Source organism: Bidens hawaiensis, unplaced genomic scaffold (assembly GCF_021521415.1).
Source record: "Bidens hawaiensis isolate Kalapana, Puna unplaced genomic scaffold, B.hawaiensis_p1.1 tig00013426_1, whole genome shotgun sequence".
Classification (NCBI taxonomy): Eukaryota; Viridiplantae; Streptophyta; class Magnoliopsida; order Asterales; family Asteraceae; genus Bidens; species Bidens hawaiensis.
In genome coordinates, this window is record NW_027492138.1 from 259,707 (window position 1) to 331,795 (window position 72,089).

At 33.1% G+C, this 72,089-nt stretch overlaps 3 protein-coding genes and 1 pseudogene across 3 annotated transcripts; 1 reads left to right on the top strand and 3 right to left on the bottom strand.

Moving 5' to 3' along the window:
- Positions 1 to 20,213: 20,213 nt before the first annotated feature.
- LOC143544082 (protein TOC75-3, chloroplastic-like) lies at positions 20,214 to 24,513 on the top strand. Its single transcript, XM_077036242.1, has 7 exons — positions 20,214 to 21,404; positions 22,272 to 22,493; positions 22,588 to 22,695; positions 22,776 to 22,967; positions 23,056 to 23,304; positions 23,392 to 23,646; positions 24,121 to 24,513. The coding sequence occupies exons 1-7, from the start codon at positions 20,262 to 20,264 to the stop codon at positions 24,358 to 24,360; spliced, it is 2,409 nt and encodes an 802-aa protein (XP_076892357.1). The 5' UTR covers positions 20,214 to 20,261; the 3' UTR covers positions 24,361 to 24,513.
- Positions 24,514 to 27,901: 3,388 nt separating this feature from the next.
- LOC143544083 (pumilio homolog 1-like) lies at positions 27,902 to 33,089 on the bottom strand. The gene is made up of 9 exons (XM_077036243.1): positions 31,980 to 33,089; positions 30,651 to 31,804; positions 30,412 to 30,553; positions 30,222 to 30,329; positions 29,842 to 30,054; positions 29,568 to 29,678; positions 29,281 to 29,475; positions 28,971 to 29,145; positions 27,902 to 28,286 (listed from the first exon to the last, which is right to left on the bottom strand). Exons 1-9 carry the CDS (start codon positions 32,625 to 32,627, stop codon positions 28,249 to 28,251), a joined length of 2,784 nt encoding a protein of 927 aa, XP_076892358.1. The 5' UTR covers positions 32,628 to 33,089; the 3' UTR covers positions 27,902 to 28,248.
- A 7,641-nt stretch (positions 33,090 to 40,730) lies between these two features.
- Positions 40,731 to 41,444, bottom strand: LOC143544052 (small polypeptide DEVIL 13 pseudogene; annotated as a pseudogene).
- Positions 41,445 to 54,535: 13,091 nt separating this feature from the next.
- LOC143544053 (uncharacterized) lies at positions 54,536 to 57,958 on the bottom strand. Its single transcript, XM_077036220.1, has 9 exons — positions 57,950 to 57,958; positions 56,704 to 56,781; positions 56,608 to 56,632; positions 56,488 to 56,520; positions 56,274 to 56,395; positions 55,885 to 56,015; positions 55,569 to 55,780; positions 55,274 to 55,500; positions 54,536 to 54,749 (listed from the first exon to the last, which is right to left on the bottom strand). Exons 1-9 carry the CDS (start codon positions 57,956 to 57,958, stop codon positions 54,657 to 54,659), a joined length of 930 nt encoding a protein of 309 aa, XP_076892335.1. The 3' UTR covers positions 54,536 to 54,656.
- Between the last annotated feature and the right edge of the window lie 14,131 nt (positions 57,959 to 72,089).

A 72,089-nucleotide genomic window follows, 5' to 3' on the forward strand; every position in this document is an offset into this window, starting at 1 on the left:
TCTATTTAACCCCCAGATTATCCGTAATCTGCCCGGGGTCCATTAGTGTTTCTTTATCATCTAATTTTGTCAATGTTCTGTACTTGAAAAACCATTAAACTAGTTTGTTTATATGTTTTTTCTTTTAAATATAATGAAAAGAATAGTAATTATGATCCATTTTGTTTGAATAAAGCAACAATGTGAGGTTTTAAATACTTGTGTACAATAAACAAACAACCAAACATACCTAGTAATATCTCACTCGTAGAGCTAGTTTTACCTATTTGACCCGTTTGACCCTTTCCGTTATAGCTAAATTTGAGTTTTTTTCTGTTTCACCCTCTATGAATAATATACATCATCCTAAAGTTACCCATTTTCATATTAATTTGTTTTTTTTCGTTGACAATAATCCTAACAGCATATTTCTTTGTATTTTAATGAAAATTTGGTACTTTCAGATATCTTTTGGACCGATAAGTTGGCTTATGGTATCTGAAATATTCCCGCTTCGTACAAGAGGAAAAGGAATCAGTCTTGCGGTTTTAACAAACTTCGGTTCAAATGCATTAGTAACCTTCGCTTTCTCTCCATTGAAGGTTAGCTGTTAGCATTCCTTTCTCACAATCAGAAAGTCAAATCGGCAAAAGCCAAAACGGATATATAATTATCTTTTTATGCAGGAACTACTCGGTGCAGAAAATCTTTTTCTTTTTTTCGGGACAATTGCTTGTCTGTCACTTGCATTCGTGCTGCTCTATGTTCCCGAAACAAAAGGGCTGAGCTTGGAAGAAATTGAAAACAAAATCCTGAAGTGAGATGTTTCTTTATTCGCGTATTCTCAACACCTGAAAATAAACTGAAGTCAAACCCCGAGGCACATAACTATAAATCCCTTTCGAGTAAAAACAAACATAATATTAGTTTTTTATGTATATGTATATGTTTTAGTACATTGTACAACGTTCATGTGTAATATACTACATTGAAATAAGGCGGTGTTTGATAGAATGATAGCAATGCGTATGAATTCAATTCGAAGGCAATCTCAAGTAAACATTTGAAGGGTAGGGTTAATAATGGTTTTGCTGTGGTTAAAGCATCCCATTGTTACCATGATGGGTTTTTATTGTTTCAAATTTTTACATAAAATAAGGCACATGGTAAGGTATAGCAAACACAATGGGATCCTGTTACCGGTTATCCATCAGATGTTCAAACGCAAGTGGTAGAAGGTCTTACCAACATATACTAGTAGGTGATTTGGAAGACGCAGAATGATGCTATCTTCAAGGCTAATGACTTGAAGACGAATCTTATTCTCTATTCGATTACACATTTTTTTGTTGTTAATAGTCGAAGTAGTAAAATCAATTTAACCAAGACCAAGAGGCTCGAATTGATTATCTTGTTTTAATAATTTAGGATTAATTTTAAATTTACTGTTGCTATGCGCTTATTTTATTTCAATACAAGTTTCCTTTAAAATTGAGTCGTCGTAGCAAATGTAAAAGAAATATAAAACTTAGATTAAAAAAAACTTAAAAATATAGAGCTATGACAACATACATCATCTTTTTTACTTTCAACCCCACATCTTCAACATATTATATGTTATATCTTCAATTACAATCCCGTATGGGTTGAATAGGTTAGAGACCATAATTGGTTTAAAAGGGTTGTTTTTGCTTAACGGTTTGACGCCTCTGTCGCAACCAAGGACGACAAGAACCTAAAATCTGTACGTGATGATTAACATTACTTATTCAACATATAACGACCGACTACAAGAGTTGATGATTTTAGGTCTTAGTATCCACACCCAAATAATACCAACCAATTGTTCACTTTGCCCGAAGGAGCCCATGGATTTAACGCATGACATCAAACATTTCTTACAAAGTGAAAGCGATAATGGTTGGTACGAATGCCATGATGCTACATAAAGTGGGAACTGTTATGGAAAATATTAGTTTTTTAACTTCAAATAAATTAAAGGAAATAATAACAATGATCCAATTTGTTTGAATAAAGCAAAAATGTGAGGTTTTAATACTTGCGTACAACAAACAAACAAACAAACAGGAAAAACTATTGTATAATTTTGCTAATATTAACTATTTAAACCGTTTGATTCATAGCTAAATTTTGATCCATCCTTTATGAATAATATACAAAAGGGATGAGTTTGAAAGAAATTAAAAACAAAATTTTGAAATGAGATATTGGTTGACTTTTGGATTTCTCAAAGGTCAAACTTTGGTGTTCATTTCATGTGGTATATGTTTTCACACAATGTACAATCTTGATGTGTAATATACTAGCATGCTATTTCGAGACGTGCGTAGTTAGACACCTGTAGCAAACTTGAAGTTTCATATTGTTTTCTAATAAGAGAAACTTGTCTCGGTTGTTGCCACAGGCCTCAATCGCATGCCCCGTGTATTTTTAATGGGAATATCTCATAGAATAGTAACCAACTTTCATATAATACGAATTACGATTAGGGAAACTATAAATATTAAGGGTGTCGGGGTTTAAGTTATACCTTACCCAAATCGGTTCTGGTTTGAACCGGTTCAAAAGAAGAAAGAAAAAAAAAACTAAAAAGGGATCCTACATATTGAAACTTTGTTTAACCGGTTTGATTCGGGTTTAACCTGTTTCAAGAGAAGTTCTCAAACCATTAAAAGGGATTTGTATAGTGGTGGTAAAGTTTTATACCTCTTATGAAACCGCTTATAAACAGTTTGAAAACTCCTCTATAGAGATTGAAAGCGACAACGAAAGCATATAAAAAATAAACCACATGTTGTCTTTTTAACTTCATAAACACAACATAAAACAATAACAACAACACGCTATATTTATTGTGATAATCATGAATAGTAATACTCTATAAAATCTATTAAGGAACAATTTTCTCTTATGAGATAAAAAATTAGTTGTTATAAGCTCTTTATCCACAAATAAGCAGCAACACTCTCTCATCCTTAAAAGCAAAATATTGCAATTATCTTAATAATTATGAGACGAATGTCTATAGGTTTTGCACCATCCTCGTTCCTAACGAGGGAAAGAGTTCTAGATGCCATATTAGGTCGAATATAAAAAAAAGGTAATTTGAGTAGTTTCAATTGAAAGTTTGAGAATACGGATGGATTTAAAGTCAAATATGTTAGGGATGAATACGTGTTTTTATACACTCTGAATGCTTAAAGAGATTTATGAGTACATGTTTTGTTTTTTTCCGTGTCGTGTCGTGTCGTAGTTAATATGTTTTTAGGTATGAAGCGAGCCTTAAAGTTTAAATATATTTATTTATTATTGTATGATTTGAACTGTCCGGCATCCGTGTATTCCGTTGATTTTTCTGGTCGGCATTTGAAGTTACAATAAATAAATACATAAACTCTACTTTGTCTCTGTCTGTCAGAATCAATCGGAGTTGTGGTTGATAACCGTTTCTTAATAATAATAATAATAATAATAATAATAATAATAATATAACAATCAAGCAATCCCTAACAAACACACAATCACAATTTCATCGATTGATTTCTGCCACTGTTTGATTCGATTCTCCGATGGACGGAGTGTTCGTTTTTGATAATTTCTTCCTTCCTCCACAAATCATAATCACTCAAACCTTAACAAACTCCCGCTTTTTTCCCCGCGCAAATCACAGCCTAATTCGTTCTCACTTCATGGCTGCTGCGATCATGAGGAACAGATTCAACAAACACCTTCAATCTGTGATAGTTAGGGCTTGGAAGACCAACGGCACAATCAATGTTGTGGAATACGTCTTTCACAACATCAAACTGAAGGAGATCGCTGATCAAGGAACTGCCACTAAATCCTCCTCGTGTTGTTCTCGGTGAAGATGATGATGTTGCAAACGGAGGAGAGAAGAGCAACAACGCCATTATGTTTGAACACCTATATGAAGTTATTCTAGTAGACTACCAGATGCTAAGCTAACTGTGTTTTGGTTTGACATCTTTATATGGTTCTTATCTTTTGAAACCAGCTTTTGTTTATATATGCATTATGTTAAGATTGTTTGACAACGTTATCATTAATCATAAAAGAATATAGACATGATGGATTTCGAGTTTTAGGTTAACCTCGAATTAAACTCCGTGTGATATGTTTGTTTGGCAGCATGTGACACTTGACCTTTGAGGAAAGAGTCCAACACTTGTGTTTGATGTCTGATGACGTTGACATTGATTTGATAAAAGGTTTGTTTTACATCTGTGGAGTGGGCGCTTTTTGGTTGCTACTCTCGACTACTGGACAAATCTGCAGTGCAACCTCTCGCATGCAATGGTGTCATACCACCGAGGCACATTCTTAGCAGTTTCAGCACCCGCATCCACAACTATCATTCCGAGCTAGCCACTGGCTGATTGCTTAAAACTCTTAGAGAATAAACTCTTGTAAAGACTGCAGGCCAGGGTATATCATAGAGGCTTTGGGTTTGATGACGACCGAAAATGGGTGTTACATGATTGGATTTTGCGAGCTTCTTCGTGTTGGGTTTCTCTGCATAGGGGAAATCCACATGATGATTTGTAAGTTTACAAAAGGTAGATTTTTAGTATGCATTTTATTATTATCTTGTTAGATAATCATTTGTTTAGTACTTAATTTCTAGGTAAATATTAGTCAACTCTTAAGGGATATTACTAATAACTAGTTTTCTTAGAATTAAATGTAATTTTAGTCTTCTCGTGAATCAAATAATCCTGTTAACCGTTAGTTTTAGTTTGAAATTTTCTAGTCCAATAGTTCCGTTTACGTACCTATCTCTTGAACGAAGTTAGTAGGCTAGATTATAAGACAACACTGACCAGCGTTGCTTGTGGTGGTGTTGTAGGTTATCGGAGATCCGATTTACAGGTTGCTAGAGGTGGCATTGTAGTCGAGTGAGGAAGAAGGCAGAAGAGATGGTGGAATAGAGATGAGAGTAAATAAGGGTGCGTTTGGGATTCCTTATTTAAGTTCAAAAGGACTTTATGTGAAAAGGAATTATAAACTTATGACTTTTTGAAAAGGAGTTTGTATAAAAGTGTTTGGATTAACTTATGTTAATAAGTTGTTTTTTAAAGAGTGTTTGGGAATATTATACCCTTTAAGGTGTTGTTTGTTTTTTCAGTGATAAAATGTCTGCGGTCTGCGGACCACATCTGCAGGCATCTGCAACAGAAGAGGTGGACCAAACCTCTGCAGTCTGCAAGAAGAAGACTGTTTGTTTTTTAATGTCTGCAGGCTACTAACAATTGCACTAATAACAATTGAACTATTACGCAAATTAATCAATTTCTACAAACATTCAAATCAGTCTCTAAAAACTAATAACAATATAATGAAATTAACAAAAACCTTTATCAATTTATTTATTTATTTATTATTATTATTAGTCTCGTTCTTGTTCTTCAATCTTCACAGTCTGTCAGTCCATGCCATTAACTTCTTTTCATATCACCACATTCTAATTATTATTATTCACCACCACCATGGGAGGAGGATGCACCTACACCACCAATCCAGATGTTTACAAGCTTTTAGAAGAAGTCGGTTACAACGCCAGCGCCACCGTCTACTGCGCGATCTATCTTCCGTCTAATGACGTCGTCGCCGTCAAGTCTATGGGATCTCGAACGCATCAATAGCAATCTGGTACCACTACTATTATTATTATTATTATTATTAATTCATCCAAATAACTCATCTGGATTGGTGGTGTATGAGTTGAGAAGTGGAGGCCGCCGCCGGCGGCGGAGGAGTGGAGGAGGAGAAGGTTCTTGTACTTGAGTTTTGTAATTAAAGAAAGAAAAGGAAAGAAGAGGGAAGGATAAGAAAGGGAAGAGAAGGGAAGAAATTTTTTTTTAATTAGGTGTGTTCTTGAGTTGGAAGGAAATTAGAGGAAAGGAAATGATAACTATGTTAAAAAATAGTTATCCTTAGTAATCATCACATTTTTGAGATGATAACTTATTGGGAAAATACATTAATTTAATCCTTCCTAACTCCTCCTACTCCTTTCCTTTCCATTCTAAAAAAAACTCAAGAACACCAATTTTTAACTATCCTTAGTTTTCCTTTCCTTTCCATTATTTAAAAAAACTCAAGAACAGGGCGTTAGGGTTGGAGAGGAGGAGTAGGTTTTGTGGTCTGATGAATGAAAAAAGAAAGAAGAGGATATGTGCAAGACTTCTTGGAGAAGAGGACGCGCATACATTTTTTAATGAAATGTCTTCTAAAAAACAAACACTCTGTAGAGCATAACGTATGCGCGACGTCTGCGCGGCGCAGACAAAAGAGGTGGTGAAGTGCTTTTAGTGAATAACAAACACCCCCTAAGTTAATAAGTTAGAGAATCATAACTTTTCAAAACCCTCTTAATTTGCATTGGCCATAAGTTAAAAACCATAAGTCCTTATGATTTACCAAACAACTTTTATACATTATTAACTTTTCAAAAAGTTTATAAGTTATAAGTTGGTGGAAATAAGGAATCTCAAACACCCCCTAAAAAGAAGCCTTATAGGAAGGACATTCGACATGTCTTTTGTCTTCTGAACAATAATGATCGATAAAGGTGAAAGTTATGAGACACATATTTGTCATGTTGTTTTTGCAGGCCTATGCCTAGTACTGAGTTGTAGTCTTTTTTATTATGAGAGACAAATTGATAATCTTTGTATGTAACTTTTGGAGCTTTTAAGAAATATACAACTAGAAGAATAGTACTTTTTGAATTGTTTTATCTAATATGGTAGTTATGATATTTTAATATTCAAATTAGAAACTTTTATATAAATATAAACCCAAACTTTAACATGTATTAGTTAAACCCGTTTATTAAGTCGGGTATTTGAGTAGACATGTTTAATAAAGAAATATATCAAAAAACCAAACTTGCATCGATTAACAACCTCATTTAAAGCAAACCCAAACAACCCAAAATCCGAATGACACATACATACATTCTATACAATTACTCGCATTATACATGCTTTAAAAAGTGACCATTTTATAAAACAAATATGAAAAGCATGATATCTTGTAATAGTCAAGTTATATATAAAATTTTAAGTTTAATAAATACGTTTAATAAAATATATACCGAGGTATTTCATCTCGTTGTTTTGATCGCCTGAAAAGAGTTCTAGAGATGAGGGCAACAACAACTACTCGATCGATCACCGTGCTGACCCGTCAACCATTTGCAACGCTAGGCGATACCTTGATGACTTGGACAACAATGTTTTTGCGTCATACGACAATTGTCAATCAAAAAGAGTTGACCTTGGTGGAGTGGCCAGGCTGATGAAGGATAAGAATCTAACCTCCTTGAGGTCTCAGGTTCGAATCTGGAGGCCGCCCCGAGTTTTCTATTACAGTGTTTTTACTCTAGAGGGTTTGCTCTTGTGGAGGGTACAACATCTGTCAAGTAGTGGCAGGTGGCTGGAAATTTTCTCGGGGAATGTCTAGCCAAACTCGGATGCCAAGTGTGGGTCTGGTTAAGATAACATAGCCTGGCCCGAGTGGGCGGTTGGGGCTTCTGGAGCTGTGGTCAACTTAACTGTGAAATTCGTCGTTCAAAAAAAAAAGATTGTTAACGATTTTGCCACAGTGACTTGTGAGGCAAGTGCTACTTTGAAATCTGTGGATCAAGGACACTTTAAATGCAAAGGATGCTGTATGTCAATAATACAATATAAATGGCAACGAAGAACACTAAACAGGGGGAGTCTTTGTAAGCAGCTACAACACTACGGTTAATACTTTTGTCTTAAATGCTTCTGATTAAGCTAGTTTATTTAATAAATGTCTTCTAATATTATTAAATGATCAACATAGTGATCCAGGAAAACGACTCTCAAATACAAAACAAGACTTATTAACTTTGATGGGAAAGATGGCACTATATTTTTGTAGTCTTATTTATAATTCTGGAAATAGTTAATATACCAAGTACTATAACTATATTATATATAATTTATATATCTACAATTTCAACTGAAGTTATGCATTAGTTGTTGTACCATCTGCAGTTTCAGTTGTATCCCACTGACCGCTTTTTCCTTCCAATCGTCTTCTTCCAAGTTCCATCTCACATGAGTCATCAGTCAATAGTCAATTAGTCATCACCTGTTCTTTATTTTGATGAAGAGTGTTTGTCAGTCTGTGACGACGGTGAATGACGGATGCGGCAGTAAACGACATCGCTCCCATGAATTGCCATTAAGCCTAATTGATTAATGTGTTGATTATATGTTGTTTATTGATTGAAATTTGATTTTAGGTTTTCAAATCAATTGATCTCTAATCGTAGAAGGCTTCAACCTCAAATCGATCCCAAGCTATCATCCAATTACATTGGAGCTTTGAACAATAGAAGGTATTACATCTATTTAAGTTAATTGATTTCATATGTTATTGACTATTGGTTTGAAGAATGTAAACAAGTAATAAACAACAACGGAATGTCTTCAATTTAGGTTTTTTATCAGTTCCTTCTCAGCAAACGCTTAAGGTAATTCTTCATTTTTTATAATAGTTATTTTAATTTATTTAGAACCATTTAGGGTTTAGTTTGATCTTGATATTCATTCGACTCAATAGACAAAGTTGAAAAATCTAACTTAGACGAACTCCTTACGAAGAACTAAATCTAGCAATCTTAAAAAACAAAGACATATAAAATAACCAATCACCTTACAACTTTTTAAATTAGCAGCACACTTTTATTTATTTAATTAATAATATTGTTTCTATGATCTTATTATAAATCAATCACAAACTATTTAAGAACACACAATAAATGACCTAACAAAACTCTATTATATGACAGACAATCATCAAAGAAACTGTGAAACAATAAAACTCATCAAATAAAACCAAACACCCATATGTATCGAATAAATAATATTAAACTTTTTACTGATTTATAAACCCATAACGAAAAACAAATTTCAAATAAAATAAAATTTCAACAATGGTTCATCACAAACCTAGGCAGTCTAATAAGTTTAGCCTTACATCTTAAAATGAAATTAAAATAATTAAGTTCAACAACCAAAATTAAAATAATAAATTCAAACCAAATTATGATGATATTTAGATGAGTAGTTATGCAATTCAAACACTCTCCACTCAAATCACTTTCTTTTCTCTTGCGATGACCGGACCTTTAATAATCGATGATCCACTGGGGATCCCTCAAAACTCAATATATGGTGTCTCCCAATTATTGTTATCTTTTCTTTTTAGAAATTATTATGTGCCGACCTATTCTTCCTCGTAGCCGACATCCGTTTTCCGAAAACAAACCCTCTAGATCCTTTTATATGGGCCTCTTATAATTCTACCAAGCTCTTTAAAATTATGTCTCCATATTTAACATTAAGGGGTCTTGATTTTTTTTCTACACATCAACGTGAAAGAATGCTAAGCATTTAAAACCAACTTCAAATAAATATTGAAATAAATAAATAAATATATATATATATATATATATAAACTTAATTTTAACCTATTGAACATGATTTACTTAATTAAACGTTTTCTTTTACTCGTTAACTTTCAAAACTTAAATATGTAAATATGAGCCAATTAGATATATTATCTAATAAAAAGTGTCCAAAGTTATTTAGAAGTATTAGAAATATTTATATAATATATGTATATTTAGACCACATCAATAAACTATCAAACAAACTTAACGTACCATAAACTAAGCACTATGTACAATACAAGGTGCAGAAAAAAAAGTACATAAAAAGAACAATATACCTTTTGATTTTAATACTTTTGGTTTTCTCGCACATGAAGTTGTGAAGCTACTTAGCCAGGCCCGACGTGTTATGCATAGTAATGCCATAACTTCAAGATCTATCAATGTAGTCTTTAAAAGATAGAAAAGGTTTGCGGCGCAATTTATTGCCCTTTTGTCTTCTATTTTAATGTAAATATTATATTTAATATGATTTATGATTAAGGGTTGAAATGAAAGTTCATTCTAAAGAGAATGATTCTTGCGTGCTTTTGATTGTGAGGGCTTCTTCCATCTATTTTCGTGGGCCCATTCTACCATGCAGTAGTTGAATCACAAGGTTCACGTTCAACAATGTAGCATTAACTCAGTGTGAATAAAATAGTGCTTTTATATTGGGTCGTACTAACCATAAAATACATAATAATTCGTCAAAATCTTGAGGATAATCAATTATCACTAAAGAATGTATTATGATCAAATAACATAAATAACCTAATTCTTTTAAATTAGTAATTATGACGTGTGTGTGCAATTGGCCTTCGGCACAATGAGATGGGTAATGATTAAAGCTTGGGCAAAATTAGTATGGGCAGTTGACATCCCGTCTCAAAAAAGCTCACTCATGTATTGGCGGAGGATCCAAACACAATTAAAAATAAAATTCCTTTTTAGCCCAAATAAATATGCTTTCCTCTAAAAATTTGCCAAATAAGTTGTATACATATTTTTACATATTAGAACATCCATTCTGTTTTCGTTGTGGAGTATTTCTTTTAAGTGTCCTTCGATAAAATTAGGCGTAGTATATACATCTTTTTTAACTTTTTATAAGCTATTTGATCCATGCAAGTTTTATTGGGCTCTTAACTAATTAAGCTATTACTACTATGTTGTTCAGCGTTTTTTCAAGGTATTTTAAAAAAACGAAAATTGTCTCTAACCAACCTCTGTAAAAAAAAAACAAAAAAACAATTGTCACGAAAAATAAATAAAAGATGGTTGCTGTAGGATCATTAGTAAAAGAAAATTTTTTTTTTCTAGTATTTGTTAGGCAGTTTCAACCCATTTTAATTAGGGGTGAATTTGGTTTGTGGTTTATCTAGTTTCAAGTTACAAACTAGTAAGTTTATTATTTTTTTCTTAGCCCAAATAAATATGTTTTTCTCTAATTGTGGCTCAATGGTAGATCACTCACTTTATAAGTGAGAGGTAGAGGGTTCAAACCTCACTACCACCAACTTATATGAGAGATTTGAGGGATGACCCTGGGTTCGAGTCCTGATCTCACTCGGTTTTACCGGCTCCTCGCTGTCGTGCCGTTTAGCGGGCGTGGGGGTCGGGTGTTATCTGATGAATCCCTCAATAGGTGGACCGCTAGGGGCTCCGTCCGTCCGGACTAGTGGCCGGCTCGGGCTACCTTTAGCCAATGGGGGCCGTGTACGGAGTACCCGGCGTTACTTAGTTGGCCGTTCAAAAAAAAACCCTTGTATGTTTTAATAAAATACCAAATAAATTGTATACAATTTTTTATTTACAAATCAGAACATCGATTTTTTTTTCCTTATGAAATGTTTCTATAAGTGTTCTTAGACTAAATTTGGTGTATTATATGCATCATGTTTATTGTTTCACCCTTTTAAGCTTAAGAGCTATTTGATCCTTAAAATTTCATTGAACTCTTCACTAATAAAACTCTTACCACTACTATGATGTTTAGCGTTTTCTAAAGGCATTTAAAAGAATGAGAACTATATCTAGCCTCCGTAGAGAAAGACAAAAAAACAGTTATCACAAAAAATACAAAGACTCGGAATTAATTAAAAAATATAATAATAAAAGACTACAACTCAATACTAGGCCTGAAAAAACAACATGGCAAATGTGTGTCACATAACTTTCACATTTATCAATTATTGTTTAGAAGACAAAGACATGTCTAATGCCCTTCCTATAAGGCTTCTTTTTATTTACTCTCATCTCTATTCTTTCCCACCATCTATTCTACCTTCTTCCCCACTCGACTACAATGCCACCTCCAGTAACATGTAAATCGGGTCTCCGATAACCTACAACACCACCACAAGCAACGTTGGTCAGTGTTGTCTTTAAAGTCTAGCCTACTAACTTCGTTCAAGAGATAGGTACGTAAACGGAACTATTTGACTAGAAAAGGCCAGAGACTAAAAATAACGGTAACAGGGCTATTTGAGTCACAAGAAGACTAATGTGCTGTTTGTTTTTTCAGAGATAAAATGTCTGCAGTCTGTGGACCACATCTGCAAACATCTGTAGTAGAAGAGGTGGACCAAACCTCTGCAGTCTGCAACAAGAAGACTGTTTATTTTTTTAACATCTACAGACTGTTAAAATAAACTTAAATTTAAATAAAATGAAACTTAAATAAAAAAGGTCTTCAACATCCAAATTTAAATAATAGTCAACAACACTGAAATAATATTCATAATACCACAAACATTTTTTAAGTATTTATTCCATACTTTGCATTAACTACGTTTGATAACCACGTAATGTTGATTATGGCCGATTATCATAAAAAACATAGCCATCTTCTCCTCAACCGAAACATGTTTACTGTCCTTTAACGAATAATTTGTTCTAAAATGTGCACGTAGTCGGACAAATGATTCACGGGACATGCGTAGCAATTCAATGCATTCTTTGGGATATCCTTGCAATAACTCTAACGTGTATTTGTGTCCCGTCATTTCCGAATCATTGTCTCGCTTTCGTTTCAACCCCTATTCCAAAAAAAGCGGACATACAGGTACATAACAACTACAATGTGTTCAACATAACAAAAAACCATACAATGTTTTCAACATAACTAAAAACAAATAATGTTTTCAACAAAAAAAAAACATACATCAAAAGCAAATAATGTTTTCAAACACCTAAACTTTCTACAAACTAATAACAATCTAACAAAATTAACAAAAACTTTAATAATTAACAAAAAACAAATGCAAGCGATGGCATCCAACGCGGTCTCCCCCAAACTGCTACCAATAGATTGGTTGAAAATATCTTTAGATCAAACTCTAGATAGATGGTGAAACTGATTGGAGTTAAACTTAGCATATGATAAAACTCTAGGTATGTTTTCATTCAGAGTCTTATAAGCATTTCTTTGAGCAACTAAACGAAGGTTTTGTACAGTAATAATTCATGTAATCTATATCACCGGATATTGAAATTAGAAGCGGAAATTGAAGGTGATAATTAGCAAATAACATATGATGATCGGGTATAACTAACTGTCTAAACGTAATCAATTATTTAAATAATGAATAAAATCATTGTCACAAAACATGAGAATAGATCTGTATGCTGCGAATTAATACTAAATACATAAACTAGCAAGTGTCAATGGCGAATCAAAGCAGCATTATAAAGTGAATAGGATATATACACTTTTGAAGGTATATTCAATGACTGTTGAAGATATATTCACTGACAGTGAGTCCATCTTGCAGTTCAATTAAGGGATGGATGGAGGATCGCTCTATGGTCCTTTCCGAGTACAAAAAATTGGTTGCTTCGGAGCTTGGCACGCTTTATGCGAAATCCTTGTATGACGTTGTTAAGGCCAACGGGCCCGGGTTGTTCAAGGCACGCTTTCTGCGAAATCCATGTATGACGTTGTCAAGGCCAACGTGCCCGGGTTGTTCAAGGCGGCCAAGAAGTTGTGCGAAGAGTGGTGTAACTCGGGCGGCGATGTGGCGTAATTTTGTTTGTTGATGGATCGAGCGGTAGGTAATTGTTTTTGTACGTAATCGATAGAGAGTTGTTGTTGAGTAATTGTTTTTTGTACGGAATCGATAGATAGAGAGTTGTTTACTATGGGTGTAAACAATTAATGAATAGATACGAAATAGGTTGTTAATAGATACGAACTGACTGATAGTTTTAGATACGGCCGTGTTGGTTGGTGTCGTATATTGTTGTTGCCTATATTTTACAAATATGTTCTGAACGGGCCGAGATTGTGAATCATGTTTTGGTTTTCGGTTTTTGGATGTTTAAAGAATTAGTATTTCTTACCAATTTGGGTCAATGAAAAGAACCATATTCTAACTAACCGGACGAGTTGTTTAATGTAATAATGGAAAACTATATTTCTTTGCACCTTAGACAAAAAAAAGTATTGCTTGTTTTACTTGGGAGTAAATTATGACCAACTATATCAAAACGAACTACAACGCAATGATGCCATTGTTTGCATCACATCAGCCACCAAACGGGTAGTATCTTTTAAACTTTGAACATCTACCTGTAAAAATAACACAAGTTATCAATAATTTTTAAAAAGCTTTTCAATCTGAATTATAAAACCTCATAGGTTTGTTTTATAAATAACACAAAACATAAAATACCTTTGCACCATTAACATGAAGGGCGCTACTCGCTAGAGTGATAGACTCCAGATACAATCGTCCTTGACAAAGAGACAATGTGATCCCTCTCAACTTGATCCCAAACTTATAATTATCGTATCTTTGTTTCCAAAAAATATATAATAAGATAGCTGTAATAAACTAATAGTAAAGGATATATAAAGTAATAGTGTGATTATATGTGATAATTCACATTCTTGCTTGAGTTTTGAAAACCTTGCGCAACCTCAAGTTCTGCCTCAGATTTGCAAACCTCCATTGCAAATATTTGCAAATGATCTCCTACCTTCTTTCTCCTAGTTTCGACAGTAAAGTTTAGAACCGAATTTGGTTGTTCCTAAACAGCAAAATCGATAGTCATACAAATTGTGTACAGTGATACTGATATCATACTCAAATCATGAATTCATGAAATAAATGGTGCTATTCATTAATGTCGGTGAAGGGTGCACCGCTTTCTTTCGATCCTTGCAATTAACGTTTATATTCAAGCCCCTTAGGGAACCATAACTCTATATGATTGGTTAATTAACTGTTCAACACGCAAATGAGCCTACATAATAAGGTATATATCTACAAAAAATAACTGTAGGAGTAAAAGGGAATTTTTGTAGTCAATTTGAAAATGCACATCCAGAAGTGCAAAAATAGGTGGGCAAGCATCGGGTAAAAATGGATCGGGTCAAGGTAAAAAGGGAAATATTGTAGACACTTGTTAAAATAAGGGTTAAATATAATAATGAATTTATAACAGTTTATTACAATAAGAATTAATTTTTTTGAACAAAAGAGTTTCAGAAGGTTATATGCATTTAGAATTCACTTTGGCTACTCGATTGGTTAAACCCATCAATGCCAAATTATATATCATTTATATGCCGGCCGATGCATTTGATACATCGACCAGTTTCCTTTTTTTGCTTATATGCCAAATATACAACCTGTATGTGAGTTGACCTTGGATGTATTAAAAAGTGCATTTGATAAAAAAAATTAAAAATGATTATATGGTAGCTCTTACAACATTCGTCTATTCGTCCCAGGCAACCACCTTCCTTCCCTTTTTTTTCTTCTGTCTTCTCTCCGCTTAAACCAATTCAGTTTCTTCTCTTGACATATTTATTGTACGTAGCAACCTTTTCTGCAATTTAGAATAACTTCATAAGAGATTACAAATATATAACATAACAAATTATTATCGTGTGCAAAGTACTCTTAAAAATGCAGACACCTTTACAGCTTAAAAGGGTCTTGAAACATAACTATGAAAGAATTTTAATATATAGTTCAAAGTAATTGAAGTACACAAAATTTGCCAAACTTCTTACACAGTCAAAAGAGTACCACCTATAATAGAAAATCAGTTTGTCAATAGCTTCAGGTACTACATGCATTCCAATTTCAAACTTTTGTAATTCTCCTGCAAAATGATCAAAACTTTATTCACAAATAGTTATTTATCTTCAACTGTGTGAATTAAGTTGCAGTGCACATATGTTTAGCAAGACAGTAAAATTGTGTACCTGTTGGATACATGATTAAACCTGATCAATACTTGAAGTGAAACAATTAAATGACAGCAACTACAATGTCATCCCACCTGTCATTACAACTGTGTTTACAACATTGCCATAGAATGTAACATTGTAGTGTATATAGACCTTAAATAGGAGGCAAAAACTCATAAGCATTTTGTCAAACACCTTGTGTACGTGATTGAATACTACACTCCGTATAGATTGTTACCAAATATCAGTAGCCATGTCAAATTCAGTTAGAATTCCTTTTTAACGAACGTGATAAAATTGAACAAACGGAACAAAACGAAGCTTAGCAGAGAAACTTAAGTATAGTAAAAAAAAGAAGCAAACCAGTTTATCCGGAATTGCCTAATCGTTGACGGAGTCGCTGGTGACGACGGACTGCAACGCCGGCCATGTCGGAGCAGCTTGCTGGCTATACTCCACCTTCAGCCTACACTCATTAGACGCCCGAACAGGCTAAACTTCACCGACGATTCTTCGATCCTCTTCTCAACTCTGTCCTTTTTTATAATTTCCTATTAGATAGATGAAACCTACCAAAACATATTAATAGTGGAAGTATATATATTTCGACGGTGATGATATAAAAGACTTTATATGGCCAAAATTTTAACCTATAAATATGTGAGAGAGTGTGTAACTTCTATAAACTGCTGTTTCTAGAAGGATTTTTAGTAGTTTAAATGACTGAGATTTAATCTTGAAGACTTTAAATGGTCAAGATTCTTCCAAAAGTTGATTACACTTAGGAGGAACAATATATTATATAATATTGTGTATTTAAAGTAAACAGGCTATAAATAGTAGTTTAGAAACATTAGGGTGTTTCATGTGTTAGTTGAGGGTAATGGGGCTTGGTTGAGCCCCAGGTGAGCCAAGCAAAATCTGACACGTAGGTGATGACATAGTCATGGATCAAGCCCCTCTACCAAGTCCTAGAGGGTGTAGTGGTTCAGGTGAGCAGGGACTTGATCCAGTTTTTTATTTATTTAATTATTTTAAATAATACATTAAATAATAATATAAAACATTACATTATATAAAACATTACTAGTCTAATACAAGATCATCAGGTCTTCTATCCCACAAATGCTCGACCAACTCATGCCGAACGTTGCCATGTAACTCACGGCTCTTGATGATATTTATGTTGGCGAGTCGTTGTTCATTGGTGATCGTCGATTCTTGTCTTGGAATATCACCTTGGTAGTTTTGACAAATAGCTTTACCCTCGTCTTCTAGTATCATGTTATGTAGGATTATACACGTAATGACTACTTCTGTTATCTTCTCCCTTGTCCAAAATCTTATTGGATTCGCCAACATTGCCCATCTTTTCTTTAGGACTCCAAACGCCCTTTCAATATCTTTCCTTGCCGATTCTTGTTACTTCGTGAAGTACTTTCGTTTGTCAGAAACTGGAGCCGCGTAAGCTTGGACAAGTATCCCCCATTTGTTGTAAATACCATCAACGAGGTAGTACCCGTACTTGAAATGTTCTCCATTTGCAAAAAAAGCTTGAGGAGGTTCTACCCCGTCGATAAGGTCATCGATTATCGGTGACTGATCGATAACATTGAGGTCATTATTAGACCTGGCAACCCCAAAGAACGCATGCCAAATCCAAAGATCTTGTGACGTCGCCGCCTCAAGTACGATAGTAGGGCCGGGGTGATCACCTCGATGAAATTGACCTCGCCAAGCAGTAGGACACATAGCCCAACCAACATGCATACAATCAAGGCTACCGAGCATCCCGGGGAAACCATGCTTTTCACCGTGCACCTCGTATATGCGTTGGATATCATACATTGTTGGTCTACGTAAGTATCTCCGCTTGTATAGCGATATGACCCCTAAATATAATTATTAAAGTTATATAAGTTATGTAAATATTTGAAAAATATATAAACAAACGTAAAAAAATATATATACCTCTACAAAAGTGGTTAAGCGCATCGCGTCCGGTCTTTTTAGCCATTTGTAGATACTCATCCAACATGTCCGATCCAACACCATACGCTAGTTGTCGAAGAGCGGCGGTAACTTTTTGAGTAGCCGTGAACCCGAGCTTACCTCTAGCGTCATCCCTTCGTTGAAAATACTCAAAGTGCTCCGGCAAGTCATTTGCTAGACGCATGAATAATCGTCTAGTCATTCGAAAACGGGTTCTAAAACTATCCTCACCATATGTGGGGTTGGGACTAAAATAGTGACGTATCAAAGTTTCGTTAGGGTCTTTCGATCACGAATACGCGGTTAGCGGAACAATGGGGCTCGGGGGCGATTTTGATCTCTCAAAAAGCTTATCGTCGTTTGAACCGCTTGACAAATGAGTTCGTCTTCTTCGGTAGCATAGGAAGACGAAGACGATGACGACGATGCCATTTATAAATATATAAATAGAAGTTTTGATAGAGAGAATGTATGGTTTGAGTTTTTATAGAAAGTATGGATTTGTATTTATAGATAAAAAAAAATATTTAAACTGGCCAACGGTAAAGTTGACCAGTCAACACACCCTCCAACGGCTAGTTAGCCCCGCGACCACAGCCACGCCGGCCGGCCGCGCCCTTGCTCACCGGAGGGGTGTAGCGGTGTTCGCGAGCCACGTAGGCGGCCACGCCCACCCCTCACCCCCCACTACCCTCAGTCTTATCATTCGAGAAATATATAAGGTTTTATGGTTTGAATATATTGTCATGTGACATTGCAGTTGAGGCATGTTTAAATTTGGATAACTATCTCTGTAAATGGCGATCTTAAAACAAATATATTTGTGCAAACACAGTTTTGTGAAATTGATCTCACTAAGAGCTTAACACTATCTTAAGCCAAATCAAAATCAAATTAATGACTCGACTAGTCTTTACGATATAAGTTTGTACTCAAAGAAGAATTGAACTTCATATGAGAGTGCCATATGCAGCAGCATATACGTTAATATAAAATAAATAATTCAATCAGGCTGGAGGAAATAAGCGAGAGTTTAGTGTAGGTTTCATCAGTGACGTGTTCGGGACGTATCATTTAGGATTGGGTCCGGTCGGTCTACCCACACTCTTTCCCATATAAGGTTTCTCATGGGGGATCTCTAGCTACAATGACGCGATTGCTTTAGTTTTCTTTGAATGACATAAATCACATTATAAAACACCACTGACACATTGGAAAAAACAAAGTAAGAATTAAAAAATAGCATTAAGTTATTTTTTTATGTAACAAATCTTGAAAATCGCTATGCATCCTATCTACCATTCGAGTCTGGGTAGAGACTTATGGAATTTTGGGAAGAAAACTAGAGTCATGACATGGTGAAAATCATTTGTGTAATTTATGAGTAGGAGTGGATTAGTCAATGTAGTGGACTAGGGGCGAGCAAAAAAAAATGAATTAACCGAAAACCGATATACCCAAACAGAATGTTGAAAATCATTGGTTTTTTAATTATAAATAATATATAACTTTTTTTTTAAATAAACCATATATTAATTTTGGGTATATCTCTACTTTATAGGATTTTTAAATCATATTTTGTGAGATTAGTTTTTAATTTAATGAGATGTTATAACCCGTTTAAGAAATATTTGAGTTTGATAAGACCCATACCCGTGAATTTGGGTAAAATGCATGATAAGCCTCCATTTAAAAATCAAGCAAATCTGTCGACTCTAAAAAATGAGGGAGCGACCACATCACGACACCTAAGATTTTTAGGTTTTTATTTATATATATTATAGATATAATAAAAAGGTACTAAAAACCCACCTACTTCGAACCAGCACACTAACAGAAAGCATAGCCTAAGACTAAACATATAACACCCATCATGGTTTGAAGTTAAAACTTATCTCTATCTATAGAGACACAAAGTCAAATCTCTTGTTAAATAATAAATATTTTTTCAGAAATTGTATATACGATCTGAAACTTCATATATGGATTTGGTTAGTGATATTAACTATTCGAAAATTTCGAATATCCTAATTTTCATATATCTGAATTATCGGATATTCCATTTTAAACACCTATAATTCTCGACATAGAGAAGACATGCCACATGCCAAATTGATGTCTATACAACATGTATGGCGTTCGGCACGCCGATGTCACCATAACAAATGCAAATTTTGGTTTAGCTCAAACACTAACCCGCTAACTTTCATATCAATTGCAATTGATCCATACTCTGTAACCAACCCAATCACAAGCTTATGAACCTTCCTATAATCCTAATCACACTTATACCCCAAAGTGTATGAATCTAACAACTCGAATTTATTTAACACTTAACGCCTAACACCGTATAAGCTTGTAACAATATTTATAATAACGTAATGGTAAAAAAGTTATCTTTAGACAAGAATATGAGGGCTAAACCTAAACATACAATCACTTGTAAATCTCACCCATTTTAGACACACACACACACACACTCACTCACTCACTCACTCACTTACTCGCATACTCACCCATAAACCCAAACAAACCCCATTCTTACCAAACCTTACTCTTATCTACTCCACAATGTCATCAATCGCCGCCGGCACCGGCCAATTCATTACTCTCCGTCACCGGCGCAACCGGCCAAACCTCCAATCTTCACCGTCCTCAGCTTCTATTACAACCTCCACCATCACATGCCATCAAATCAAATCTCAAAACCCTAACAAACCCACCAAAACCCCACATCAAAAACCATCTTTTTTCCCATTTTCCGTCAAGAATCTCGTCGTATCCGCCGCAGCCGGAGTTGTATTTCACGCCGCGTTAAAAAACCCATCTTTGTTAGGTTCCGGCGGTGGTAACGGCGGTTCCGGCGGCGGCGGCCACGGCGGAGGTGGCGGCGGCGGCGGAGGCGGTGGTGGGTGGTGGAAGTGGGTTTTGTCTTCTGAGGCTAATGCTGATGAGAATCAGTCGGAATGGGATTCACATGGTTTACCAGCTGATATTGTTGTTCAGTTAAATAAGCTTAGTGGGTTTAAGAAATATAAGGTCTCTGATTTAGTGTTTTTGGATAAGGTTAAGTCGATAATTGTCGGGTCGGACGATTCGTTTTTCGAAATGGTTTCGTTGCGAGCGGGTGGCGTTTACACCAAAGCTCAGTTACAGAAAGAGTTGGAAACCTTAGCTACTTGTGGGATGTTTGAGAAAGTCGATTTGGAAGCGAAAATGAACGCCGACGGGACGATAGGGTTGACGGTGTCGTTTACGGAGTCGACGTGGGAAGAGGCTGATCATTTTAAGTGTATTAATGTTGGGTTAATGCAGCAGTCAAAAACTGTTGATATTGAGGAAAACATGACTGAGAAGGAGAAGATGGATTATATGCGGACTCAAGAGCGGGAGTATCGGAGGAGGATGGAGAGGGCGAGACCGTGTATGTTGCCGCGGTCGGTTCATGGTGAGATATTGCAGATATTGTCACAAGGGAATGTGAGTGCTAGGATGTTGCAGAATATTAGGGATAGGGTGCAGAAATGGTATCATGATGAAGGGTACGCATGTGCGCAAGTTGTGAATTTTGGGAATTTGAATACGAATGAGGTTGTTTGTGAGGTGGTTGAAGGTGATATTACTCGGGTTGTGATTCAGTTTCAAGATAAACTTGGGAATGTGTGTGAAGGGAACACGCAAATTGGAGTTGTCAAAAGAGAATTGCCTAAACAGGTATATCTTACGAGCTGACTATCACTTATTGTTTGTTGTATCTATCATCGTATGTTTGTGACTATGATTTTGTTCATTCTTTCAGTTTTGTTTTAGGTGTACCATTAGTAACCTTGCAAGTTTTTCAACCTGCATTATAGTAATAATGGGATAGCTAACAGTATTCTTTTAGCTTAGAAGAAACATTTGAATACGATAGAGTATATGATAGAAAATAGTCTTCTTCAGGCTTGCAGTCTATAATTTATTACGTTAAAAATCAAAAATCAGTTTTGTCAAATTGCAACCTTTGTTTTTCTGATACTTTTTGTTTATTGCTTCATCATATGTTTGTAGCTATGATTTATTTTTAAGCCGTTCTGTTTTAGGTGTACGATTCGATTAGTGATCTTGCAAGTTTTTGGCCTGCGTTATAATAATAATAATGGAATAGCTAACAGTTTTCCTTTGGTTAAAAAAACGTTTATATATGATAGAAAATGGTCTTTTTCAGGCTTGCAGCCTATTATTATCTTGAAAAGGCAAAATTAGTTTTTACAGATTGCAAAAGCTAGTTTTAATTACTCTGGTCAGATTGAGGATTCAGAAACAAAGAAAAGAAGTTTATATCTTTAATTATATTGAAGCAATTTATTGTGAAACAAAGTTCACAACACTTGTTGAACAAACAAAATGAAGTATTAACAGAAAATACAAGTTTTGTTAAGTGCCTAAATTAATTTCGAGTTAGCAAAGCAAGATGGTAAGAAGGCATCAAATGATTTATAGGATTATAGCTCAAGAAATTGTGTTTGGTTCCATTGTTTGCATTTATCATGATTGATAGATATACTTTTTAATCATGAAGTATGCTAACTTGTTCTGCAGCTTCAAAAGGGGAATGTTTTTAACATTGAAGCTGGGAAGCAGGCATTACGCAACATAAATTCTCTATCTTTATTTTCAAATATTGAAGTTAATCCACGCCCCGATGAGAAAAACGAGGGTGGAATTATTGTTGAAATTAAGCTTAAAGAACTCGAGCAAAAATCAGCTGAAGTCAGTACTGAATGGAGCATTGTTCCTGGACGTGGTGGCCGTCCTACTTTGGTATATCACATTATTTATTTTGATTATACAATTATACTTTTACATTATGCATTTTTGTTATTGAATGTAATATTTTTTGTTATGCAATATTTAGGCTTCAATCCAGCCCGGTGGTACTGTATCTTTTGAGCATCGGAACATCAAGGGACTTAACAGATCTCTTCTCGGTTCTGTAACCACTAGTAACTTTCTTAATCCTCAGGTGATTTTTTTTATACATAAAACACTTTGTTAATTTAATAGATTTAAAAAGAAAAAGCTGTAACAATCAGTTTTTGGCAGGATGATCTTGCTTTCAAGCTTGAATATGTGCATCCTTATTTAGACGGTATATCTAATCCCCGGAACCGCACTTTGCGTACAAGCGTTTTCAACAGCAGAAAGCTCAGCCCGGTTTTCACTGGTGGGCCTGGGGTTGATGAAGTTCCTCCTATATGGGTTGACCGAGCTGGTGTTAAAACCAATATTACTGAAGTAAATTACTAAACTGCCCTTATTTCTCATCATTATATGAATATATGATTATATTCTGTGCATTATGTTGATTATTTGCATTATTTAGAATTTCACCCGTCAAAGCAAGTTTACGTATGGGATTGTAATGGAAGAGATAACGACGCGTGATGAAAGTAGTCATATATCTGCAAACGGTCAACGTGTTTTGCCAAGTGGCGGTATTAGTGCAGATGGCCCGCCAACAACACTTAGTGGGACCGGTATAGACCGAATGGTGTTTGCTCAAGCGAATATTACACGTGACAACACAAAGTTTGTTAACGGTGCAATTGTCGGTGAGAGAAACGTGTTTCAGGTCAGTCTTTTTCACTAATCTTCATACGCGTCTAACCAAAACTGGTTTGTTTGAATGAGTATTTTAACAAACGAGTTAAAATTGCAGCTTGATCAAGGGTTAGGGATTGGCAGCAAATTCCCATTTTTCAATTGTCACCAACTGACAATAACAAAGTTTCTTCAACTTAAGGAAGTTGAAGAAGGTGCGGGTAAATCACCGCCACCTGTCCTTGTTCTTCACGGTCATTATGGCGGTTGTGTGGGTGATCTTCCTAGTTATGATGCGTTTACTCTTGGTGGGCCCTACTCCGTTAGGGGTTACAACATGGGTGAGATTGGTGCTGCTAGAAATATCCTCGAGGTATGTTTTGTCTTTTGGCTCGTTATAATTTATAAATAAATGGGTTGAAGTGTAACTAAGCCTGTAAACGAACGTTTAATGAATCGTTCGATGGGAAGTTCGTTTTTGTTCATTTAGTTAAACAAACGAACATGAACGAATTTACGTTCAATTATGTTCGTCAGTTTACGTTTGTTTAATTTCATTCGTTAATTGATTGAACTTATTTTGGCACATTATGACTTGGGATAGTTCTAGTAACTTTTTAGGCCCAAATACGTTGTTCTTCACATTTCTTTTAACTAGTTTTTATCTCAATTATGTTTGTTCATCTATGTTTAGCTATTATGCTCGTTCGTTTATGTTGTTAATGAGTTTGTTTGGTTAAAACTAAGCACTTGGTTTTTGGTTTTTTTCACCTCAAAATCAAATTTTATTTACTGGAAGAAGCATGTTATTATTATTAACAGATAACTAATATTACCGTCTTCACAGGTTGCTGCTGAAATACGTATACCGGTGAGAAATACACATGTATATGCATTCGCAGAACATGGGAATGACTTGGGCAGTTCAAAAGATGTGAAAGGAAACCCTACCGAGGTTTACAGGCGCATGGGCCAGGGTTCATCATACGGTGTTGGTGCTAAACTTGGGTTAGTTCGCGCAGAGTATGCTGTCGATCACAATTCTGGGACCGGTGCTTTGTTTTTCAGGTTTGGGGAGAGATTTTGATTTTGTTGTTTTTAATTATCTGTTTTTTTGCAACTTGGAAGAAAAGGTTATTATGAGATTGTGGCTGAAACTTAAGTGTTGTGTAGAAAATTAATAATTTTTGTTGAACCAAGGTGAGATGTACTATCGAGTATTGCCGAATGTTTTATTAAATGATACGATTTTTAGAGTATGTATATTGCGTGTACCTAGCTATAAGAATGTATGTGGCAAACACTGCGGCGTTAGGTTTTGGGTTGGCTAATATAACTTGTTTATTAAACATGCTAACCGAACACTACCAACTTGTTTTGTTGGATCCTTATCAAGCCACTAAACTGTCATATTAACGGCATCTGAATATGGTCATATTAAGGGCGTCCAAATGTGGTTGATCACAATCTTTTGTTGATGTTGGATCTAAATCGAACCACTTTGTGGCTAAAACACTTAAAGCAACACAAACAGTGTTTTTAAACTGGTTTCATACAATTCAGTTTGATACCAATCGATTCTTATCAGCTCAGGCTATCTTCACTTCATTCCGGTGTGGATCCGAACCATTTTGTTTTAATCCAGTTTTGACTTAGTTGATCAAATTTGAACCGATCTTAAAACCGACCAGGCTTGAAGAAATAATTTACTTTTATGCATCTATCATTATTTCATGTAATACGTATACATTCACTTCATGTATTTATACCTCAATTCCATGTATTTCTAAACAAAACTTTTTGCCCATGTTTGATTTTGGTTATTAACTGCTAATTAAAAACCAACCAATTAACCAAAAACCAATAGGGTAATTCAATAGATTATTCAATGACTTGGGTTTTTGTTTAGGCTAATAACCGAACCGAAAACTGACCGTATAAACCAAACCGATTAACCGGAAAACGATTGGATCATAAAAAATAGATTAAGCGATTACCTTAATTTCATTTTCACTTTAGACTAATAAGTAATAACCAAACCGAACTGAACCGAACTGAACCGCAGTTTACTCTAACCGGAACTAGGCAAGGCCCATGTACATAACAGGAAACCCGGCCCATAAACCACCAATCATGAACAAACAACATCTTGAAAACATTATTATTTGTGTGGTGCAGAATCCATCTCAAAACAACCAAACAGTTATGGTGGTAACTGTAACCTCTGCAACATCTTATCCACTATTCAACTGCCACCATGTCTTCAAACCCTCAAATCAATCTTATCTACCAACAACCCATTATTACATTAAACCGGGTGTGTCTCCACGCGCCACCGTAAACCGCCCAGTAGTTTCTGCTACACCAACAAACGGAGTGGCAGAAGCGAAACCACCGGAGAATACTACCGGTCAAATTGTCTCCACGGCTTCGGATAATGGAGATGGAGTGTCTGTTGTTATCTCAGTTCTGTTATCCATTGCTTTTGTTGGCTTATCCGTTCTCACTATTGGGGTAAGGCATTGTATATATAATTAGCAAAAACCGAACCATAGTCGAAAACCAAACAATTAACTATAAACCGACCGTTCGGCTATGGTTGCGGTTAGCGTGTTTCCGTTCGGAACCTAACTTTTATGTTTGTGTTCCAACATTTAAATTTATGTTGCAACTGCCATAACCAAGCTTGAAACCGGCATATTTCAGCTTCAACACACGATGACCGAACCATTGTTAACTGGAACAAATGATAAGAATACATTGGACAGTTAACCGATAACCAAAACTGACCAATAATCGCGGTTAATCGACCATTTGGTTATGGTTAAGCCCCCAAAACCAACCCGACTTTGCACACCCCTAAGTTATTAAAGTTTGAAAATAAATTGGCTTAAAAAATGTAAATTTCTTAGGTTAAGGTATCAATGTGCACAAACATTAAATATTGTTTTGGGTTGTACGGGCCGTGTTTGTGTCAACCTACGAATATACATGTAGTGTTGGTGTTTATGTGTGTCATGACTCTCTAGTTTTTTTTTAAATTACGCACGTTTACAGCGCTAGAACTTTGAGCTGGCATATTAATTTGATTTTATACTTTTAGATATTGTAACAACCCTGCTATGATTCTGAGTTCTCAAAAGTGTCATGTTGACTTTAGAAGTCAACCACTTCATGTTTCCGTTAGTTTGAATGTGGGTTTGTGTTTGTTGGTCAGGTTATCTACATAGCTGTTACAGATTTCTTACAAAAAAGGGAGAAAGAAAAGTTTGAAAAGGAAGAAGCAGAGAAAGCAAAGAAAGGTGGAAAGAAGAAGAGAGTAAGACCGCGAGTCGGTCCTAAAGGATTTGGACAAAAGATCGACGATGATGATGATTTGTAGATTGTAGAAATTTTAACATTAAAATGATTCTTTGGGACACAAATGAGCTAAAAGATCACCTTTTTATGTAACTTCCAGTGCATGTAATGGTCGACCGAGATGATTTGACACATCAAAGAGCTAAAAAGATCCAACTTTTCATGTATTTTGTAAGTTTTGTAATGTAAATTTATGTTACTTGAGGTGCATTAGAACACAATTAAAATAAAAAGATTGTATTTTGTATTAATGCAAGTTTTGGTGCATTTGCACACCATGTTTTGGGACATAGGCTAGAAAGATTGTGTAGCACGCATCCGTCCATGTTTTCGTGTACACATGAGCCAACAAAAGATTACGTGTCACGATATACCGCATTTAAGAACTAAGTTTATAACTCCCTTGATTAGTCCTTGACATGATGAAACCAGCAACCCATTATTACATCAAAAGGTCATTGCACATTGGACTATTGGAGTAAACATCTATGAGTGTTTATTTAGTCAATAAAACAAAGTGAAGCTTTTATCATGAGTTGTTGCTGCAAATATGTAGGAATGCACATGGTCATGCATGTCGTCAAATGTTTAAAGATCATGTCTACTCAAATTGTGATTATATAATTTTTTAGGTTTACCGTAACATCTTGTACGAAAATAACACGACATTGAAGGAAAGGCAATGGAAGTGCTTGCACTTCCCACGTGTCACCGATTAAGAGTTTGTGTAGCTCTATGAACTCACGACATAAAGCAGGTAAACACACCAATAAACCGGACGAAATGATAATGATAATCCCTCCTCGGGCAAACACATACCATGCGCACCGCCCATTATGATAAGATGAATAAGCTCATAAAGAAAATCAAATGATCAACATTAAAATTCTTAATGACATGATTAATGGAAAAAAAATTTTAAGAAAATAGAAAAAAGTAAATGATACAATGTAATATGGGTAAATAAGTCAAAACGCAAAAACAAAATAAGGTGATGTAAAATAATACACCAAGTTTTATTTGACTTATCAGTCTAAAAAACTTTATTTTTAAAAATTATATTTATTCAAAATAACAAATAGATATAAATAAAGAACACATATTAGTATGTATAGTTGTATTGAATATAATAAAAATAAAAATTATGCTATATATATTTATAGTTACAAATACAAAAAAAAAAAAAAAAGTCACATGTAAATAAATAAAATAATTAACTAACTAAAAAAGCTTTAGTTTGAAAAAAAGATCTCTGATATAAGAATATAAAAAATGCATAAAAACAAAGAAAGATGGGGCCAAATTTTCAACTTAATAGGATAACTGTTTAAACATACACAAAAACAACATTCTAAACAACCCTGCAGATGTAGGCAACATATTTGTACAGTCACTTAGTACTAAAATAGCTAGTTATTTTCTTCTTCACTCATTTTTACACAAACATGAGCCTTGGACTATGTGTAGTAAATAGCAAACCTTAAAAACTAGTGCATTTACAGTTCCTTCATTTTAGTACAACTAGTAATAATGATAATAGTACTTCATTTCCAAATACGCATGTAACAGCGACACTTCTTCATACCTCCAACTAAGCTGTACAACTCTTCCTACCCTAACCACCATGCGACAGTTGGGCTGCAATCCTCCTTTCTGCAATTGTTAACAAAAACACAATCAGGTCGATTTAAAAGAAAAGAAGTCACCATTTGACTTTGAGAGTCATACCAGTACCAGCTTCGAGATTCAATACTTGTTTGAAAGTTTCATGTTGATAACTTATAAGTTATAAATGACTCATTTTGGAATTTCTTTTATCATCAAGGGGCCAAACAGGTAAAGAATGAAAACTAATTAAAAAGAAAACGAGTCAATGTTTGACTTATGAAAGTCAAACAACTTCCAGCTTCAATATTTAAAAACTTATTTGGAAACTTCAAATCATAAATATAAAGGACTCGATTAGGGTTTTCTATCACCGCTAACGGGCCAAACAGGTAAAATATAAGAACCCTAAGGTCTGAGACGATCCAAAAGACAATTACTAAAAAATTCACAGGTCAACAAACAAGTTAAAATTTGATCAAAAGTGAACTTTTAATGCAAAGAGCCCTAGTAAATAAGTTTATTGAAGATAATAGATTATTACTGAAACAGATAGTTAATGTACTCATATTATACATAACGAATAATAATAATAATAATAATAATAATAATAAAACCTAAGTTCTACCGTCTACGACAAGCCGGGTCAGGAGATGGCCCGTTACGCCTACCCTTAGCAAAATACTGGAATTACAAGTAGAAATTAAAAAAAAAGGAAAATGAAATATGTACCTCCAGCAGCAACAAGTTTCTCCACACGAGCAACAATATGTTTTCCATACGTATACTTTTTCAGTGCGTTAAGATGAACTTTAATTCGTCCCAGTATATGCTCACGTTCTTGATCAGTACAAGTTTCCAATACTTTTTGCACAACATAATTTGCAAACTGATCTTTCATCATTGCCTGAAAAAGATTATATACCAATTGTTAAAAAAACAAATTCAAACAAAATACAAAAACACGCATCTTTGTCTATAATATTAGACAAGATGCGTGTTTTTGTATTTTTTAAAAATTTGTTTTCTTTAACAAATATACCTGAAGAGGCTCATTCTCATCGGTGGTACCAAGCATCTCACTCACAAGAAGTTGGCGTTCGCTTATATCACCAAAAGTCAAACACTTTTCAACAACATTTGATGCAAACTTTTGTTGACTCATTTGGACAATCTTTCCCGCCAATTCATGGATTATTATAGAACGTTCATCCGGTTTTCCATGTTCCAACACATGCTGTTCCAAATTCCAAACAAGCAAACATAAATTTACATACAAGAAACAAAAATATCTAAATAAAAAAACTCAAATCATTAAATAATTCACACCTGTACAACATAATTCCCGTACTGATCTTGTGCAAGCATGCTAACACATGCAAGAATCTCTCTCATGACCTTGTTTTGTGTTTCTTGATCTTCACAGTGCTCGAGTACCCTCTGCAAGAAAATAAATAAAACAATTAATTTACGAGTTTTAAGGTGGACCCAACCTGAACCGTTTTGACAGACAAATAAGTTTCCATTTTGACACATGACAAACCCGACCCGCCATGTTGTAACCTCCAACTTGAAAAATTAAAAAGGATATGCATATATTTACCTGGATGACACGACACCCGTATGGATGGGTGGAAAGTGTGACAACTTGATCAAAGAAAGTTGTAATGATAAATTGAATATGTTGTTCCGGAACACATTCAATGCACTTTTGAATAACATGATTCCCGTTTTGATCACGAACGCATCGCATGATGTGACCATCAAGCTCTTCCACCATTTTGATCTTTTGGTCCAAGTCAACGACTTCAATTGCCTGAAGATTCAACATTTAGAAAACACCATAAGGAATATAACTATATATAGAAACTTTGGCCCATTAATGATGAATGTTAACGGGTCATAGAAGTAACACTAGAACATATAACTAAAAAAGGAAAACATGTCAAACGGATCAAAATTTAAAATATTACAAACGGCTACCTTCTGGATTACACGACAACCATACATTTGAAGACTGAGAGTCAACACGTGACCTAAAAGCTTTCCCGCTAATTCTCTTCTTTGCGCAGGCATTCCATGCTCAAAAAACTGAAAATTTTAAAACGTCAAAAAATGAACACAAAAGTCAATTTTGTTTTGTGAAAAGAGCAAAAAATTAAAATAATGATACCTTCTGAATAACATAATTTCCAAACACATCAGTCATTAAAGTAAGAGCCTGAGGAAAAATCTCCTTAAAACCCATATTTTTTTCTTCGGTCGTTGCGGTTTCTAGTTTCTGTTGAATAAACCGACTCCCGTACTGATCCGCACTGATCATTATAAACAATACCAAATTTAGCATTCATAAATAACTTTAAAACAGGTTACCTTTCATAAAGATTTCAACAAATATTTATAAACAAGTACCTAAACTCGACCACATGATTCGCGATTTCCGAAAGCTCAAACGACCTGGTTTTATTACTCTTAAACTCATCAAGCAAAGACGACCCGAAACTATTGTCACCACCATCTAAATGCCACTGGCTCATAACGCCACCACCACCGCCTAAGTTTCTAAGTTGAGGGGAGAATCGAGTATTCAGTTCACCGAGCCTAATCGGGCTTCCTGGCCCACAAGGAGAGTTTGGAAGCGGGCCCAGTAATGGGCTTCCAGGATAAGATAACCCGAGCCCAATACCAGAATTCCCATAATAACCATGGTGGGTTGGCCTAGTGGTCTTCCCACCAAAACCGGGATTCCCGTAATATTGCGATTTTTGTGATGAAGACATGTTCGCAAGATACGCCTTTTGAAGCAAATCGAAATACGAATTGCCACCTGACGGGTCGTTAAGAGCAGCAATTTGGGCAGCGGTGGCGAGTTCAGTGGTTCTTAGGTACTGAAGATACATCGGGTCGATTAAAGACGCGTTTCCAGACATTTGGGCCGCAAGTCTGCTCGAGTTTTGCGGTTCGATTCCAAATCTCGATTCCATTCCTGGGAAAGCTGTGGCAGCAGCATTCTCAAAAAGTGGCGGCAGGTTCACATTGCCGGCTTGACTCGACATCATTTGTGGGGAGTTGACTGAGTTGCCGGAATACCCGCTACCACCATAGTTCGAGTATGACGGATCCCAACCGCCATAAAAGTTGTTAGAAGATCCATCAACATAATTGTTCGTATAATCGGTGCTTTGATCATACTGGGCCCGATTCTTGCTTTCACCCTTGACTCCATTTGACAAACTCATTCCCGACAATGCTGTTGCTATATCTTCTGACTCTTTAGAGTGAGACGAACCAACATCAAAAAAGGTTTGACCTTTATGATTGGGGTTGACCCGTTTGCCCCCAATTGGAGTAGGAACCGGGCTGGGAACCCGGGCAATGTGTTGCGGGTCAGGGGTCCCGCTTCTTGATAAAGAAGCAGCCAATGCAGCAGCATAAGAGTATGATGTTTGCTTGTTACCGTTTTGGGCCCCTGTAGGTCCCATCGTTTCATCACTGGTTTCAAACGCATTACGGCTAGCAGGTCGAGACGGGTGTCGAGAAGGTGGAGATGAACGGGTCAAATCATCCTGAAAAATTGAAATATTATAGCAAAATTGTATAAATTTTCATATTAAATATCAAATTGAGGTAAACTAGCAAAAGTTAAAGTTTCATAATTTAAAACAAAAAAAAAGTAAAAATTCACATAACTAACAAAAGTTAAAGTTTCATAATTTAAAACGAAAAAAAATAAAAATTCACCTGAAAAATCTCAGCAAGACTCTTCTGTTTGCTACCCAACCCTAAACCGGGCAGCCCGATCAGCCCATCACCGCCCCACTCAGCAGAAACATTAACTTTCTCAGCCTCAGAATTCTCAGCTTCTTGTTTCTTTGAGTTAAAACCAGGCGGCATCGAAAAGGCCGACACGCCACCGCCACCACCGCTGCCGCCATCGTTTCGGCCGCCTTTCCTCCTATCTCCAATCCCACCTAACCCGACCCCACCACCGCCTTGCATTCTTTGATTAAACCTACAATCCTCTTTCGACAACAGTGGTGGTGGTAGCCTAGGGTTAAGATTAACATTGGAATAATAATAAGACACATAAGCAGGATCAGCCCTAAGTTCATCTTCACTCATAAATCCATTTCCACCAGCAAACTCAGAGGCTGCTAAACTATTAATATTACTGTTATTGTTATTATTATGACCAAATAAACTACCCATTGCACTTAAAGACCCCTCTACAGTTGGCGGAGCCGAACCGCTTCTATACATATTCAACTCTTTTTCATACTCGTTATCTTCTCGCCTTTGTTCATGAAGCAACACCCCTATTTCTTTCTCCAAATCATCCCCAAATGAACCCTCACTCATCATAGGTCTCCTACCCATATCAGACAACATTTTCACTGATAAAACTAGTATTCAATCTACTAATTAGACTTCTACAGCTAAAAAGAACAATACCCAGATGAAAAAAAAAACAATCTTTTAACCTAAATAATCAAAACCCAGATGAAAGATTGATTTTTTAAGCTAAACAACCAAAACCCAGATGAAAGAAACCATTTTTAAGCCTAAACAATCAAAACCCAGATGAAATTATACAGAAAGTTGTATGTTAAGCTGATAAAAATGGAATCTTTAATGACTTAGACAGCAAAAAGAAACAAACCCTAGAAGAAAAAACAATCTTGAAACCTGTAAAGATGAAATCTTTGATCAAGATTGAAAGAACAGTGAGATTAAAGAGAAGAGTATGCAGGCAAAAGAAGAAGAGTGATGAGGTTTGAGGGTTTGAGTTAAGTTTGTTGTTGGAGTCATATATATGTATATGTATATGTATATGTGTACGTATAATGTTTCAAGAAAAGGTTAATTAGGCGGCGAATTGGTTCTTGCAAGAACCCTTTTTAGGGTTTTGTTTCATGTAACAAAAAAGAAAATTTTAAAATTCCACAAGTAACCAAGTCCACTTGATTTTTCTTTTTGCCTCTCTATACTGTTTCTTAAGGTTTACGGTAAAGTAATATGGGTGTGATGTTTATACCCTACGTGTATAGGGCTATACGGGTCGTATAGGACACACAAGACTGACAAGTGTATGTAGCGGACACACAAAATAGCTTTTTCAGGTCCTATATGGCTCGTATAGCCATATACGGGTCATATAGGTCTTCAACAGCTAAAGTACCACCAAAATGCTTCAAAAATAAAATTTGTTTAGCGAGCCAAGTTGTTTGTAAGTTGCATGAAATCGACTCATTTAAAATTTATATTAGATCGAGCGTAAACGAGCCCTAGGCTAAGTTGGAACTAATTTACATTAGAGCTTCACTCCCAAGTTGTATGTATTAAGTTTTACTGAATCGCAAACTTGAACGAGTCAACTATTTACACACACACACACATATATATGTATGTATGTATGTAGGATTGATTTCTTTTGAGAACCACTTTGAGTTTTAAGAACTCGAAAGAACTCAACGTAACAATTTTTTTTTTCGAATTTTTTTTACACATGTGTAATACGTAAGTGTAAGTGATGTACAAAAAATTACGGTATTTTTTACACACTTAATCGACTTTTTACACATGTGTAACTAACGTTTAAACTTGTGTAATTATCAAAAATACTTATTCTCTCTCTTGTTTTGTTTTTTTAATTAAATTTAATCTCAGCCACATATTTCATATCATTTAATTAAATGTGTGGTTCAAAATTGAGTTCTTAAAGTTCTTAAAACTCACCATGGTTCTCAAAATAACCCTCTCCTATGTATGTATAAGTTTATTATTTTTTCTAATAAATATAATTGCAAGTATTATCAAAAAAAAAAAAAATATATATATATATATATATATATATACATATATATATATGAGTTTGAAATACGAGAAAACAATTTTTATTATGTTATGTATAATTTTATAATTACTATTGTGCGTAAGTTTAACTATATATGTAAATAAGATAGTTAATAAATAATAGTGATTATGAGCTCGGCTCAAGTATAAAACTAAAGCTTTAAACGAGTCGAGTTTAAGCTCTCATAAACTAAAGATAGCTCTAACTTAGACAAGCTCGGGTTTGTGTTATCTAGTTTACACACCTAGAACAAATATATGGCAAGCATACAGATTTCCTTTTTATATATTCACAAAAAATCACCATTATTTGTTTATGTACAATTTAATTTTTTATCATGTAGAGAATTCTTCCTATGTAATTATTTCTTTTAGTCTCCATTTACCAAATTATATATGGTGTAAAAGGATAATTTATTAAATTTTAATAATAACAACAAAAAGCTATTAGTGTGTTAACCTATATCCTTGAGATTCGGTGGTTATATGAAGAAAGTGAAGACCCTGGCCCAATAATGCCATGTTGAGCCGAACACAATTTGTTGCCATTGGTGGCAAAGTTAAATACCAAAATTAACAAATTTGTTAATGTGATTTCTTATCTTTCTGTTAGCATTATATTCGGAAGGAAGTTGCCATCTATAAGGGTAACCTCTTTTTAGGAAAGGGAGTTCAAATGTCAATTTTTGTATGCTTTCATGTGCATATGACATATACATAAACACGTGTGATTAATAAAATTATGCATGCATGCCATTAAAAATGTGTGTGTTATGTAATACTATTTACTTATTTTTTTTAATTATATTTACTTTATAAATAAGGTATAAGTTGATTAGATGTGATCACTTTCGATCTTGTTGGTGTTACGGTAGTGCAAAGAATAGACATGTTCATGTCCTTTTGTATTGACATGTGCATTTGTTGCATCGTTTTTGTCTTTATTGACGACCAACTTATCAGCATGTTGATACAAACGTCATCAACCTCTTTTATGGTGATGTACACAACAGGGCTTCTAACAATAAATATTATGATCATTATAATTGTGATATATTGGTTGAGCCTATATGATAGTCCTTATCATTTAGCGCTGGAAAAGAAGTTGATGTTAACATTTTAATAGTATGTTAAAGAAATTTATAGTGTATAAACGAACCATGATATATGTGTGATATGCATATGAGTCTATAGAAGACCACTAACTTCTGATCTTAGACAAAGAAGGACCAACATGGCATGTGTAATCAACATATAATGGTCTTATAAGTAAATCCATATGAACTAAATTGTACGAGGTTTACCTAGAAGCCGACATTTCCATAGTTTAATGAGTGTTCATAAGCTTCACTAGATTAGATTATGAAATTGACAAGAATACAAAGTGTGTATACATAGAGGGATAAAGGTAGGGAGAGAGACATCGAAGGCTAGAGGAGAGAGATGCCATTTATAACTCGTATATACTATGGTAACTTAAATAATCCAGATAAACTATAGATCAAGAGTAGTCTATGACTAAAATGAACTTTTGCGTGTTGTAAATAAGTAGACAATTTTTTTAACCTTGGATATAGAAGGGTAATGTTAACAATTGCTTTTTTTTTTCTCAAAAATAAAGACTATCCATTCAAGATATTGTAACCCTCATACTTAAACATCCAATTAAGTATATTTTCAAGAAAATGGACTCTAGATTTTTTATAAATAGGCACATAAATATGTGATTTCAATTTTTGCTTGTTGTCAACACTTTAGGAACCCTTTTATCGAAACAATATTGCACTATTATACTAAGACATATATCACCTACTTAGTTTGACATTTCATCACGACAATAACCATTAAGAGAAAAATTACGTTCATAATCTCGCTCTTAACTTATCTTGACCAACCCTATTTAATAGCTTTCTACCTAAAACTATATGTTAATCAACTAATTAGCAATGCTAAGGTAACTGTTGGACTTAATTCCGGTCCTCGAGTCCATGATATGGACTGGGCCGGTCTCGAGTAATGAGGAGGTTCGTTGAGCTGACTCATTGAGCATGGTGAGTTGTTTTGTTTATCAAGTTAAGCCCATAACTTTGTTAACAAGGACTAAATTTCTTGGTGAATAAGTCGAGTCAATATGAATTTGACAACAAGAAATTTATTTATTAATTAATTATTTAGCTTTGTGTTTACCAATTAGTATTTGAATATGATTGCGTTTGTATTATAGTCTAATTAGGTTTTCAAATTTAATTTAGTATATATACCTGAGTTTGTGGGTTATATCATTAAGAATTATAATTTTTCAAGTTAATTAGAATTACAAAGATCAAGCTTATGATCAATATTTGTTTTTGTGTTTGTCAAATCTGGTTACCAAAATTCAGTAACTTAGGGGGTGTTTTGGTGAGCTTTTAAAACTTGTTTATTTACTTGTTGAAAAACAAAATGTGTTGACAAAGCTCCTCAAAAAACTTCAAATTAAAGTTTTTCAAAAATGATTTTTGCTTTTCAAAATAAGCAAATTTAAAAGCTCATCCAAACAACCCTCTATATATGATACAAAACATGAGTAGCTTTTTATTTATTATTTATTTGTAACTCAATGCACTTTACATTGCCCTCAGTCACCAAACTAGTTAGTGCTAGTACATAAGCCTCTTTAGCCTATGCTTCTTCATATATTACTTTTTCATAATAATTATGATTACTTCATAAACCCTTATTGTAACTCTTAGTCTTACTTCGCAACAGAAAACCAACGTTATTTATGTGGCTTGACCCAATTAAAACGAAACTCGGACTAAGTTACAGACCCTCATCCATCGCTTTTAGTAAATAAATTGAAATACCATATAAACTCTTTGCAATATTTTTTGGCTTCTAAAATTGCCATAAATTACAAACCACATGCATACGGGTACGGTTGTGATGAATGATCTCACTCATGTTCCTACTGAGCTACCATCATCACCTTTTATTTCTCTCCAACTTTCAAAAGGTGTAACTTTATACTTTTAAAATTGAATGATTACATAAAATCATTAAAATGATCACATTTTATAGAATTGTTTTCACACAACACCAACAAAGAATCACAACACTCTTTTAAATCAACTCCATCTTAAACAATGATGAAGTTTGAATAAAAACATAAGAAAGGGACTCAAAATTTCTGAACTAAAACAGATAAATTTATACTACTAAGAAAGAAAAAAAACAGGGGCAGAGCGGGCCATCGCGAGGATCCCAACCCTCCATTAAGCTATGCCCTTCTCACAAACACTCTCACACTCGATGTTCTAAACGAGGATTTGCCATCAAGCCTCTAATTTGGCCTGGGGGTGGGGGGGGGGGGGGCATTTAGGGATTTCCTCTAGGTTCTGGGTTCATCATATGAAACGTCAAACTAATAATGACAATTGAACTTCCGTTCCAAAGCTCAAACTCAGGTATTGGTGATTAGTAGGCTAATGGTTTACCACGGAGTTTAAACACCATTCAAATGAAAATAAATGTTGTTAATTTAGACGAAATTTCCAGAATATGCAACGTAAACCCTCTAGCTTCCAGAATATGCAACATAAACCCTCCAGCTTTACATCCTAACCAAACTTAACCCAACAATAACTAACATGTTAATTGATTAATATTTTGTTTACAATTGAATTAATCAATAATATATATAAGAAATCAAGATAAATATGCACAATTTAAAAAATTAAAAGAGTTACTATGTCTTTGCATTTTAGTTATTATTTAGTTTTATTCATGTGCCAACTATATCTTTTGATATGTGACACAAAAAACATCTATTATAAGGAAAATAACATTTATTTCCTTTTTGAAATACAAATAAAAACTTCAATAGTAAATTGATAATTCCCCATTTCCCCGTTTGCAACTCACGGGCCCATTGGGTCGTTTGGTAGTTGGTGTACATCTCGTTTCAAGACACGAGGAATGGGCCTATTGGGCCGTTTTGTACCAATTTCAATGGCTTCTCTTTAAAAGTATATAATGACGTTCGATAACAAAAGAACAACAAAGCCATTTGATGAGCATGCTTGTGTTTGAGAATTGTTTATTGGCTTATTGATGTTTTCAAAAAGTCAATAAGTTAAAATATGTTTGGCAATCATAAAAATCTTTCTTATTTTAGCTTTTTTAAAGGGTTTAAAAACAGTTTTTCAAAAGCCCCAAATCATGGCTTTTCAAAATGGCTTTTTGAAAAAGCCAATAAGCATTTTTCAAACTCAATCCCAAACATTAGGCTCTAAGACCTATTCTTTCTTTTTTTAGAAAATACTGTACATCTATAAAATTTCTCCTCACAAGCTTATTCGAGCCTAAACAAAACGATTACAATAAAGTGGCAGATAAACGGCCAACAAGCTGCGTCGTGACCCCCTTTTGAATAACAAAGCCAATCCTACTAAAAACGAAGCTTTGGGACCTAGGAGCTGAAGAGGTTCCGTGTACGACATGTTGAACCTTACTAAAAAAATGTACAGCCTCTGGGGCCAGAAAACCAAATGTATCAAACGCAAATGTGAGAAAGACATGTTGATTCTCTAAACAAGCTTTCTCGTGTTTAACAACTTTGTCTGATTCGGCCTTCAACGCAGCCTAACCCACAACAAACCCACGGTCCATAAACCCAACAAGAGGAAACACTCCTGTAAAACAACACATACGTGTTTCCCCTACCCACCCGAACACAAGATGGCGCACCAAAAAATATATACCATCTACAAACCCAATACACCGGCCCAAATAAGAAATGCCCTGGGCCTAATAACTTTTGGCTAGAAGCTCATTTTGTTTCTAACATTCTTCCTTGGTTTCTAGCTAGTTCGCACTCGAGCTTAAGGCCTTAAGTTTTCAGCTTGGTTCAAGCTTTTGAGCCGGGCATTTTAAAATATGTCCTGAGCTCAAGATGGCCTTGACTCGGCTAGGATCGACTCGTGAACAACCCTGGCCCTAGTCTAGCTATCTATCTCCCTCGCTTGTCTTATTCAGGTCAACTAGGCAACACCCATCACTACAACTTTCATCTGAACCACTATAATTTAGTAGAAAATATAGAACAATACTAACAGTCTAACATCCTCATAAGAATTACCCTTGAGATTCCTATTACTCGAAACCTGATCTAAAAACCACCAAATATCGACTTGTGAAAATTACTCAAGTACAATTCTAGCAACTCTAGAATCTTAACAATTTTAATATAATAACACTTTCCTTCCGGGTAATAGAGTTGGTGTCACTTAATATCATAAACATTTCAAAGAGGTAAAAGGTTTATAATAAATCTCGTTTATACTTGGTCACGGGTTATAACACTCGTCCTATAACCGTCTCAAATATTTTAGGTTTTGATTTTTCCATAGCATTTAGGTTGTTCAACCAATTTTGATGAACAAACTTAATTTTATGTTTGTTATATATGCAATTGGTTAACTTTGAATAGTTGAAGTGCATTGGTTTCATCGATTTATTGCATGTTATTGTTCATTATTCTGGTGTTTACAATGCTGACATATATATCGCTTTAAACCACTATTGTTTCAGTCATCTTATTTTATGATCTCTTTCTTCTCAGCCCTTAATTTTAGACATGGAAATATGTGAAATCAAAGACATAGAAATGTGTGAACTTAAATAAACATATAAACAAATTAACCCTAAAGTTTGTTTACAAAAAATCAAAATGTGTATAAGTGCAAATTACGTTTTTTAACCACAAATGTTATTCCCGTTAAACGTTACATCAATAAGTCTATTCGTTTGACCCTGGGACCTCATCTTTAAAATACAAGTGTCACTCTACCTAGTGTGCTAGTCTCCCATATTGATGTAAATAACTAAATACTAAGTAAACACATAAAAATTCAATCTTATGCCAACCAATATTGTCTCTTATAATGTTATAATTACACTAAGCTCACATATTTATCTTTTATTACTCAAGTAAAAATTGCCGATGATCGAGTTAGTTAACTCACTTTTGGATAGCATCCGAGCAAGATTAAATATGAAGTTTACTTAGAAAAACCTTATGTTGGTGTAAATTAAGTAAACATATGATTTATCCTTTATATCAAATGCTATTGTCCGCTCCTACTTATGACGAGCTTTTAGTTTTAGTTTTGATTGTCCGAGTAAAGACTTTCAATGAGTCGACCCAGTTTTGGATTACCCAACACCGAGTATGGTTAACTTTAAAGTACTTCCCTGATCACATAGTTATATCAACAACCAACACCAATATTATCAAGGCGTTTGCTAAGGTGTAGTTCCAACTACTAATTAAAAATAGTGAATATTCAAGTATAGTAGACAATATAAATGGTGTAGTAATTTGTCATTAGAAAAATATAATCACAACCAACGTATTAATTAATGAGTGAGTGGTATTTAAGATCAGACATTTTGTATGAGTTATGACTACGAGCCCTAACATCCTTTCTATTTACTACCTATATATGAGATTTGACTAGAATGTTAGATGCATATATGTATAGCAGTGGTACATGAGGCACTAAGATGACAAAGACACTAATTAGTAGGCTAAAGCATAGAGCAAATATATATTAAAAATCCATATATATATATATATATAATTAATTATATGGTACATTAATGCCATCCTTCTTTTGTAGCATCATTGCATGTGCACTCTTCAAGTTGCCTACTATATATGATTCCATTTGAAGTAGAATCTAATCACATAAACAAGAAAATGAAAAAAAACAAAAAAAAACAAAAAAAAAAAAAACAAATAAATCTTATAATGATTTCTTCTTTTTTTCTTATGGGATGGCAGATAAAACATAGGGTTTTTAATATTTTTATATTTTAAAAACCCAAATCAGATCCATCTCTCTAAGTAGAAGAAAAGACATCATAAACACCACAAAAAACTTAACCTAGAAAAAAAAGAATCAAGAATCTCCATGTTTTTTCCAACATACCAACATTGTAACACAACGTTTGACAATATAGAATCTTGCCTTCTGTTCCTTAGCCAAATGACCACATTTCCTAGTGAAGTTTGAACACTTTAATGATGAGCTTCTTGTAAGCTCACATGGTGACTTGGTGATGTTCTTTTGTGATGAACTCTTTTGTGAAAATGATCTCAAAAGAGGTGATTTTGTGGAGCTTTTATGTGACATGCTTCTTAGAAATGATGATGATTTTGATGAATGAGTGCATGGATCTTCTTTTGATAGCTTCCATTTCTTATCCATGCAGTGCTAGCTTCTTAATGATACTGATTTGGATATGATTTTTGTATACTAATTCTAGAGATAGTGTGTGTGTATGTGAGAGAGAGAGAGAGACAAAGAGATTGAGGAGAGAGAGGTGGATAGAGTGAGATGAAGTGAGGTGTTGGAAAGCTATAAATAGTAAAATAGTTTGAAAATAAAATTGAATTATTTTTTTCTAAAATGTTTAGAAAAAAAATCAGTGACAAGTGTGGTGTTGTCCATTTCTTAAAATCAGAGATTTATTGAAAATTTTAGTATATTTTCCAAACCATTTTTTTTGAAATCGGACGTCTTTGGTTGTTAGTTCCAAAACATTTTCAAACTTCAAAAAATATCAAATTCTTTTCTATTTTGGCAAACATATTGTTACCCTTGCAAATGTAAGGTGTAGGTTTTAGACTTTGAATATGAAATAGATATAACTTTCTGAATCATGTATGAAATTGTGTCTAATGACATTAGTAGTCGGATAACATATAAAGTGTTTTCTTTAAATACGAGAAGTTCTTTACTAGAAAATTATAATGAAATCGATTAATGAAACTAGACCATATGATCCCGGAGTTGTTGCCAATGGTCGGGATGAAACATCGCAAGCAATTGGGTTGTCATTGTTGCAATTGCATTGGCATCAAGAACTTCATTCGGTAGCAAGCAGCTAAATATACGAGTTACAAGATCCTATCCAATTACAAGATGTTACTACATCTTAGTTGCTATTTAGCTCATTTAGTCACTTAAAGACAAAGTAGCTACCACTTGAATTGATATCTATTAATGATAACTTGATTATTGATGGTCGTTTGGCTAGTGTTGATAACAATTGGGGACGATCACACGCTCTACTGATTGTCAGCTCATGTAGATAGTCGATTCAAACTGATAACCAGTTCCTAATGATAATAAATTAATAAGTTCCCACTAATAAGCAATTTCTACTAATAAAGTAACCAATCCAACCATGTCAAAAGCTAGTTTAAAAGGCTTTCAACGAGACCCTCACCATGGGGTTAACCCCTCTGACTACGCTAAGGAAGCAATTATGTGCCTGGAATTTGATTAGTCTCGGACAAGTGTACACTCCACATGTTATATAAATGTTTAACCAAACTTTTCATTGGTTTTAAGCAAATACTGATTAACTAAATGACTTAAGAAATTAAATATAATCAACAATTTTAGTGGTTAACTAAAACGTTTCTAGGGGAGGCTAGATCATGTGAAATAAAACTTACTATTTCGTGACATTTTACCATACAAACCCATTTAGCATTTAGCAAGTATTATTACAATTTTAGTGAGTCACAAAAATCAAGATTCTCCTTAATGTAATCTTCAACCCTAAATTCCAAAACCAGTTTTCTAAAGACCCTTTTAACATCCTATATATCATAAAATTTAGTACAATGTACAAGTTTTACTGCATGAAGTATAAGTACACCTTTATGACATATACATATATTTCAACAAATAATATTGGGCAGGAGGTCGGTGTTCATTAAACAATTGCAACCTTTCTGGAGGACTGCTAACCAAGTAACCATGGTACTTTATTTCCATTTATTTATTTCATACAGTTCTCTTTAAATTATTATTATTCTTATTATTATTATTATTATTATAACTATTATTATTTTCATTAATTACATAATATCTCATTCAAATTTCAGCTCTTTTATTACTACCACAGTAACTTTGTTATATTTACTGCAGTGATTTTGTATAATTGTTTATGAAATAATTACCTGACTAAAGAAAATATTTAAAGAATAAAAAAAGTAAAATAATAATGGATGTGGTTACAGCTAGGTGAAGCATAATATATATATTTGAGTTGAAAGAAGACAATGAAGGTAGCAGTAGAAACATGGAAAAGACAATACCTTTGGGAAGAGAATTGAATGAGCTGTAGTTTTCTGTTATATATAGTAGATTGATTAATGGCACTACCACTAATCCTTTGATTGTTTTCTGGCGCTGGTTACAGGTGGACATTGTAATGTTCTAAAATGACACAACACCTAAAAAATTAGATTTTGTGTATCAGGGTATGTATAATTTTATACTTGTTTAATAAATGAGTTATGTTGATCAAGTTATACAATGCTGGAGTAAAAGCACATAGTTGTTAAAGAAAACATTTTAGTCTTCTGACTAGTATAAATACATAGTTATGTGTCATGTTATATATGGTTTGGATCAAATACAAATTAAATTAACGTGTTAATCGTGAGAATTAAGTAGAGTAACTATATATAAAAGTAGAATAATTATGTAATTACATAATAGATTAATTACAAAATTAATCTATTATGTAATTACATAATTATTCTACTTTTATATATAGTTACTCTACTTGAATCTCATAATTAGCAGGTTAATTTCATTTGTACGTTAACTTTCCCCATGTTACATAACTATAGTATTAAAGAAAGAAAAATTGGATTTTATTAATCACATCCTTTTGAGGTTTTGTCGAAAATAATTTAATCTCATAATATTGTTGCCACCGCCCAATGGTCACACATTTCACACTATTTGTTTTCAGACTAATGTTTTAAGGTTTTTGATAGGAATGAGGATACGATCCGATTAATGCAAAACTTATCTCGAAATGATGCTCCAACTGTTTAATTTTTGTTAGCCGGAAGTTTAAATACCCGAATTGAAGCACAGTTTGGTTCGTTTACACGCCTACATGGTGGTACAAGACCAATATAGTAGTCGTGGTATTGGATTGTATTCGACAATCACTTAAGAGTTAGGTGTGGTGGGGTAGCAACTGGGATTGCAATATTCACGTGCACATGCTGCAGTGTCAGACCAAAGTTTGAAATAGTGAGAATAAATCTGAGTTTTGAAGCCAAACCAAACTCTTGATTAAATGTTTTCACATAGAAATTAAAAGGCATCCAATGCCCATATGCAAGACATTTCGGGCGATGTTTGTGGACCCATTTACCCAAACAATAGTACATCATAATGCACCCACATTCACACTAAGTGTACGTGTGCGTGTACATGCGTGTTTCTATTCCTGACTCAAGTTAAAAGCGGGTTCACTCGTTAGTGTTACTATTTCGGACTCAAGTTAAACATGTTCATCCGTTAGTTTAACATGCCGCTTCTTCTATGTTTCTATATATGTTGGAAATAAGTTATATTGTTTTATTATTAGAATAATAAGATTTAAAGAAAAAATTATAGGATTTTATGTATCTTGAAAAGTTGCGTATAATATAGAGACATCATGGGGTTTATGGTTCGATATTAGGGGAAAACTTGTGTAAATTCACAATTCTAGGTACAACAATAGTGTCTTTCATATCTTATAATAGAGATGGTATATATGCTTCATATTTGTAACCAAAGACTGAGTCCTTATAAAAGAGGTCTCGTGCTTAAATCTAGATATCGGTAGTTTTCATCCTAAAACCACTTAAAGATCACATAAACAACAAAAACTATGATTTACATGATTTTATTAGCTAGCAGGCTATTTACACGTAAGTACGACTCAAAATAAAGTTATTAGAAAACATTAATAAAAGTGTTGAGAAATTGCTATGTATAAAACTTGCATATAGAGGCATCGCCATGTGTTATAGTTTGATATATTGCATTAGGCAAAACTTAATTAAATTCACATCTTTTGGATGTACCAATAGTGTATTTCTTATTTTATAAAAGAAAGATGGAATGTTGTAACCGAAGACCAAGTGATTGGGTTTCTATAACAAACGTCTTATATTCGAATCTGGATGAGGTTTTCGTCTTTAACCTTTAAAGACCTATAAACAACAACAAAAAACTAGAATTTCAATTATTTTATTAGTTAGCAGGATATTTACGCGTAAGTGTGACTCGAGATAAAGTTATCAATTGAAAATGTTATTAAAAGAATTGAGAAATTGGTATCTATAAAATGTCCACATGCTAAATTTGGTGAGTTTGAATGCTTGGTTAAGAATCTTTTGACTAAATTTATGGAAGATTGGAAGATGGGGGGCTGTCTTCAAAAAATGATTTTGACCAGTCAACCTGTTGGGTGATATTATTTGGTACTATTACAATTAAGTGAGCATTTATATAAAGAATATGTGGGCGCCAACGTGACTTTGTAATTTTTTTATTATTTAAAAGAACAAACAAGTTTATATAAATAAGTTTTTCAATTTTTATTTCAGTTTTCTAATATTTCTTGTTTTTTTTTAAAACCTAATATTTGTTTCAATGTGAGACACTTGAACGGAGTTGAATGCCCAGTCTTTTGATTAAAGATCATACACATTTGTCATTAAACCAACTTGGTAATTATAGTTTTCTAACATTTCATATACAGTAATACTATTAGCAAATCCTTTAATGTTACTATACTATGTTTTTTTATATATTTATAATCACATTTCTTTTTATAAACGCTACTATTGAACGCTCGAAACCATCATTGACAGTCACCCTCCAACCTCCAAGACGTCCTCGGCTCAATCATTAATCACCATCATCATTGTTATCTCTACCTTTCAAAACCTACCACATTGTTCTCACAATAAAACCATCACAAAAGTCAACCCTAAATTCAAGCTCACAATATGAACCTAAAATAATCATAACTATTCTGTGTTGTGACAACATTGGTGCCACTTACTTAGATGTTAACCCTATTTTTCATCAGCACACCAAGGACCTTAAGGTTTATCTACAATTTATTCGGGACATGGTTTTAAATGATTGTTTCAAGGTTGTTATGTCACCACTACTTATTAGATTCTACATATAGTAAAGGCTTTCTACTTCTCACTTTAATTATCTCATACCCTAGTTGCACGTCGATACCATGAAGCTTGCTCGGGAATGTTAAAGATACACGTTCATAGTTTAATTTAATATTTGTTATATTTAATATTCAAATAGCTTAGTTATCCAGTAGCTTAAGTTCTATATTCAAATCTTAGATAGTTGATGATCATTCATGACCTAGCAGTCTAGTGGTATGGTATTCCTATCAAAAAGGTGATGTGAGTTCAAATCCTTGTAATTACAAGTTTAGGCGGTATTCAAGTGTAAAAAAATGTTATCAAAAGAAAAAGATAACACATAGGTATTATAAGTTCCCTACCCTCTAATCACTATTAATATTCCATGTAATCATTCTTTATGAATTAAAATAAGATCAAAACCATTAATTATTAGTTTACCTATGCTATTTAATTTCTTTCACAAAGATAACATTTCTAAGAATGTAAATCATACCCAAACATAAAATTGAAACTTTTCATATTTGTTTCTCAAAGAAAATTAAAGGAATGGATAAGAAGAAGGCCGCTTGAACAACGGTCTATGATGGTGTTGATATCGGGGGATGGATGTTGATCGATGAGATGAATATTAGTAATTTTATTTTCACACTCAGTTGTAAACTGTGTCTACCCGTCTAAACGTCTAGCTAGCATTTGGTTCCTATAGGGGTTTTCTTTTTTATTATCTTAGTTTGTGAAAACGTACCTATTGAAATTTGATGTACATTTCTTACCATTCAAATTTTTATAGCTTATTTTTTTAACATCTACAACAAAATTCAAAATATACAAACCACATACTCTATTACCGAGGAAAATTAAAAATAAAAAAGAAAATTTTCCAGAGTATAGTAAATGTGCGATCAACCTTGCCAATAACCGTTCCTATGAGATTTTTTTTATGTTAATTGCGTATCACATCATTGTATCTTATGCTTCGTATTTTAGATTTTCACGTAACCACTATTTGTTTTCCCATTCATTGTAGATTCATTTATGAGGTGGGCCATTTATATAATCTTTCCAGTTGTTGATTTTATTACTACTGGTACTGATAAATATGACTTTGTATAAGTAACAGGTAAGAAAATCGTTTTGATCAAATTTAAACTTAGTTACCTTTTTTTGAAATACACTTTATGTTCGCTAAAAATGTAAAGTATAAAGATAATTTCGTTTTGATGTGATTAAAATACTCTAGGATAGTAAGAGACGTCTAGGATAGTAAGGCCTTGGATGAATAACATAAGTTTTTAGAAGTAGGTTGGTTTGTCCTTAGAAAAAAACCACATTAAAGTACACATACTAATTTTGTTATGAAGTACAATAGAAAATTTTAATTTTAAGAATCCAAACTATCTTCTATTGACTAATAATAATAATCCATGCATATAAGTTACAACAATATTGATTTAAGTTTTTATTCATCTCCTATGCAATTCACACAAAGTATTGCTATATTTAATTGGAGGAAGCAAGTGTGTTGATGTTGAATTTCCCTTCACATATAGTTTAATTCAAATCCAAAAAATATATATTTAAAAAGAATACTTATATAGTTCAGTTTATAAACATACATGAATTAATCAAGATTATATAGTATATAGTTAAGTCTACGTATATTGATAAAGTTTTTAAATTATTTTTGTGATGATATCATATTTGTTAGATTAGATTAAATTGATGGTCATGTGAAGTGAAACGTCATAAGGCCCATGTGACTAAACCGGTCATGTGGGCTCATAAATAGAAAATTAGGTCCGAAGAATCAAAAACCAGAGTCAAGTGGTCAACCCATCTTTTTTCCTTTTTTTAAAAAAAAAATTTGTTTTTTAATCGGTTTATAAATGACACTGAAATCATTTGTAAAAAAACTTTCCGGCCTAACGTGTCTCTTCAACTCACACTAACAACATTTCATTTGATTTTTCTTCAAATTATTTAATGAAATTAAAACACGAAAATTTTGATTTTAAGAATAAGTACTTATAAATTGTAGCGTACTCTCCCCCTCCTAACTTTGCCCGTTATGGTCAACATAGCTTAACATTGCGGCATTGCGAATGTCCTAATTGTAAGACAATTTAAAAGCCAATATAACAAATATTGTTAAAAGTGAATCGAAATGGGTAAATGGCTTTTTAAAACCAGACCTCTAATCGACTAGGTTAGTTGTGATTTTTAGTAATACAAATTAAAGGTGTTTGATAAATAATAAACATAACTAGCGTTTTATAAATTGGACATACTGTTTTCAATTGAATGAACTGTAAGGCCAAGGCCATGCGTAGTGGGGCTCCGGCTTGGGCGATTTTGGGCGCGAAGAGGCGCGAACACCGCCCCCCCCCCCCCCCCGCGCGATTTTTGGGCGAAAAGGGGCGGGGGCGGGGTTCTTTTATCGCCATAAAGAGATGAAGTTTATTATTATTATTATATATATATATTATATATATATATATGTATATGTATATATGTTATGTGTGTGATATATATATATATATATATATGTATATATGTTGTGTGTGTGCAAAATGAATCCTAGAAACAACCCGAACCAACCGAACCACTCATTCCCTCCTTTTGATTAACACCATGGTTCGCAAAACCAACCGAACGTGAACTTACAATGGAACCCGATGAACCTAAACCAACCGAGCTATCCGTTTCAATTTCCCGACCCGAACCTAAACATGTACGCCAACCGAGCTATATGTTTTTGTATATTTTTAGTTATGTATTTTTTTGTATTTCTTTTTAATTTTAATGCATTTTTATTTAATTATTTAAATAAATTGGCTTTTATTTGTTTAGTTTAGTTATAAAAAGAAAATAATAAAAAAGATATTGTGGGTCTAACTTGTAGCCCCTACACCATTACACCTCAAAAACGAATTCCCACAGCCCCTCCACTACAGATATCCTAAGGAAGACATGAACTGTTTTCAACTGAACTAGTGTATAGTTCCATGTTTTGGTTTATAAAGCATCAAGTACCATACTTTTTTAACAAAAAAGAAATTTAATTTTCAAGTGGATGATTACATAAAGAGATGAACAAATGAAATATCTCGTCAATGAGGACAATGCATTAATGAAAATTTTGTTTTCTATTATCTAACTAGGTTACTAACCCGTGTAGTACACGAATGGAAAATATGAAATTCGTCACGTAAAGAAATTTGATTATATATTTGAATATTATATTATTCGTCTAATTATAAAAATAAATAATTTTAACCAACAATATCGCCCGTTCTTGAAAGTAAGTTCATTGAACTTGTCTAAAATCGAAGGATACACAAAGTCTATTAAATCATATAATGAATTGTTAATTAGAAGATCATCGGGAATTTGTACATTCATTTGTCGTCATTTGGACCCCCACCCCCAACATTCCCTTCACCTATATCCAATAATTAATTCACAAATTATTTTATCTCTTCAACATGTAAGGATTGGCATCCAACTACGAGCCTCGTTTTTTTTTTGATAATTTAAGTACCTTTCACTTTGACAAGATATAGGAAGAACTTATTGAAGTATAATTTAAAATAAACACAAACAAAAATCTATACAATCTAACTATTTATTTAACAAAAGTATCATAAATTTAATATTTACAACTCCCTAAATACTTCCTTTTATATAAGGTTTATACTTTAATTTGTAGCATTTCATTGTTGTCAATGATTAATACAAAAAGGAACAAATTGATTTTTTAATAGCAAAACACTTGGAAACATTAATTGGCTTATATGACTTGTTTAACGATTCATAGAGCCATAACTTGTATACACTCTAATATTGACTTGAACTTGTTATGGCTTCAACTCAAGATGCTAATAACCCATATGGTATTATAGTATTTTTCATAATACCTTACCGGAAAACCATAATAGTTTAACATCTCCATTGAATTTTTTATTTTGATATGGAACCTAAAGAGATTATAAAAAAAATTATATAATAATTAAATTCAATATAAACAAAAAGGGAAAAGAAAAAAAAATTGCTAATGAAATAATGAATAATATGATAATCGACTATTAGAGTATCAAATTAAACCTTACCGTAAAATAATTAATCCCCCTTACCGGAATTGACGATGATGGAGATAGTAATCCGAAACAGAGAGAGAGAGATTATAATTGTTAAGGTTTTCAATCTTAAGATTTATATAATGTAAATGAGATGATTTAATATGTTTTTGAATTTTAATAATAATTAGAATAATTAATATCATAATTACATTAATAGGTTAATTATGGATTGTTTGACCAGATTGTAAAAATATTTAAGTTATTGTAAATTTTAAATTTTAAAATTGGATATCTTTTTAGTAATAATGCATTACTAAAAAGGAATATTATTCATTATTTCATTAGCAATTTTTAAAACTGAAAATCCTTTTAAAAATAATAAGTTTCAATCATATTAATGTTACATTATGAAATGTTTGACCATTGATTTACAAAATATACATTTGAGTTACACTTTAAAGTTTTAAAGTTTATAAAATATTAAAATGGCATAAAACTTTGAGAACTATGGTTATAAAATGGTGACACAAAATAAACATAACTAAATGTATTTATGATAATAACACACACACACACACACACACACACACACACACACACATATATATATATACTTATGAATGATAAAAATAGCACTAATGAAAACAAAACAAACCTTATTTCAATATGCATCGTTGGATAAATTAACCTTACAATATTCCAAGGCATGCCAAAATGCAATTCGAGTTAGATTTAGATTTAGTGACGATATAAATTATTAAATTCATAACAATATGTAAGGGAAATTTAATATCACAAAACATACTTGTATACATTTAATTAAATGGTGACCAAATTTTGATTTTTTTGGTTGAAATGTTGACGAAATTTGAATACCTGTATTAAAAAAAATTAACTTCTCCAGGTAATATGCAGTCATTTCGATGGTATAAATCCCTAAAAATTATACACGGACTTATATTATTGTTTGGGCTAATTATACACATAAATATCTCCGGGCTAATTTTTTAGGAATTTATATACATGTATTGATTATTGTTTGGGCTAACTACCATTTCATCTTGAACAATCATTTCGATGGACCAATATTCTCCGTGCTTTGAATTGTCCTTCAGACGTCAAAGTTTGAGAATACGCACCTTGAGGATACAGTCACTGTTAAGGACATCCAATTGTTTCAACATAGTGATGTTTGTTGGCTCCATCTTCCTGGTGGTGGAAAAAAACATTAATTTCTGAAAAATAACACTTTTAACCAAAAAACGAAAAAAAATTGAATGATATAAACAACAAAAATATAAACCTTAGAAATCAAGAAAATCGTTTTAGCTCAATTTGATGTGATAGTGTAAGAATTCTTGTGTGAAAGTGAAGTATTTATATATAGTTCATAGTAAATGATTGAATTTTGGGAGGAATGAATAAAGAAGGAATGTATATACGGAATTAATTAAAAAACATAAAATTATGGAACTTCAATTACGTTAAATCATGGACGAAAATTAGGGAATGAGGACTAAGGGATTTTCAAAATTTGAATTACTAAAATGTAATGTTGTTAAATACAAAATAATTCAATTCAAATATTTAATTCTAGACTATATTTAAACATACGAAATTAACTTTTTAATATGGAAAAATAAGTTACTACTTTTTTTTTATTTACATGAATATAATTAATCATCAATTCAATCAATTAAATAATTACCGTATATCTTGAATGATTATCAATTACCGTATATCTAATATCTAAAATTATAATCAATTATGTTATATTTAAATTGTGAATCATATGGTTGAAATTTATAAAAATAGTCAACATAATATAGTTAATAAGCATTTGAATAATCAAGTAACTGATATAAGCTGTGTAAAATAACTAAGTAATTTCTTTTTTTTATGTATTAACAATAACACAATTTTATTATAATAAACAGCAATTTAAAAATTGAGTAATTGTTATAACATATGGTAAGTAGTAATAATAATTATAAATTAACATATATTTCAAATTAGAATCAGCCTCATATATTAAAATCTTTGATTGACTAATTTTGAATTAGTCAATCGGTCAAAATCCGTATTTATAGTAACCCTTAAGAATGCTTAATCAAAACCTTAATCAAATGATCAAATGATATATCATAATTTTTTAAAATATAAAATTCCGTAATTAAAGAATTCCTTAATCAAATGGAAAATTTATCCCTAATTTACAGAAATTGATATTTCATAAATATCAAATTACACACAATTATAGTATAGTTAAATCCGTAATCTATGTATATTAGGTTGTTTTATATTGAATCAAATGGATGAAATATCAATTAATTATCTCAAATAAGTTAAACTTGGAAGGAAGTCTGATGATTAAACTGACTTGAGGTAATGTTGATGGTGAGCACCTTCGTCGATGGTGGACCGTGAATTTGACAGATAAATGAATTGAAGAAAGTGATAGGTGGAACATGATAGAACCATCAATGAGAATGGAGGCGTGAAAGAGGAAAATTGATTTGAGTTTCTAGGTTAATTAAGTTATATTAGTTAGATACATAATAATAAAAATCATAATTAATTAATAAATAAATTGGTTAATCATTATTAAATTAAAGTTAAAGAGAATCATTAAAGAGAATTGATTGTATCTTACTTTAATTTAATTTTGATTTATTTTATTCAAATGAAAATTAGAGAGGTGGTAGATATATATGGAAAGTTTAGGAAACAACTAATAGGAAGAGGGAAAGTTGAGTTAAAGCCTATTGCTTTAATATATATATATAGAATATAGATTATTATTATTATTGTTATTTTAAAAAAATATATTTTTACCTTGGATGTAAAGTAGGAAAGCTGGCCAAAATGTAAATCAAAATGAACATTATTAAATAAAATATTTTTGAATGGCAAAAATTTGTTGTATTTAATATAATTTTCTTTCACTATTATAAAACTTTTAATAGATAGTTAAAACTACTAGATGAATATATGTGAGCAAAAAAAAGAGTCACTACGTACAGTACGTAGTATGGAAGCACCATTAACATGTTAAAAAGTTTATACTTAATTCGAATAAGTAATATCATGGCTTATGCGTATATCATGTAATAAAATTCATATAAATAAAATTCACTTGAAACATACATAATTCAACTATTTAATAATAGTTTTGTAGGTCCTCTTTGATATCTTGTATTAGAATTTAAAAAAATAAAAAAATAAACTTTTGAAATAAAATTAAAACATATGAATAAAGAGTGAGAGTGCCCTCAAACTTCCTTATATTTATTGAGTTGATACTGATCACTGACTATATAAATATTTGGCAAGAAAATCTAGTGTTATCTTAAAACTGTAGGAGAGGGATGTCTTAACCAACAGTGAGCCTCCCTCATACTAAAATCGAGTATGCGTACAATAGAGAAATCGCGTATGCGTACGATAGAGGCCTTTGATTTGACACGAGTGCCAATCCTCTGGTTCATCCTTAATTCCTAAAAGTTATAGTGAGAATGATAAAATGTTATACAACAATTGTTTTGTTTAGTGATTTAACTCGCTTAACATAATCTATCAGAAAATTTAGGACAAAATGATAGATGACAACTATAGCCTATAGGTTTATCGAGTTACTGATGGATCCAATGCCGCAAACATGGTATAAGGATCCATTAGAAAGTCAAAGCTCGTGAGTGTGAACATTATGTAGAGCATAAATGATACCTTGATTCCTAGTATGGCTCCCGAATTAACCACGCATGACGGGCCAAGGCTAGAGAATCTACCTATGTGCTGAGTTGGTAACAGATGTTAAGAGCCTGTTATACTCGTGCTTGAACGTGAAAGTGTGATACTTTTCGTCTCCTATTGCAACATAGGAAATCAGGACTATGAACAGGAGGTGTTAACCTGGACTAGCGCCTATATGGGTGGAGAACTTGAGCAGAGGAATAGTGAGCAGGTGATGATTTGGAAGCTATGCATGCAATCAAACAAAAATCAACGAACGGGGGCAATCGTACAACAGATATTTTTGCAGCTAAGTGCGCTCGAGGATTTAGGTACTCAAGAGACGACGCGTAAGGGTTAAAAGACATTGGTGGCGAAATTCCAACGACAGCATAACTATGGAAACTGATGGCGGCGACAACAGAGAACAAAATTTATCGGCCTGCATGCCCTCACATGTCAACGCATGGGTGATAGCGGCGGAGTGATGAAAAAGACTTGAATTGATAACCTGAGTGTTATTCCAACTTATCAATAAACAACACCAAACGACGTCAAAAGCCTTCAAAACGACATAAAAGTCATTCAATAATGTATCAAAGTATAATAACTTATAAGCCATAAGCAAAAGTGCAATACCCTACAGAGCTACATGGGTTTCAAAAGGATATTACAAAAAATGTGGATCATGAACATACATTCATTATAAAAGAAAAATAATTACTTTTTTAGCGAGTACTTCTTCCCGGTAAATGCTTGAAATTTGGGTTCTTCCTTCTTAGATGAATCCTGATTTTCTTCTTTAACTGTGGCCTGCAATTCAAAAGACCAGATACCAAAAACTAGACGGGTTAAGTTGGATCAAAACATTTTTGGTCTAACAGGTAGCAAGTCAAATATGACCATGAAGGTTCGATTGCTTTAGATAATAACCCAAAAGTTTTAATCAAATGATTTAGGAAGCTTTATGCATTAAAAATACACTTTGAGCAATTTTCGACTTGCTTGACCCGTTTCTTTTTAAGCTAAATTTTGTACCCCTTTTGACACATTTTCTTTTCAGTTGACTTTTTTCTACCTGGATGAGCCTTAAGACAGCGAACATAATGAAAACAACTCATTCATAAGTCAACGGGCCAAAACTGTTACCTATATGACCCGTTTCCTTTTATGGTTGAAATTTTCTACCCTCGTTTCCTTTTAAGTTGACTTTTTCTACCTGGTTAAGCCTTAAGACAGAAAACACTATGCAAATCGACCCATTCATATGCAGACGGGTCAAAATCGTCACCTATATGACCAAAAACACTACTTTAGTGAGAAAAAAATAATCATACTTTTGGTATTCCATTTGACTTTTGATCTGCGCTTGAACCAAAAACAAGCTTCCCAGAACGTTTTCTTGAGCCCGAGCTTGATGGCATCGAGCCATTAGCATCACTGGTTGTAGCTTCGGCTTTCTGTGGTTGAATCACAGGCTCAGCCGGTTTCCCATCTAACCGTCTACCCGAACCGCTAAATGGATTAAACTTGGGTATTTTCTTAGCTGGTTCTTCTTCCTCAACTGCCATACAGCATTAACTTTTAGAATCGTATCTTGACAAAAGTTCAAAAAATTATAATATAACCGACCTTCAGGTGGCACTTTAGATTTCAAAGGTCTTTCAGGTTCTTTATAGTCAAGTGGTTGTGCAAAGTCAACTTCACAATCAGTTTCAATTATACTTATTGCATGTGACGGTTTAGTTTCAACAATGTCAATATAAAACTTTTTGTTGTTATACGACACCATGATTGTGTCACCAGTGGTTAAACATGAGTAGCTTCTTAATGATGTCTCTAATCTGGTAGTTTAAACACAGATCAAACAACAATTAGAGAAGTTTCACATAAGTTCTCTTAACATAGATTGCATTATAAAAGAAAACATAAACAACATGACACTAACATAGCTTTCGGGTTGGAAATATCAAGAAAATCCATGGTGTGAGGTTGAAGTTTCACATAAGTTCCTTTTGATAGACTGGCATTCTTCACATTTACAATATCTCCTTCTTGTAACAGCATGTTCTCCATCATCTAACGGTCAAAATAAAGAATCAGAAATGAGGTGTATTTCAAGTTTTATACTATATGTGGCAACTTCGACTAGTTAACGTATCAATGACCCAGCTTGGGCTAAGCTTTATTTTATTTCTTAACTAACGAGTCGAACGGGTTGAAAGTAATTAAATGTGTATTTTTAATGCATAAAATCTTCTAAACCATAGTATCCAATATAAATCAAATCATTATTGAATAGCATAAGTTTGTAACAGATATATGAAGGATTCATACCCAGTATGGAAGATATATCAAGCCCTCGTCTGCTATAAATTCCAGCACACCACAATGTGAAACTTTACTGGCAGAAGGGTTCTTTAGTTCAAATAACATTGGATAATCAATCTGCAAATAGGCTGCATAAACGAGAAAACATAAAGATTTTGAACTATCTTTAGTCAATCAATTTGAAGTTTTCTTTAAACACAAAATCATAAAACTCACTAACCGAGACGATCGAGTGCAGATGGAGGCATTATAACTGAGAACCAAAGGAGCCAAATTAGAAATTCTTTTACATAAGAAGAGAGTGATTATTATCATGAAATATTATAAAGAATAAACTCACTTTTATCACCCTTCTCCAAATGAGACTGCATAAAAAAAGAGGAAAACATCAAGATATTTGGTTGGATCACGGTATATGATTATAACTAACTGATACCTTTTCAATAAAAGAAACAGGGTAACATCGATAATTTTGTTCAAATGTTGCAGGAGGGTCATGGTAAATATCTTCTTCCTGGTAAAAAACAAATCAGGGTCAGTAGTTTTACACTGAACTAATGAAGAGAACGATGCATGACAAACGGTATGCTAATTTTCAACTAATCAAGTAGATTTATGATAGTTCAAGATCATCTTTTATTGTCGAAGAAGCATGTGTTATACCATTTCAATCAGATGCAAAACTGTCTTAAAATTTCAACCATTATCAAATTCATGCGTAGAATTCCAAAAGAGGTAAAATTTAAAAATGCATGAGGCTTGTAAAGGCTCAGCGAGCCTAAACAAGCTTCCCATACAAGGCTCGAGCTCGGGCTTGGCTCAGGCTTGAAATAGCTCTGCTTTTGTCGTGCTTTTTATTGATCCGATCTCGAGTAGGTCGCAAGCAGCGCGGATTGTTTGTACTCCTAGTTTCTATATATCGCATACAAATGCTCAAATGTCGTTAAAAAATCGCGGAAAATTTGTTTGGAGATATCAATTAATATATGAGCTTTAAAGCAGCATATTGCAATGAATTGATATCTCCAAACAAATCTTCCGCGATTTTTTCACGACATTTGAGCATTGCGATATATAGAAACTAGGAGTACAAACAATCCGCGCTGCTTGCGACCTACTCGAGATCGGATCAATAAAAAGCACGACATGAGCAGAGCTATTTCGAGCTTGAGCCAAGACCGAGCTCGAGCCTTGTATGGGAAGCTTGTTTAGGCTTGCTGAGCCTTTACAAGCCTCATGCATTTTTAAATTTTACCTCTTTTGGACTTCTATGCATTAATTTGATAATTTCACATTACACCACCGAAGCCAATACTTAGCTCATTTAAGATACTACACGAGCTCGACCCACCCTTAGGCTCGCTTAAGGTTTTTCCCAAAATATACAACACGTACATAAATTAATTAATAAATAAATAATAAACAACGCAAGGTCGAGCTTTAAAAAAGCGCACAAATTCTCACACATCAAAATGATTCGGGCTCGGCTCATTTACACCCTTAATGGAAACTCAACCAAATGGGTAGAACATAAAACCAGTATGCCCTAAAACCCGCTTAGACATTTTAACAAACACCTTGTGTGCATAAATCAAATTGCATCTAAAAGATTTATTTATTAAACAGTACTAAACAATAATACAATTCCAAACACTTAATCAGCAATTAAACAAGAATCATACCAATGCCATGATGATTGATGAACTTTAATATATTACAGTTTTATCCAAAGATAACTGGAACCTGTACAAAACAACAGTGTTAATATTAATCGATGAAGTTAGTAACGAGATCAATGCTTACACGGATTCGATTATCAAAGATGAAGACTTTAATTGTAATTGAAGTCAACACCCACAATAATTAAGACAAAAGTGTGGTGATAGTAATAAAAGAAATCATCTGGGTGTTAATTAAAAGATATTGAAGAATTGAAGAAGACCTTTGTTTTCGTTAATCAGTAGCAGAGCTATGTAAATAAACCCTGTTATTGGTTTCATTGGTTTCGTGTTCAAGATCAAGTTTATATATATAGGTGTTCACTAAAACCATAATCCAAACCAAAACCGAATTAGTAGATTAGGGTAATATCTTGACAGAATTACAAATTTTGTCCTTTAAAAATAGCCAAAAACCGGTTCGTGTCCTTTTCTAAGTTTCCTTGCAGGCGGTGTACTTTAAACTTTTTTTTCCTACAAGTTTTGTCCTTTACGCTAACTGGGTTAGAAAAAGTCAGTTAAATGCCCTCACGTGAGACGCATGTGAGGGCATTTTTGTCTTTTTGCCTACCCTTCTTCTTCTTCTTCTTCTGTATCTATTAACACATTGATATAAACTCTCTCTCTCTCCTCTCTCTCCCTCTCCCCCTGTTACACTCCGGCAGCCACCGCCATCTTCACTCTCTCTCACACTTCTTTCTCTCTCTCTGGCCACCACCAGGTCCACCGCCATCACAGCATCCGGCGACCACCCACACCACCGGACATTCAATCTCCATCTCTATTCTCTCTCTACTCTAGCTGCAACCTCCATAACCATGGCCGGATTGATGAAACTGGCCGCTGGAAAACACACACCTATATCACCTACCTTGTTCATCCACCCATCCCCACCATTGCTCCACATCATCTTCATCATCGTCATCCAATCTATCACCACCACAACATCGACCACCATCTAAAGGATTTCATCAACCAAAAAAAATCGATGAATCTGTGAGCTTTGGTCTAGGTCGCTACCGCCGCGGCTTGTTGCCGACTGCCACCACTACCCACCACCTACCGCCGCCACCATCACCTTCAATCTCACCCACAAAATCAAACCATCATCATCCCAATCCAAATTCATTTCAATTCAATCGAAAACCCTAAAAATGATCGGTTCCGATCACCACAAACAACAACCCTCAATCTACAACCGATCTTACACCATCAATTCAACCTCAGCCATCGATTACCCACTAAAACCCTCACCTAATTCCACCCTTAATCGCTCCGAATCCGTCAAGAAACCCTCCGATTCAATTTCAACCTGAAACCTGTTTTGACCTGGAAAAAAGAAAGAAAGAAGAAAACCCTAAAATCACAACCGTCTTGTAACCGCAACAATCGAAATCAGAACCACAATCGGACTACTGCCACCGTCACACCGCCGCCTAGGGTTTCCCAAAGATACCCGGCAACAGTAGATCAGATGGAAAATAGGCGATAATAGCCAGGCAAGATAACAGTGGTGGCTAGAGGTGCAAGATGACGGTACGGGGGACAAATACAGTTGTAACCCGGCATCAGTAGAATCGAAATCGATTAGGGTTTGTATGTTAAAACCATGCGATAGTAGAACCGGCGATGGTGGAGGCATCGATTAAGGTGATGGAGAAGAAGAGTGGGAGGTATGGTGATGAAATGTGTGTGTGTGTTAATAGATACAGAAGAAGAAGAAGAAGAAGAAGAAGAAGAAGAAGAAGAAGAAGGGTAGGCAAAAAGACAAAAATGCCCTCACATGCGTCTCACGTGAGGGCATTTAACTGACTTTTTCTAACCCAGTTAGCGTAAAGGACATAACGTGTAGAAAAAAAAAGTTTAAAGGACACCGCCTGCAAGGAAAGGACACGAACCGTAATTTGGCTTTTTTTAAAGGACAAAATTTGTAATTGGGTCTAATATCTTTATTTATTAGGAGTAACCGAATATCTAAATAATTTAAATAGTTTGAAATTTTAAAATTCCATATCCGAATTCTATCATAATTGGATTAGGATATATTAGGATCTGATATGAATATGGTTAATTTGGAGGGGTCGGATTTTGAAAAGGTCATAAAATTTTTAAATTTGAAGATTCTGAACATTTTAAACCGAATAATTGATTATCCGATAAACACTCCTCCTACTTATCTAGGGGTGAACATGATCCGGTTCGATTCAGTTATGGGCTTTCATTGTATCTGAAACCGACATGTTCGGTTATGTGAAAACCATAAAGATAACTAAAACATTTAATTTGATTATGGATCGGCTCGGTTAATTTTCAGTTAATGAACCAATGTTTTTTGCTTGGGCTTTTAAACAAAAATTTAAACTTACAAATTTTTGTTTGGCTATGTATGATCTAGAATAATGAATGTTGGGTCAGGTTTGTTGCATCATGATTTCTGTTTATGTATTAAAAGTAAGACAATAAAAAAAATTATCCAAAAAATGTGGAAGTTGAAACATAAATTCATTTTTGATTTCCCTTTTAGAATCAGAAGAGCACCAAAAGCATATGGATCACTAATGGTCATACGAAGCAAATTGTAAACAAGTTGATATATATATATATGAAAATATGAATGAAGGTATAAGGGTTTGAATTATATGAAAGAATGTTGGAAATACATTGAAAGTGTGAATGCTTGAATGGGTTAACTCGGTTTGGTTCAGTTAAATCAATTATAAAAATCCATAATCATAACCGAAACTGAAAATTCGGTTTTCCCAAATATACAAGATCGCACCGTCAATTATATGTTCGGTTTTGTAAATTTGATTTGGTTATTTCGATTTTTCAGTTATGGATCGGTTACTTCGTTTTTTTGTAAGACTAAATATCTAACTCCTCTAATAAAAGACTACACTAAGTGCCACTTGTCAACCTCTCATTAATTCTTAGACTTTTTAACCCATTTTTTAAATATGGACCTATGGGTCATTACTGGCCGCACCGCCACTCCACGACCTCTTCTCCGATATTGGCAAGAAAGCCAGAGGTATTTCAATTCAATTCGATTCACTATTTTATTCAATTCTCCCTAATTAATTTGTTTGTTTGTTTGACCTAATTATTAATTTGTGTTTGGAAATAGATTTGTTAAGGAGTTCTCATCAATATAGGTTCGTGTACCTACACACATTACAATTCAAGAGTTAAAACTAAATCATAAAATGATTGATAGAAAATTGCTGTTATATTCATGATTTGGGATTAAAGAAATGTTAGGGTAATGGGATTAAAGACAGAGATACATTTGTAATGGGATTAACCATTAAATTTCCTAGAATGAATTATCTCCACCGTCAGTTTTCTATAAATCATTAGAAGATAGGGATAATGGCTTTAAGTTGGGTAAATAGGAAAGGGCAAATCTTGGCATACCATGACATTTAAAAGCAAAAATTAGTTCAACATCTTGATCATGAAAAGTAAACTTTGATCTCTATATTGTCATATAATTAGTTCAAGAGCTTGATTATGAATGTTGTTAACTTTTTTGTTGTTCATTTTTGCATCTGAAATCAATTAAAGATAGGGATCTGTTAAGGAGTTCTCATCAATATAGGTTCGGGTTAAAACGGTCCATCATCTACATCATAGTATAAATGAACAACACAAATGTAAATGTGTGTAGTTGTCATAATAATGTCAAGATAATACATTTTATGTTTATATTCAACTAGATACTGTTCTTTAAATCAATGAATTTTAAACTTAGACTATATAGTATAAGATAATGAAAATTTATAATTTAGTCAGTTCATAGACTTAGATTCAAGGAATGTTTCGAAATAGATTTCTAATATGATTTTGCAGAATAATGTGAGTTGAGTTAGGTTTTAAACTTTTACATCTGATCATGATTTTGCAGAATCAATGGTCAAATGTGTTTGTTGGGATTGTTTTAAGAGCCATGACTCTAGAAGTGCTTTCAACTGGAGTAGCAGGAAACTACAATGGAGCCCCACAAGTGGTAAAAGCATTTATTTGTTTATATCTCAAGTCTAAGAATAGAAAAATTAAGTAAAATAAAATTATTGCTTAGGAGATTAGAAAAATTTAAAGATATATGTTTAAAAGTGAGTAAACTTAAGAAAGCATACAGTTAACTCGATGCGTATTTTACAGATGACAGCCGAGTATCAAGTTCCTTCTCCATTTGTCCCAACCAGAGAATACTATTTTGTTCGGTACTGTAAACAACATCCCGACAGGACCTGGGCTGTGGTTGATGTATCTTTGGACAACTTACGCTCTTCCGCGATTTCAAGATCTCGAAAAAGGCCATCGAGATGTTTAACAATTTTTTTACTATTAATTGGGATTATTAGTATTGAAATGATATAACACGTCCACATATCAAATCATAGGATGTCCCCGAAACTAATGTCGAGCCAGTTAAGGTGGTGGTTACAAAGAGCCTTAAAGAGATGGTTTTGGATTCTGAAAATAATGGTAAGTTTATACTTGGTTTTATACTTACACATAAATATTTGGCATATTGATTTAACTGTTTCAAACTTCGTTTAACACTTACGCATATAAATATTTGGCCTATTGATTTAACTGTTTTAAACTTGGTTTCTCAGTTCTACTAGAGGTCTATGCACCATGGTGTGGACATTGCAACAACAACTTGAAGCCTTTAAGAAGGTACTAATCAGGTACAACTACCACCTAATATTGTTTTTGCGGTTACAAATTATGATACGGAATAATATTAAAACATTACAATTTTATATGGTTAACTTTTAATTATAAAGTTAAACAAAAAAAAGATATTTTTAGACTTTTATATGGAAGGTATTTTTAAAACTTTCGTGACAACATATGATTTAAAGTTGGTTAACTTTTAATTCTAAAATTTTCATCAACTGGTATTCTTTTATTATAGTAAAGATATTACAAATAATTTGGGTAAAAAAAAAGTTTAATTATATTAGTTAACTTAGAAATTTATATGGAAGGTATATTTAAAATTTTAAATTAATTTATATAAATAAACAGGTCAACTTAATCCCCTAATTTTAGGGGAGTATTATTTAAATTATAACAACCGATTTTCCTTATTTACGTAGTTCAAATAATCAATACTATATTTCATAATCTATCTATTTGTGAACAAATTCAAAATAACTTGACCTGTTTCAGGTCAACTTAATCCCCATTCATAATATTTCTAATAAAATTGGGATTTTTTTTTTCATATTACAAACTCAATTGAACCAAAAATAAAAAAGTGTAATTAAATTAATTAACGAAAAAATCGGTTAAAGACGAGAATTCGACTTCACATAATATTGAATTCAATAACACATAATCGGTTAAAGACCATAAATAGATGGTATAAATTCGTTTTTTAAAATAATATCTTTAAATTTTCAAATTCATTTCTGTATACAACATTTCAACTTAATCCCCAAATTTTTGACATGGAAAGCTTTCCATAATTTTAGCGGAATATTATTAGAAGGAATATGTCAACCGATTTTCCTTATTTATGTTTTCAATTTTCAATGAAGATGAAGATTTTTAGGAAACAAATACAAATTAATTTTAAAAGGTATATCACAGAAAATCAACTTTAACTAATCACACTATTTCCGGTTTCAATATCTTTAATTTTAATAAATTCGTTATATTGACATTATGTATATCGGTTTTTTTATATGCTATGTTTATTATAAAATGTATTTTAGGTTACGTTTAAAATGTTCTAACCAGAACTTAATATTGACTTTTTTTAATAAATTCATAATTTAACATATAATAGTATTTCCGGTTTTTTTAGATTTCAAAAGCCAAGGTCAATCGTTATCAAGGGTAGGTTTGTACTTAAAAGAACCCGTTTTCTCACATGGACAACTATACGTCGCCTTGTCAAGAGTTACAAGCAGGAGTGGGCTAAAGATTCTGATTCTTGATAAACACGATAATCTGACCAATACAACAACAAATGTTGTGTACAAGGAAATTTTTTCTTATTTATAAAATACTTTTGTAAAGTTTTTTTTTTTTTTTGTAATTCTTGTAATTTTAATGTAATTATATTAACAATATATGACAAATGTGTTCTTGATTGTATTTTGCTTAATGTTTAAATATTTGAATTTTCATTTATTGTCCTTGTAACACACGGGTCTCAATCTAGTATAATTATATATATTTATATATGACCATTATAATCATTTATATTATAATAGATCAAAATATTAACTATACCTTATTACATATTAGTTTGGTAATTGTTGTGGGCCATATTACCTATAATTAACTAATAAAGGGTTTCCCCTTGGGTGTATATATAGAGAGATAAATATTAACATCATAAACTAATCACAAAAACATAATAATTTTGTGTGTCTCCTCTCTCCTAAACCGGGTTCCTCTCACGAACCCTAACACCATCCTTAACTATACATCCTAAAGGGGAACTCGATCAACCTGACAACTATGTCGTCTACATCCTTCTCCGATGTGGTTAGTACTCTCCATGCTATAACAGGTACACATATAATCATAGGTTTATCATATTATTCATGTTTTCCATTATCACCATGAGAAATTGACCAACATGTGGTATCAAGAGCGATGTTGTTTAATCGGTTCTTCATGGGTTTTCCATTAAATCTGGATTTAAACCGGAAAACTTGAATCTAAAGTCTTGATAAACCCTAATTTTGAATTTTTTTTTATTTTTTTTATGTTTGTACTCATTGAAATCGGTTTATAAATAAATTGTTTTAACTCTTTTAGAACCCGATTTCACATTAAAAACCTGTTAAAAATTTATGGTTTTCGGTGATGTTCTTCGTGTTCATCATGGGTTTTTTTTTTAAAATAATACATATTTTGGTTAAAATTTAGATTATGATTGTGTTTTTCCTAAAATAATTGAAAAACACATCTCCAAAGATTTTTTTTGAAATCTTAATAATTATTAAGAATATAAATTTCAAAATTAAACAAATCTTGGAGATAAAATTAATCTCTAACAATTTGAACCAAAATATTACTACTTTAAATAATTTTTGGATTTTAATACTTACCGAAATCTCATTAAAACCAAGATCCCATTAAAAACCGAAAACTTATTAAAAACCGAAAACCTGATAAAAAACCGAGAACTCATAATTTGACCGATAACTCATTACTAGAATCGAGAATTCATTACAAAACCGAAAACCAAAACTTTTATAATCTAAACAGGTTATTATTAAATAATTAAATGTTTTGTAAATACTTATAACTTAAAAACCTTTTACAAAACATAAAAAGCTTAACTTGAGTGAATTTTGATGTATCACTTCTGCCCAAAGGTGATGTGTTACATCTACCCTATCATTCAAGTCTAACTAAAGCTTTTGTTAGTTTTGCCTAAGATGATACAAATGTCTCACTTCTGCCCAAAGGTGATGTGTTACATTTTTATCTAGTAAAACTAGCCCGTGCATAATTAAAATAGTTGTCTCACTTCTGCCCAAAGGTGATGTGATACAATTGTTTTGCACACATACTTAAATAAATTTTAATTCTGCCCAAAGGTGATTTATTTATTTGTTTAAGTAGAACTTTTAACTATAGTCTATTAGTTTGATGTTAATAATAGACATATCACATATTCAATAAAACATAATTATCCTCACATTAATGATCCTTCATTAATCTAATTATCATAAATATTAATCTGTATTATTTTAATATTTCATGACATTACTCACTATAATTTTCTTCTATAAATAACTATCTCATTCAAATCATCCACTCAAATATTAAAGCATAATATAAGTTTTACATCACAAAGAGTTTCAATAATATTTAGCTCTTCTCAGTTATAATTATCCATTAAGGCATGATATGACTATCCTACTGCTCTTTCTAATAACAATCATTCTATTGAAAACTAGAGCATAACAAATGGGATGAGTCAATCATAATGTCTCTTATGATAATGATAATCAAGAATTTATTTATATAAATGTTATCACTAGAGTTATTCTTGATTTAGTTTTTCCTAAGACTAATCAAAATAACTCATAAGATGCATGCATTCCTTCTAAATTCTAACTATAAGGTTAAATGGTATTCCTAAATACATCATAATGTACAATTCCATGACCCATAAAATTAAGGGTTCGCACATGAAAATAAGTACAATTTTATAGTACATTACATACTAAAATTTTCAATAGTACAATTTGGTGCATTACGAATCAACTATAACACTCAGAAGTACCAAAGGAAAATGAGTGTGTTGATCAGCAACATATGTACACGAAAATAAATGTCTGGTACTATAAATAAGATGTTATTCAACTCACTACCACTAAAACCTAAAAGAGGATAATTCTAAGGTTCATAGACAAAATACAAGTATTACTTCCAGCTTTAAGTTCTCTAAGGATAAGTCTCATTGCAAAAATATGTCATTAGATTAGGCATAAGCAACAAGACTATCCATAATCCAAAAGAACATCTGGCTAAAACAGTAGTCGTATATTAATGATATTTAAGTCTGCTAATCCTAATATTCCAATTAACACGTGATAGGTTGAGTCTAGTTCTATGAGTTTCTTTACCGATATCAACAAATAACTAACATGAGTGTTGGTGACAAAATTTAAATGTTAAGGTTATTAGAACCATGGTAAATTGTCTTCTAATTACGCTTTATGATACCTTAAATATTCTGGAGATTAATCAAAATTTAGTATCATACTTAAGCTACAATATGACAGTTATGAGGTTTGCGTAGCCAACATAAAGTCACTGTTACCTTAAACTCTCATATTATTTGTTATCAATATCTAGATTGAAACATTTATAAAATAGAACTAGATTATATTATATATTTCACAACTTTTGTTATCATGCAAATAAAAATTTAACAAAAGACAAATGAGACCTGTAACATTCATCCATTAAAACCAAATTTCATGAGAAATCATGACACTGTTGACGAGGGTGATTTTTCATAATCTCATTCTTAGTGATTTAAATCTCGTGTTAGATGCCCTAAATATTATTTGGCTTAAGAAATAAGTATGGGTCCACCAGAAGTTATATTTCACTTACATTCGTGGAACTTATTCAAATGGAATATTCAGACATAATTCTTTATCATTTAAAAGGCTATTTACTTGTATCCAATATGTCGTCTATGATCTACGGTCTTAAAGAGATCCATTCTTATATAATTAATACGATTTCTTCTAAATATGTCCCTAAGTTTACTATGACATCTGGACGTTAATGAAATCAAATCAAGTCTAACATATAAATAACAGATTCCCACGTCACGTACGTCATTGAAACTTCTATTGTATTTTTTGTAGAGATATTAAAGATCAGTGAGAGCCTTAAGTGTCTCAATCATAACTTACAAGATTTGCAAGAGGTGGGGAGTGAAAACTTTATATTATCTCAATTACACCTCTTGTACAAGACACTGCTCCATCACAACACTATTCTAACAAAACTTATCTCTTTAGAATTGACAATCTTTTACAAAAATTTCATTGTTGCTTAAAGTGGGCAAATTTAGATTTCTTACTAAACTAATCCTCAACAAGAGAAACTCCAATAACTTATATTATTAACTTGTTTCTCTGTTAGAATCTATTGGTCTATAAATATTGACCCTAAGCGTGCTAATTTCTTAAAGGTTTCTAAGGTCAGTGGGAACAGTAAAAGTCCTTATAATGACTTGGCAAAAGTACAACAGGCAGGGGAAGAGAGTCAATAAATTTTACTCCAAATTTAATTCCAATTACACCTCTTGTACACCATATTGTATCCACTCTTACACACTTAGAATCCTGAAAATGATAGCAACCTAACTAAGAGCTAAATCATAAAACTGAAACTTCATATAAACCCAATAATCAACTCAGGAGGTCATCTAGGTTTTAAAACCTACTAACTTTGATGATTATGTAAGCTCCCTAACTAAAGTTGAAATGGATGTTGGAAAGTTTAATGATCATACTCCTAATTATATCATTAGCATCAATCAATCTTTTGAATGGAATAAGCTATTATTAGCAAATTAAACTAAACTTCATAAGTCAGAATAACGTTTGAGATTTTGTTGAAACACTGAAGGGTATTCATAACTAAATTAAATCCTAACACAAACGTTAAGACACAAAGAAGCATGATTGATTGTTAAAGGTTACATTCAAGGAGAAATCAATTATCAAAGAATCTTCTTGCCTATATCACAAAAGATTTCTTTAAGTATCATTATTGTTCTAGTAGCTTATAATAGTTAAGAGCTACATTAGATGAACACTAAAACAACTTTCTCTAACAATCGACTTACATATTTATATGTTCCTAACACAACCTAAAAGTTATAAACTGAAGGTTAAAGAACATTTAGTCTATAAGTCAATAAAATCCATATATGGATTAATGTAAACATCAAAATGTGATAAAATCTTTATACAATTATTTTCATCAAAAACCTAGTGGATTAATGTACCTACCTCAAGATGAGTGGGAGCAACTAAAAACAAACTTGTCCTTATATAGATAACATTGTTCTGACAAGTATATGTTACATAAGTCAAAGCATTGTTCGTATATACTTCGATGTGATAGATCTCAGAGATATCCCTTACATAATAGATATCATAATATTCTGTGATAGACCCAAAGGGACATTAGTTTTGTTCTATAAGTTTTATCTTAAATGGGTCCTTACACATGTAAAAAACAATATTGCTCTATTTAGAGGATAATAGGATCATTGAGATTATTACCTTATGCTTCATTAAGTAGAAACCTTATATAGGTTCAAGTCTATACTCGTTCAGATATTACTCAAAATTGCAACACACTAGATATGTCTAGATTAATGTGAAACATCTAAAAGAGTATTAAAATATCTTTAAAAGAAACGAAAGACTATAATTTAAAAGAAGAAGTGAGAATTCAAACCGGTAGATTACTCTAAACTTTGTCATATTCAATGATAAGAAAATGTAATTTTTGGGATATATTATTATGTCAGTAGATAAATCTATCTCATGGAGGAGTCATAATGAACTGATAACAACAACCTAAGTCATAACGACATAATATGTTGATTAATTACAACGTTGTTGTCAATAAATGTTGTTGAATATTTATTAGTGGACTCATAAGTTATATTAAACTCCAGATAAATTATATATTGAAGACTAATTGTGATAAAGTCAGCTACCATGTTTTCTCAAACAGTAACAGTTTGAGAGGTGTTGCATTAAATTTTGATATGAAATTAATTATTCGTTTATGAACGAATTGAGGAATCTAAATTTTTGTATCGAATACATTCATGATATGCTTAAGGATCCTATAACTAAAGGTCTATTACCTATAAGTATTATGAAAACGCTTATAATCATGAGGGGTTTATTAAGACCGCGTACAACTGCATATCGTAGTATGAATGATTAAATATTAAATTTCCTCATCAGTTTTGATTTTGTATGTCTCTTAATATATTCTGCATGCATAATGACATATAGACAAATTATTATACAAATCAAACGTTTGAAGGGCTTACTTGAAAATTTTGATCATAACTACTTAGGTTTTAAATAAGGACTGCAGTATGATTAATGGGGGTCTTGAGCTGATGTTCAATTCAATGACTGTATTTCTCTTCTCCAGTTTAAGTTTAAAGCTAAAATGAGTGTTAACTCCTGATCAGGCTTATCTAATACTCATAATAAATGATTACTCGGCCAAGTGGCAGAATGTAAGACTAAATATATAATTATATATTTATATATGGCCATTATAATCATTTATATTATAATAGATCAAAATATTAACTATACCTTATTATATATTAGTTTGGTAATTGTTGATGGACCATATTACCTATAATTAACTAATAAAGAGTTTCCTCTTGGGTGTATATATAGAGAGATAAATATTAACATCATAAACTAATCACACACACATAATAATTTTGTGTGTCTCCTCTCTCCTAAACCGGGTTCCTCTCAAGAACCCTAACACCATCCTTAACTATACATCCTAAAAGGGAACTCGATCAACCTGACAACTATGTCGTCTACATCCTTCTCCGATGCGGTTAGTACTCTCCATGATATAACAGGTACACATATAATTATAGGTTTATCATATTATTCATGTTTTTCATTATCACCATGAGGAATTGATCAACATTTTTTGCTCACACCTACATACTATAGTGGTTCATCTACTCCTACTCCTACTCCTACTCCTACTCCTACTCCTACTCCTACTCCTAAATGACACAAATGATATATACGACGTTAGGACTTGAACCCTAGTTTTCTTTTAAAAGACAAAAGCCTCTATCACCCAGCCATGACTGGAATGGTAAGTAGGATGCGTAGCAGTTTTAAGGATTTGTTACATATAAGAATTGCCTTAGCAATCTAAAAGTCAACTTTACTTTACTATTATGCTTCTTTCCTGTTATTGGCAATAGACCAAATTTTGTGCAATCTAAAAGACAAATTACTATTATGCTCTTTGACTTTTATTTTATAACTCTTTTGTTTTTTTTCTAACGTCTCACAGGTATTATATAAGGTTATTCTCGCGTTCAAAAGTAAAACTAAAAGACTTGCACGGCGTCATTCGTTTACTTTGTATTATGCTTCTTTGCAATAATTAAAAAAAATAAATCTAGAATTTGTAGCTCTCCAACAAATCAACAATGAGTCAATATATAACATCCATCGGTTGTGTGTACCATAGAAGAAAATAAAAGCACCATAGGTAGATTTGCTACTTAAATGTGTACGACATTAACGATTACTATTATCACTAAAAGATACTCATTCAAAACTACAGAGGCCATAATGTATAAGAGGTTTCTTTAACTATACGATAATCAAAACGTACAAGGAGCTTTAGAATTATAAAATCAACCATGTTTGTGGTACTTACCACTCATTTTATTAAGGTTTATGTGCATGTGTTAAAACGGTTACCCGGAGATATCAGAATCAACGCGAGATATTACGTAAGAGAACTAGGAAACGGATACGGCCTGCTAAAGATTATCTTTCAAGTGTATTGAATAGATAGATATAAAGGAGATTATGTTGGAAGAAAGGACAGTGGAATAGTGTGTTGTCCCTTGTAACTAGAGAGTGTGTAATGTGTAATACGTGTTGCGTGTAAAGCCCCCCATGAGAGGCGGTCCGGATCGGATGCTAGTCAAGTAGTTAATCTGGATCCGATACACGTCATCATGATGTTTTTAACAAAGACGTGAGCATGATTGTTGGTGAAACCTACACTAATGATTGAAATATTTATAACGTATACGTTGCATATCACACATTCATGATTCATATCGAATCATTAATTGAATTTCGGTATGGCTTAAACTAGTTAAGTTAAAAGTTGACTGAGCTCAATTTCACAAAACACTAGGGGTATGTTTGGTTGGAGGTAATGGAATGAAGGAGGAATGGAATGGGAGAAGGAATGAAATGAACAAGGTAATGAAATGGATCATTACCATTCCTTTGTCATGTTTGGTTAAATATGGGAATGAAATGAATTATTAGTTAATGTTGTTTGGTATCCAAAAAAAATTGTAAGAATAAAATAGAAATAATAAAAACACTCTTATCTCAAAGTAATTTTTTAACCAAAAAAAATAAAAAATAAAAAAAATAACTGTAATGGCTACGGTGGTGGTGGTGGTAACTCCGGCGACGAAAAATGGTGGTAGCGGCGGTGGTGGTGGTTATCAGGTGGCAAGGGCGGTGGTTGTGGTGGTAGGAGGGGTGACAATGGTCAAGAGATGGTAGTATTGGTAGTGATAGCGATGTTAGGATGGTGGAGGTCACGTGGTGGTGGCGGTGAAGGTCAGGCGGCGACAGAGACAATGGTTGTGGTGGTTACGGTGACAATGGTGGCGGGGACGGTGATAATGGTTGAAGTGACAATGGTTGTGATGTTACGGTGACAATGGTGGCGGCGGCGAAGGCGGTGGTAGCGCTAGTGGTGGTGGCGGCGATGACGGTGGTGGTGGCGGAGGTGGTGGTGGTGGAGACGACGACAG

What these genes read in the sequence shown, in the direction of transcription:
- LOC143544053 (XM_077036220.1), bottom strand. An exon ending in TTTGGAGAAGGGTGATAAAA is followed by an intron (nt 56,521 to 56,607) that starts GTGAGTTTATTC and finishes TTTGGTTCTCAG; the next exon opens with TTATAATGCCTCCATCTGCA. An exon ending in ATTTCCAACCCGAAAGCTAT is followed by an intron (nt 55,781 to 55,884) that starts GTTAGTGTCATG and finishes TTAAACTACCAG; the next exon opens with ATTAGAGACATCATTAAGAA.
- LOC143544083 (XM_077036243.1), bottom strand. Translation starts at nt 32,627, where the DNA reads ATGTTGTCTGATATGGGTAGGAGACCTATGATGAGTGAGGGTTCATTT. An exon ending in ACGGGTGTCGTGTCATCCAG is followed by an intron (nt 29,679 to 29,841) that starts GTAAATATATGC and finishes ATTTTCTTGCAG; the next exon opens with AGGGTACTCGAGCACTGTGA. An exon ending in ATGAGAATGAGCCTCTTCAG is followed by an intron (nt 29,146 to 29,280) that starts GTATATTTGTTA and finishes AATCTTTTTCAG; the next exon opens with GCAATGATGAAAGATCAGTT.
- LOC143544082 (XM_077036242.1), top strand. Translation starts at nt 20,262, where the DNA reads ATGTCATCAATCGCCGCCGGCACCGGCCAATTCATTACTCTCCGTCAC. An exon ending in GTGGTGGCCGTCCTACTTTG is followed by an intron (nt 22,494 to 22,587) that starts GTATATCACATT and finishes TGCAATATTTAG; the next exon opens with GCTTCAATCCAGCCCGGTGG. An exon ending in CTGCTAGAAATATCCTCGAG is followed by an intron (nt 23,647 to 24,120) that starts GTATGTTTTGTC and finishes CCGTCTTCACAG; the next exon opens with GTTGCTGCTGAAATACGTAT.